This window comes from Taudactylus pleione, unplaced genomic scaffold, assembly GCF_031769625.1.
Source record: "Taudactylus pleione unplaced genomic scaffold, aTauple2 ptg000145l, whole genome shotgun sequence".
Taxonomy (NCBI): domain Eukaryota; kingdom Metazoa; phylum Chordata; class Amphibia; order Anura; family Myobatrachidae; genus Taudactylus; species Taudactylus pleione.
In genome coordinates this window covers 1,270,181-1,322,524 of record NW_028284547.1, presented here as the reverse complement: position 1 = coordinate 1,322,524, position 52,344 = coordinate 1,270,181, and the positions used below count along the sequence as shown (strand labels likewise).

The 52,344-nt window shown below is 47.0% G+C and overlaps 1 protein-coding gene across 1 annotated transcript; it reads right to left on the bottom strand.

The window, feature by feature from the left end:
* Positions 1–9,507: 9,507 nt before the first annotated feature.
* Positions 9,508–38,973, bottom strand: HOOK2 (hook microtubule tethering protein 2). The gene is made up of 22 exons (XM_088473916.1): positions 38,809–38,973; positions 35,583–35,668; positions 34,712–34,784; positions 34,423–34,473; positions 30,032–30,164; positions 27,821–27,888; positions 27,533–27,595; positions 26,279–26,359; positions 24,303–24,466; positions 23,740–23,880; positions 21,889–22,090; positions 21,590–21,700; positions 20,418–20,505; positions 19,891–19,960; positions 19,626–19,763; positions 17,511–17,598; positions 17,395–17,429; positions 16,818–16,900; positions 15,663–15,766; positions 12,731–12,835; positions 11,670–11,741; positions 9,508–11,578 (listed from the first exon to the last, which is right to left on the bottom strand). The coding sequence occupies exons 1-22, from the start codon at positions 38,854–38,856 to the stop codon at positions 11,405–11,407; spliced, it is 2,178 nt and encodes a 725-aa protein (XP_088330042.1). The 5' UTR covers positions 38,857–38,973; the 3' UTR covers positions 9,508–11,404.
* Between the last annotated feature and the right edge of the window lie 13,371 nt (positions 38,974–52,344).

Genomic DNA, 52,344 nt, shown 5'->3' with positions numbered 1-52,344 from the left:
AGTTGAATCACTGAAAGTTTATTTTTATCTTCCAGAAATGTAGAGAGACGGAATCGTATTGTTATACAAGTCCCTGGTCAGTTCCTCTCCTGCCAGCTGATGCTAATGCTGCTCCTTCTTCAATGGCTAGGCCCGGGCAACTCGTTACTTGGTGATCAGGTTTTTCACCAGAGTACATACATCTTCACAGCACCATCTATGACACGTCAGAAGCCGGAGGTGCTGGAAGCAAATCCCCCCAAGTTTATGCAAAGCTCATCATTTATTCCAGTTATCCGTCCTACCCAGTCAGTGCGGAATTAATGTTTGGGCCTTATGCTGGGGCGTGCTATTGTGTAATGTACTTACGCTCCGATACCCATTTCCTGAGAAGTATTGTCTCCGATTAACCTGTACGGCGCTGCGTGCATTTTGTGGCGCCTTATAAATAAAAGTTATTACTATTTGCCCCGACAAGCCGTGAAAATGGTGTCGTTCTGCGATGGCATTCCAAGCAGCAGCGGCAGAGCTACCACGATGGCTTAAGCCGTGGAACAATAATGTAGATGGTGAAAAAGTAAATGAATTCCAAAGTTAAAAAACATGTTCTAATTTTGGGAAGTCCAATTAAAAAAAATATAAATAAAGTAACAAAATTGTACGACCAAGTCACAGCCTCGACCATCTACATCACAACTGCCCAAACCATTGTCACCTCTCCTGTAGCAGGACCTTTATAAGATTATAAATATAAAATGTTAACGTGAACTGGTTTAAGAATCCGTACAGTATTACTGCAGCCTATATAACAAGAGATATGGTAAGAACTTACCTTTGTTATCTCTGTTTCTACGAAGTCCATAGGGTCCACAGGGTTGACCTTGGGGTATAGCTGGATCTGGCTCCACGGGCACCACGCAGTTAAAGCTGTAGCTGCTCCCAGGATGCACTTGGGTCCATCCTACTCTATACCCCGCCCCCCAAGCCACAGGCACCTCAGTTGGTAAGCAGCCAAGGCCGGAGGAGAAACAGAGAGAAGGAAGACTGGAACACACAAGAAACCATACTCACAGAAATGGGAGACGGAAAACCGGTGACCAGTCACAGCCCATATGAAGCCAGGTGCGTCATGGCGGGCGCCCTGTGGACTTCGTAGAAACAGAGATAACAAATGTAAGTTCTTACCATATCTCTCGTTTTCTACTTCAGGGTCCATAGGGGGTCCACAGGGTTGACCTTGGGGATGTCCCAAAGCAGTTCAACTAAGTTCCTAATTGATGTGGAACTTAGAGACCACTTTAGGCAAAAACTCAGGACGAGTGCGAAGCACCGCTCTGTCCTGGTGAAAAATCAAGAAGGGGGGACTACAGGAGAGTGCCCCCAACTCTGACACCCTCCTGGCTGAAGCAATTGCCAGAAGAAAAACAGTCTTAAGTGTTAACCACTTGAGGTCAACCGACTCAAAAGGAGGGCCCTGCAGGACCCGTAGAACCACCGCCAAATCCCACGGAGGCACAAAGGGAGGCTGGATTCTAAGAACCCCCTGGAAAAAGGTGTGTACATCAGGCAGTGTAGTGATTCTACGTTGAAACCACACTGACAAAGCCGACACATGAACCTTCAGGGTAGCAAGATGTAAGCCCAGGTCCAGTCCTAACTGAAGAAATGCCAGAATCCTAGAAACCCTGAACACGTGAGGATCAAAGCCTCTGGACTCACACCACTGAAAGTAAGTGTGCCAAACTCTATGGTAAATCCGTGCTGAAGCGGGCTTACGCGCCCTCAGCATGGTACTGATGACAGAGCTCGAAAAGCCCCGGGACCTTAAGACGTCTGTCTCAAAGACAGCCGACCTAGATCTGGGTAAAGGTAGGGCCCCTGAGACAGCAGGTCCCAACGCTGAGGCAGAAGATATGGAACGTCTATGGACAAGCTCCTGCGATCAGAGTACCAAGGACGTTTGGGCCAAGCTGGAGCCACCAGCAGAAACGTGCCTCAGGAAACAGGTATTGCTAGGTGAAATGTCCATTTCACGGACAGCGCGTCCACCAGACTTGCGCCTGCGTCTCTTGTCCTTGAGCCGTACACGGGCAACTTGTAATTGTGATGGGAGGCCATCAGGTCCAACTCCGGCAGTCCCCATTTGTCCACGAGAAGTTGAAATACCTCCGGGTGAAGCGACCATTCCCCAGGATGCACCTTGTGATGGCTGAGGAAGTCCGCCTCCCAATTGAGGACTCCCAGAATGAAGACTGCCGAGATTGCAGGAAGGTGGCACTCTGCCCAAGCCAGGATGCGAGACACCTCCGACATCGCTGCTGGACTGCGAGTTCCTCCCTGGTGATTGATGTACGCCACCGTAGTGGCATTGTCGGATTGCACCTGAACCGCCCTTCTGTGAAGAGCGGTGCCTGATGACAGTAGAGCCCTGTACACGGCCCGCAGTTCCAGAACGTTTAAGGGAAAAGTTGCTTTCTCCGCAGACCAAGGGCCCTGAAGAGATGAGCCGGTCACTGCCCCCCAACCCCGGAGACTGGCATCTGTTGTGAGCAGAACCCAGTCCGGGATCCAAAAGGGGCGACCCTCGATGAGATGCGCTGTCTGAAGCCACCAAGCTAGAGACAAGCGCACTTCCGGAGACAACACCAGCCTCTGAGATTGGATCCGATGAGGTAACCCATTCCATTCTGATAGAATCTGCCCCTGCAGGGGTCTGGAATGGAACTGGGCAAATTCCACCATGTCAAAAGCCGACACCATGGACCCTAGAACTCTCATCGCCGAGTGGACCGACACCCTGCAACTGCTCAGGCAACTGTATATCCTCAGATGTAGGGAGGAGACCTTTTCCGGAGTCAGGAGAATCCTTTGCTGACGAGAATCCAGAAGGGCTCCCAAATGGACCATCCGTTGTGATGGGATCAGAGAGGACTTCTTCCAATTTATTAACCACCCGTGTGCTTGAAGACAAGCAATGGTCAGGTGGAGATGTCGAAGCAGTACCTCAGGGGAGCTCGCCAGCAGAAAATCGTCCAGATACGGCAACAGCCGTATACCCTGGCTCCGAAGGTGGGCGGCCATTTTGCCATCACCTTGGTGAACATGATCGGAACCGTGGAAAGGCCAAAGGGCAACGCCAGAAACTGGTAATGATGTTGCAGAATAGCAAACCTCAGATACCGCTGGTGTGCTATGGGCACGTGGAGGTAGACATCCTGGATAACCAGGGAGACCATGTAATCCCCGGGTTCCATCGCCAGAATGATGGAACATAACGTTTCCATCCTGAATTTGGGAACTCTGAGGTATTTGTTCAGAGACTTCAAATTGAGGATAGGGCGATGAGAACCATTGGGCTTCTGCACCAGAAACAGAGTAGAGTAGTACCCTGTCCCACGTCGAGACTCTGGAACGGGAACAGCAAGGGCTCTATAGCTACCTGAATCTGTGAGGCTTTGGTCTTGTCCAGAGAAGGACTCGTGCAGAAAAACTGGTGGGAAGGCCGGAGCCAAAAAGACAGGGCGTACCCCTGGGAGACTACTTCTCGAACCCAGGCATCCGTGGTGGTATTGTGCCAGCACTGGGCAAATTGAACAAGTCGGCCTCCCACTCTGAGGTCCCCCAGAGGGAGGCCCGTCCCATCAGGCAGCAGGTTTATCCTCCTGCTTGGAAGAAGGGCGCCTAGCACTCCATGCTTGCTTCTTGGGCTTCGAGGCGGCCTTGGTCACCGAATGCCTTGGGAAGAACTGACCCTTGGCCTTACCCTGAACCCGAAAGGACCGAAAAGCAGAGCTCCTAACCTTAGCCGGCACTGAAGCCGAAGGGAGGAAGGCAGACTTGGACAAAATAGTAGATACCCTGGCTAAATCAAAGTCTGGACCAAATAGCAACTCTCCATTAAAAGGCAAAGCCTCCAGGCCCTTTTTAGAGTCTGCATCCTCCCTCCAGGACCTCAGCCACAAGGACCGAAGAGCCGACACAGCTGCAGCCAAAACCCTAGAGGTCAGCAGACTGGCATCCAACGACGCTTCCCCCATTTAGGAAGCCGCATCCCTCATCTGTCTTATTAACGCTCTCTGGATATCCGGAGCATCCTCAGGAAAGGTATTCTCCAAAGCGTTAGCCCAGCTCTCGATGGCTTTAGCCACCCAGGAGATGACCATAGACGGGCGAGCCACCGCCCCTGAGAGAGTAAAGGGACTTCAAACAAGTCTCCACCTTCCTGTCCGTGGGATCCTTCAAAGAGGAGATGAAAAGCAATGGCAGTGTAGCGCTTTTAATCAAGCGGGTGACATGGGAATCCACCGCTGGTGGGGTTTCCCATTTCCTGCAATGAGCCTCAGGAAAAGGATAATTAGACGCCAACCTTTTCTGTGGTTGGAATCTCTTACTGGGCAACTGCCAGGCCACCGTCATATGATCCGTCAATTGGTCAGACAGGGGTAAAACATTCAAAGTTACCTTATTTTTAAATTAGGATACTTCGACCTAGGAGCCGACGCATCATCCTCTATATGGAGGATAGCCCGCACCGCCCTAACCAATGCCGGCACATTAATGGAGGACTTAGGACCTCATTCAGAGTCCGTCGAAGCGGCCGCACGGTCGTACGGAAAACGGGGCCGGATATGCAAATGATTCCCTCGCAAGTTGCGCCCCTAAGTTCGGATCGGTAGTTGGCCGACCAAGGGGAGGAAGCGGTCGGAAGACAAAAAAATACGCCCCCTTCTCGTACGCATTGCACGTCATCTCCGGGCATATAAGGATTAATCGAGACCATCGGGAACCATCGGAACTGGTCGTAGAGTTTAAGGTTGACCATACCCTCTCTTAAGCAATACGATCATGTCAGTGTAAAAACCTCCCAGGTCACATGTGCCATGACGCTACTTTGTTAATTATGCACTCCCATAATCCGTATGCACTCCCATAAAACGCCGTTCCCATAATCAGCCACGCCTGGGTTCGGATATCCACTCCCCCGTTTTCAAGCACCTTCCCCTGTTACCACCCACAAGCGCCTCCATCTGTCACTCAAACTACCGACCTGGCTGTGTTGAAGGAGAGAGAAATTTCTGATCGTAGCGGCTAGTTTGCGCACGCGCATTGCGAACTTTACGCATGCGCAGTATAGCGAACATCTGTGGCGTACGACCGTGCAGCCGCAACGACCGACTCTGAATGAGGTCCTTAGTCTCTACCTCCTGGCCCATGGCATCAGAGTCCTCATGAATATCTCCATTATCTGAAGACACATTCGAGTCCGACAATTGCAGCGTCAGTGAACCCACGACATGACGCTTGGACGTCTTTGGTGGCACATCATTTTGCAACATCAACTGAAAAGCCGAAGATGAGGCCGCCAGACTCTGTACAGAGCTGGAGAGAACATCCATCCAGGGTGGAGGAGCCGCCTGAGGAAAACTATGAAAAGGCACCACAGACTGCTGCGTCACAGGGGGAGACTGAACATACACAGGCAGCCCCGTATAGGGACCCACAGTCTGGGATCCGGGGGGAGACTGCAATAACTGCGGAATACCCAGGGAATGGTGGATGGTGGGCTGGGGCAACGCCCTAGAAGGGAGCGTTGTTGGGACAGATAAACAGTCCGCAATTGACGCCAGCACCTGGGAAAACATCGCCCAAGGAGGATCCTGCGATATAAGGGGTTTAGAGGGGCCAGGTACCAGCTGGCACCGCCCGCACAGACCATCCTGAGATAAATCCTCCCTATCAACTCCCGCAGAACAGCATCTGCAGGAAAATAGCACAGGAGCCACAGAGCGCTCAATCTCCTCATCAGACATGATACAGTAAATACTCAATGAATACGTATCACCAGAGGAATTATGATGTTAACACCAGCGCACACACCAGTATGCAACACAAACAGCCCACAATATGGTACTGTGTAGCACACCACTGTATGTGACTGACCTCACAAATTCTTGTTTTATATAAGCGAGGTTCACAGAAAAAACGCCCTTCCCCCACACACCTGCTCGGCTGTAGGAGAAGGAAAGGGATAGGTATAAGCTGACAGTAAGTAGAAATAAGTCACAGACAGGCAGCACTAGCAATAGTCACATACAATGCAGAGAAGTTATACTCACTCTACCTTTCGCTACAATCAACCGCCCAGATTCAGTGTCTGGGAGGGCTATAGCGCTGTGTACACTGTCCTTTAGCAGGGGAGAGGTACACAGGGGGACCAGTCCACGAGCACCACCTGGGAGATCCGCGATGTCCGTCAAAAGAAGATGGCCGCCGGAGACCTCAGAGGAGGAGTGGCCGTGAGATGAGAGCAGCACAGCGACGCCAGAGCAGAGTAGAAAGGCGCGCTGAGCTGAGGGAAGGAGCTGCTAGACAGGGAAGGCTGCCTCCCCTGGCTAGCAATTAACCCCAGGGTTGCCGGTCCCGCTGCCAGCCTGTCACCCTGGTGGTCTAGCAGTCACGCGGAGTATGCCTCAGAGGGGGAGCCCGCCGCGGCTGCTAGCGCCTCCGATCTGTCCCCAGAGACCGGAGGCATCCGACTGCATTTTAAGTATCGGCAGGCCGCTGCACGCGGCGACCCACGGCTTACATTGATCCCCGGCGCTTCCGGCAGCAGTCGTGGGAGTCCCCAGAGCCAGACTCTGGGGTCCCACCGCGATCCCCAGATCTGTACTGGCGTCGCAGCGCCAGCGGGGAGTAGGAGCGGCAGCGTGGACGTCCTAAAGGACAGTCTGATGCTCTCGCTCATAACAGTGTAAAAAATCAGAAGAAAAAAATAAAGTTTATTTTTTAAAGAAAAGCTGAGGGGCTGCTCCTGCAGCCCCACTGCGACAGGGTAACCGACTCCGGCAGGGCACCAACTAAAACTGGGGTGCCTGTGGCTCAGGGGCGGGGTATAGAGGAGGATGGACCCAAGTGTATCCTGGGAGCAGTGAAAGCTTTAACTGCGTGGTGCCCGTGGATCCAGATCCAGCTACACCCCCCCCCCCCCCCCAAGGTCAACCCTGTGGACCCCCTATGGACCCTGAAGTAGAAATTGTATAATTTGTAACACATACAGTCATTATTCTGACAGCACAAACTGTATGATTGCAGTTTTCTTAACTGGAAATATATCCCTAATACATGCTCAAAATATTCAAGCTTACTATAATATGGAGAATAAGCCAATACTGTAATAATCAGTCAACACTATGAGGAGACTCTTTATATACTTTATCTGACTTTGGAACCAATTAAGCTCAGAATAACCATTTCCACAATTTTACATTCAGGGCAATCAATTACTTCCCTATTTAAACCCGATGACGACTGACATCAGCATCATTGCTTTGAAAAAGGGAAGTTGTCCTGAAACCCGTCGGGTTATAGTTCTTCTGAAAAGTTGAGCCACGTCTGCATAAAGTCACCGCAATTTGTGACATCTTGGGGTTGAAGAAAAAGCTAATTTGGGGTTTGCTGGGACATCAGTAGATGAGGATATATATGTATATAAAAAGGGGTAATGCTCTGGGGTACCACCATTAGGTACTGAATGTTTTGGTTTGTCCAACTGGGCCGGGAAGCGAATACATTAAACCTATGAGGTTATAAATGAATTGTTCAAGAAAATGTTATTAATTAGACTGTATTTACTTATCAATTCACTAAGCACAGCAGATTAAATACTATAGCCATTTATTCCCCAGGAAATAGGCGATCTGCCTACAATATACAGACACCAAGCCATTATCTGAGGTAGTGGTTATGAGTGGCATTTATTACCTTTATTGATTAACTCTGTTATCTCCAATTTCTGCCGCAGGGCGGACATCTTTGGACCAATGTTAATGTTTTTCCTTTATTATTGCAATTTCCTAAACTGATTGCATTTTAAAATGCAATGTACAAAACATTTTTACATTCTATAGTGGTTCATTATGTTATTTTCTGCCAGCTGTTTTTCTCTCTCTTACTGGGAGTAAGGAGAAAAAAGAAGACTATTTGTTGGGGGCACTCATTCCATGTATTGTAATAATTAGTAATTTAAAAATCAACCTTTATTAATGAGAGTTAAAATAATGGGGGACGCACAATATGCAACTTAAAAAATATATATACACAGAGTGTATATATACATATATATATATATATATATATATATATACACACACACACACACACACACACACACACACACACCAGCCTCGTGTGGTAATTTGAGTCCAAAATTGACTCCTACCACACAGAGATTTACTTAAAATAATTATCCAGTTTCAGTACTAGGCGAAATTTCCATTATAAAAGAGCCGGATTTAAGGAGGTGTACCTATATTGAAAAAGCCGCATTGGTAACAATTCTATAGTACAAACCACAATAATGATCCACACACCACATTTCTTCTCAGAAGATTCATCAGAATAATTACAGCCCAGGACCTGCAGTAATTGAAAAACCGTATCCAGGTAATGCACTTAAATCCCTGAAATGTTCCTCCTTTTCCTAGATGACATTCATGTGTAAGTATGGGCAGCAAAAAAATCCTCTAAACAGTGTAATCTAGTTAAACAATGTAGCAGAGAGACAGTTTGTATCAAGTCAAGGTGACAAGAATTAATAGGCACATTACTATTTCAAATGATGATTTTATGTATCTATTTTATACAGCAAAATGTAAAGAGGTCCCGGCTGCTGTCACATCGTCTTGTATAATACAGTGGACGATGGATGAGAGAATGGGGTGGACTGCTGGTGGGAAGGAAGGGAAAGAGACACCTCTGCTGTCAGTGCGCACTGGCCAAGTTCATCGATATCCTCCTAGACATTGCAGGGCGAGACCGGCAGGCGCGCCAATGAGAGAGTGCCAGAAAGGGTTACCTGGAGTCAAGTCGGAAGTAAGGCGGTATTGTGTAGTGGGCTCCGGTAGTAATTCAGATAGATGTCCCAAAGCGGATTAAAGGCTGTGTGGAGCGGCTAGGTAGTAACAGAGTACGGATGGCTGTGCAGCAAACAGGACGTGTCAAAGGCGGCTCAGATCCTTCCATACTGGACTCTCGGGATGGTGCCTGGCCGGCTGCGGCCATGACCAGATAGTGATGATGTACGTTTTGCCAGTGGGGGAGCCTTGACCACATCAGTCAGATTATGGCCCTTGCCAGAGTTATAGGGTACCTGTGTGAGGTTGGGGTTAGCTGGCTGAGACTTGGCATTCATTACCCAGGACTTTATTTGCATTATAATCTAAAATCATTTACTCATAAGACAATATAAACAGGATTTCTGGTTTCTCAAATTTCTTAAAAAGTCATAGATGCATTTAAGTCCTATGTTATTATCAAACCTTTATAAATGGCATTGTACACTTTGAAAAGGAATGTACATTGTAAGTGACTGGGTAGCTCCCTAGCCTGGTGCTTAATTGTCTTCCTCACATTTCAAATAAAGAGAGCCAGCATATGACATCTGAAGTAATAATATCCAATCCAATCACTCCATCCCCCCTCATTTACATCTGCCCTGCCCCTGAATAGGATAATGTGGAGGTCACAGACTGAACATGATAAAAAGAGCGTTAAAACTTTATTTGTAGTGTATAAAAAGTAGACAAACTGTTTAAAACATTAGAACTGATGGAGAAGGATTAGCAGCTAAAGGAGGAGTCAGCAGTGTGGCAATCCCTCCTTTGGACACTCACTTACCAAGCTAATTCATAATGCGCTAATCAAGCAATACTGACTAAAACAAAGATTACACTTTACATATGCCATTGTCTGAAAGTCATGGACTGCAAAGCATACAGTGCCATCTAAAGGCCACAAGAAGGTACTGCACCTCTTACAAGTTCCCAAACTAATAAACTGTGCCTATAAATAATAATCGGTGATCAGTACAGAAATTAAAAAAAAAAAAAGTGATGAGTGATGTTTTTCCTATGACACATTTTATAACTGTACCTAAAATGGAAATAGTGGGTGTAAGACACAAAATACATATAAATACGTAGATAGAAAATAAAATACATTGTGGGGAAGAATAGTATTACATTTTCAGCACATCACAGTTTAAATTTTATATAAATAGAGAGAAAAGTAAACAGCTGTGGTGGAAGTAAATAAAAAAACAAATACTTATGACGAAACGCGTTAATTCACTAATACAAAGACTAAAACGGGAGCAAGCCGGCAGTTAAGGCAGGTTCGCTACTGATAATCGGGCTAGAAATACAAGTAGATGATGTGAAACAATGTTGTTATTATTTTAGGTCTAAGAGGCTCACGATCAGACATGTTCCACCAAACGGCCTCAAATTTCAGATCCAATTAAAATATCCGATTTCCAAATTTACCACTAGCGAGTAACGGTGACCTTCAAGGAAAAAAATATCATGTGGACTAAATTAAATTTTGGCATTTCTGTTTTTCATCAGCGTATTACGTCTGAGGACGGTGACCTGACTTCCTCCTGAGCCCACATTACGACATTATTGTAGAGTCAAGTTTAAAAGAATCCTGGAACCATCTGCACACTACAAACGGGGGTTTAAAAAGCAGATGGACATTTGTCATATGCTAAGCTTCCTGCTACGATAGCTCCGTGCATCGTGTGGCTGTCAAGAGCCTGCAGTCAGTGGGGTGTGCAGAGTCCCTTGTGTGGGTCCTTAAGACAATGAACCGCTCAGCGCCCCCACAATTGTTTTAAAGGCAAATCTACTACAGAGACCATGCAATAGTCTTTTATAAAACGAGGAGGTGGATATGTGGTCTTAGGAGAGGTCTTTGGTTTGTGCTTAGCTACAAAATTACTAAAGTGCATCAATCAAACAGAGTCCTCCAAACTCACTGTGCAGTATCCTTTACTGCCACAAGATGGTGCCGCATCACTATAAACGTGCCATTTACAATAAACAATGACAAGTTTGAGGTCTTTTTAGTGACTGATGGTTTTTCTCTGACGACAGACATTTATAAATAGACAGAACATTTCTGCTACACTCTCCAATGTGTCGATAAGTGTCTATATAGCTATTCTTAGTGTTTTAAAAATATACATAAATTTATACTATGTTAACCCCCAACCCCTCCCCCAGTAATAACATTGTCTAACGGCAGGCTTAGCCTCATGGGAACTGCAGTTCATATCAGCGTCTGCATTCGTAGCTCCTGGGGAGGTCTACGAGGGAGGGTCAGTGTGCATCTGTAAGGTAGTTTAGGGAGGGGGGGAGATGAGGCTGTGTAGTGGAACATGACATTTTTCCATTGAGGGTAAATATGAGGCAGCAACAGTTAAAAAGGCAAATCCCCAACAGGACTTTTATAAAAACAAATAATCAGGGCCCACTAGCCAGGAGTGTTCCCTAACAATGACAGGTCCCCATCTCCCCACACAGAGACTGGTAGCTTATAAGACACCTAACTCCTGATTCCATCCTGTGACTGTGCAGGGAGAGGGTCAAGACAAGCTCTGACGCTTCTCTGCGTTGGCGTATCTGGGTAGCAGCGAGTGGGAGCGGGAGAGCTGACCGCGTCGGGCATTGGTGGCCAGTCTTTGCTGAGCCAAGAAGGACTGAGCGCCGCTGGGGTTGTTTGTCCGCTCATCCGTGACCTTCTGATGCAAAGACATCCCCTGGGGAGAGAGATGAGAAAGGACTGGCATCAGTATTCCGACCGGCGCACTCATCGGCCACACCCTGCAGCGGGAGAAGGTGGTCACTCACCATGTTATACCAGGCACTTATAATAAGCTTCTCTTCTTGTTCCCGCTGAGATTTTGTCTTCTCAAAGTCGTTCTGAAAATAAAATCACATTGCACAGAGACATGAGCTCTAATGTATGGCGATCGTTTCAATTTGACACCTGTTCAGTTTCCTCAGAAAATGTTTAGGAGTTGCTCACTGCTTACTGTCATATTTCAGTGCAAATCCATCCCACAACCCAGTTTGACAACTTCTATAATTTTATACGTTGTACAGTTAGCAGCAATGATTAAAGTGGAAAACAGACCAGAGAGGTAAGCTTACATTTTAAAATAGACCTCAACTATAAATGTTACACAAACTCTGTAGTAGAGTGGATCATTAACTAGTCCTGCCATATACAGGGTGCCACCCATACCCGCTGCCTTCAGACCACCTCCGCTGCAGAGACCTCTTGCTGCCCTCATACTTTGTATAGAGTAGTCTACTACCTGATTGCCTTTCTCTGTGCGTTCAGAATGGGTAACGTCTGGTTTGTGTCACAACAGACAGAGGAGACTGCAGACAAAGTCCGTATTACAGTCACCTGACTACAATCTCTCTCCTGGTCTCACAGGCCTGTCTGCCAGGTGGGGACGTGGAGAGGGAGCTGATGTTGAGTTTTTACCAAAGCGAGCGCTAATTTCTTTTACTATATAGAAGGCCCCATGGAGAATCAGAGCATTTCACCCACACGCAGAGCTGTACACTTCTCGTGAAGCGTCCATCGCCACGTCGGCTGCTTATGGGCCTGGTTCACGGTACGTCATTATCGTAAGAGTCTATCTGTACATGTTTCCTAACGCGTGTTTCTGCAGGCCTGAGTGTGTTCACAGTTACTGCACTCACCCTACGTCAGATCGCTCCTTCCCTCCCGCGTCCTGTCTCTCCAGGTGAGGACGGGTGTAAGTGTCAGAATCACGCAAGCCTACATAGGCACACGCTAATAGGGCATGTGCAGGGGACTGCACGCATGTCACACGGTGTTATCCGTCATACGTCCCACCGTACAACAGCCCCTAGATGTCCGCTCACTCCCTCACCTCCAAGTGCCGGATCCTTGTGTCCTTCTCCTGCAGTTGGTTCTTTAAGGCCTGGATTTCAGGGGGGATGTAATTCTGCTGTTTGGGGTCCAAGGTTTTAATAACCTGAGTACAGAGAGACAGGAAGAATTAAGAGACACTGATAAATGTATGTTGTGTGGTTAGCTAAATGCCCCCCCTGACTCACGACTGGCACAATTACCCCTCAAGTGCCCATATCAAGCCCTTTTAGTAACATATTTGAATACATAATTTTTTTATTTTAAGATCATAAATTCCCCCCATGCTTTCATCCTGGAAAACGGCTGGCTAGCGTTACTGCACAAATGCCCTACAAAATATATTGGGGGGTTTTTTGAGCACTTTATTTAAGATCAGAGACCTAATTTGTCTGGAAACAAAAACAGCATCTGGCTTTGATTTCAATGACTAATTCTATTTCTCCGACCACGAAGTGAAGCCCAGAAATGCCCCTACAATTCCTCTAACTGGTGTTTTGCTTATTTCCTCAATCTTACTGGAAACATTTTAGGTTGGGCACATGGCATGGCCCAGATCCAACGCAGGACATCTCAGCTTCCCATAGCCCAGGGTTGGCTGGTTTAAACCAAATGTTTTTTTTTTTTTTTTTAAATAAACCACTGTGATTTTTTTTATTATGCTTTGTCTACAGACAGGTCCCGTGACTTCTTAAAAAAAGAGCCTATTATAAGGGCATCCCCCTGGTATTATTCTACATTCTTGTTGCTTGTGGTCTTCATTTGAGTGGGCTGAACCAATACAGTAAATACACACACACACACACACACACACGCACGCACGCACGCACGCACGCACGCACGAGAAATAGGGAGGATAAGAGGGTGAACCAGATCAGAGAGGTACTAAATCTGCCTAGCATCACCTAAGACTCCACAAACTCCTCCCCTAACAATCCTATAGGACAGGTGAAAACCACAACTAGCATTCTCAATCTTAAAGGGTAAAACAACTCCAACACATTAAAAGAGGTTCTACACAGAGAAACACCTCATAGTTTAATCTCCTTCATGTTTAGTTCAATTCAAAACCTTCAGTTCTACTGAGAGGAGTGGAAGGACTAAGGGCCTCATTCAGAGGCAGTTGTTAGATGCAAATGGTCGCTCTGAATCAGGGCGGCCGCTTGCATCCTGAACGGCCGCCTCCTTGTCGATCGACATGGGTGATGGTCGCGATGGTCTTGACCAACGGGGCTTACGACCAGACCTTAGGGTAGGGTCTGGGCATTCGTAAGCCCCAGAGAGCTTCCTGCTCTTTTTGAGCAGGAAGTTCCCCACTGACATCAGCAATGTCGTCAGCGGGGCTGCCAACAAACGGCAAGCGTTCCGACTGGAACGCCTCCGTTTGGCCGGGCACGCCCCTGGCCCGCCCAGCAAACGGGGTGAGCCGTCACTCAACATCGACAGCTCGCCCCGTCTGCCCGTCGTTAGCCGGGTCTCGCGCATGCGTACGACGGAGCCGGCTCCGTCGTGCGCATGCGCTGTGGGGCAACATCGAGTCGGTTGTCAGCGCTCACGACTGACTCTGAACGAGCTCCTAAATGTAATAGCCTCAGCCGCTGCAGGGATTTATGCCAGTCTCCTGTATTTTTTAAGTGGCAATCATTTTAAAGCTTGCCCTGCCATAGCTACTCTATTCTTTCCTCTGCAGAGGCTCTGTGGTGCCAAAACATAAGTTACACCCACACCCCTTCCCCAAAGAGTCCATCTACGACCATATATTGCCCGCTGAGTTTTACAATTTGATAAGAACACAGCAATACAGCATGTAATGAGAAAACAAAAACGGTAAGAGGGCGCTGCTCAGGAGCTTACAATCTATAGCAAGGGAGATCGCTTCGTACACGAGGCCTAAGGCTGGGTACATACTAGGACGTCAGGTCAGCATGCACTTATAAATCGGCCGCTCGATGAGTCTGCGATGACGTTAGAACTTAGCAGGCATTTAAATTTGCCAGCCCAGTAGAGATGCCAGTGTATAGCAGGTCGATGTAACTCCTGTACATACAGCCAGATACACAGATAAATCTTTCAGATATGCTGCAAGGCCGACCTGATCGACGTTGTTCACGGACATATTTGCTGTACACACCCGCTGATGTACTCACGATATATCGCCCGTCGATATACCGAGCAATATATCACCATTATGTACCCAGCAGAAGGGATGTAAGTGCACATATAACATGGATAACTGGATGAAGTCATCCAAACACGTGTTCAGTCACATCTGAGGTGTAGGTTTAATACCACACACGTTTTAATTATTGTCATATACGGGGACTCAAACAGATCTACGTTTAATAAAACTACCCATTCCATAGGGTCAACCATTAACCCACGTCCTCTCTGAATAGTGAGTTTTAGTTTGGTTTGGTCGCACATTTATAGACAGAGCCATTGTTGGGAATAGTCATATTCCCAATTAGCCGATGTGAGCCCACGATCGGCGGATATATTATACGATCATCATTAGGATTGCCCTTATATCTGTTTGTAATGGTTCGGTAGTCAGATCCCACATAGGACATGAATACAGAAAACATATCTGAAAGTTGGAGAAGGAGGAGATTCTTCTCAGGGCATTTAGGGTGCGCGCTTTACACAGCTTTAATCTGCATTCATTTCATTTAAGAAGAGTATAGAAACTACCGATAAACTGAATTTGTAACACCGATCCAATCATATAATAACGTTTTATTAACACCCCCTATAAAACACACTAACGCGTTTTTATGTTGACAACAACATAACAAGTAACTAATAACCAAATGACTGAATTTATAATCCTCAACCATATAACGTCTACACTGAATCACAAAATCAGTCACAGCTAGCGGCTATAACGGGGTGATTAGGGCGATTCAGATAATTGTGCTGCTGTCACGGCTCACCGTCCTGGCTTTATCCACGTAGCGCTTGTATCTCTCCTCCATCGCTTGCATGTCCGCCTCCTTCTGGCGCAAAATCTGCTGTAACTCATCCACTTTCCGGGACACTGGGGAAACGGACACCTGTTACACTGGTGTTTATTACACAACTCTCACACTACCGGGTGTACACTGTCCCAGGGCTGGGGTGTACATTGTGCTGTATAGTACAAGTACAGCTATCCTCTGAGTGTAGTACTAGATTGTGCCACCTACAGGCTGAAAGAAGACACCGCAACCTAGTTACATTCACAAAAACACACAGACCTGGATCTATATATACCACAGGTTCTCAAACTCGGTCCTCAGGACCCCAAACAGTGCATGTTTTCCAGGTCTCCTCACAGAATCACAAGTGAAATAATTAGCTCCACCTGTGGATCTTTTAAAAATGTGTCAGTGAGTAATGAATACACCTGTGCACCTGCTGGGTGACCTGGAAAACATGAACTGTGTGGGGTCCTGAGGACAGTGGGTCTCATTCAGACCCGCTCGCGAGCGCTGTACGCTCGCAAGCGGGTCGATGGTGCCCAAGTGCGCATGCGCACGACGGAGGGAGATCTGTTGTGCGCATGCGCGAGGCCCGGCGAGCGACGGGGAAGCCGTCGCTCCAGGTCTCGCACCAAAGGGGGCGTGCTGTCGATGGTGAGTGACAGCACGCCCCCTTTGGACATCCCATGGGAACGCCTACTGTCTGGGTCCGGCCCCACTGACATCACTAGTGATGTCAGTGGGAGTGATTTTGGCTCTGATAGAGCCAAAATCACTCCAGGGCTTGCGGCAGCGAGACCCTACCGCAAGGGTCTCGTCGCAAGCCCGGTCTTGACCATCGCGACCATCATCATGGACGCTCACAGCTATGACCATCGCGACCATCATCATGGTAACACACAGCCATGCGAGCGTCCAAAAGGCCGGTCCAAATTTAACTAGGACGGCCCTGATTCAGAGCGAGCGCTCTGGTCAGAGCGTCCGGCTCTGAATCAGGCCCAGAGTTTGAGAACCACTGATCTATACAGACAGAACAGGAGGTCCGTACAAGTCAATATTCCAGTCTTTGAAATGTACACGTGTTACCTGCGTGGCATCAAACACGCACATGACATGTATGATTCTTACTATTCAGCTCTGCTTTGGGTTCCAGGGTCTCTATATATTCCCTCTTCTTCTGTAGTTCGGAGTGAGCCTCATGCAACATGTCCCTGAGAAAGACAAAATGTGTCACTGCCCTTAATCCACTGATCAATCTATGTTAGAGTGTCAGCTCTGCAGGTCAATATTCCCTAAACTGAAAGGTTCCTCATTTCCTTAGATTGTTTGTGCCCTCTGTATATTAGTGTAGGCACTGCAGGGCAAGTTCTGCTCACAATCACTCTACTTCTACTGTGCCCTCTGTATATTAGAGTGTAAGCTCTGCAGTACAGGAATACCTTACTCCCAATGTTTCATTCTCTCCTGCTAATGTGTGATCTGTATAATAGAGTGTGAGCTTTGCAGGACACAAATCAATACTCCAAATGGTAGCTTCTCTACTACTATGTCTGCTGTATATTAGAGTGTAAGTTCTGCAGGACAGGAGCTCCAAATGGGTATAGTACGCCTTCTACTTTGAGTGCTCTGTGTGCTACACTGATCTCTATGGCAGACGGGACCCCTGAGCGTGTAACGTGTCTCCCAGCGTATACTATACACTTACAGGTGCTCTTCTAGTTTCCTCTTCAGCTGTGAAGACTGAAACAGAAAAACGACTCATTAGGGTCATACGTGTGCGGATGCAGTAACACAGTGATAGAACACGCAGGTGACACTCACATCTTCTGCCCGGCTGCCCTGTTCCCGAAGCTGCCTCTGCAGACCCTCAACTTGGGCCCGGAGATCCTGGATCTGCTGATGGTTCACCCTGAAAGGAGAGATGGGCGCGTATTCAGGAGGGCACACACAGCGGACCTGGCCCAGAGTTACTGCATAGCAGACACTAATCCTAAGATGCTGATTGCTTTACACAGTGCGGCTTGTAGAACGCCTCTATATATCTCAACAACATGTTAGGCCTTAGATATTTGGGAGAAGGACGTGCTTAATTGGGGGAAGTATTTTTCTCTATGCACTCCAGACTTCCTGTCTGTAAATATAAAGAAATCGGAAGGATGGATACTTTATGAAGCTAAATTACTAATACAGCCGCTACTCCGCCAGATAGCAACGGTGCATATGTTGTGGCTTATGCAGAGTTTAACTACAATATGAGCCTATGATATACGCAATAAAAGAAAGATTCACCTGCCAAATAAAACATGCCCCATCCCCACACCTCTGTGGCGTCCATTTAGGGAATTCTATTTTAATCCATTCGTCCCTATCGGGTGTGTAGGCGAAACGCGTTATCTTGTGGGGCGGAGCTGTGAGCTCAGTAGTCTGCAGTGCCTGTACTAACCAGTGACGGATTCCACGGTCAGTGAGGGAGAAATCTAACTCTGCCATGCTGAGTTATGTGGTCCAAGTTTCAGGTCATCAAAAAAATAAACAAAACATTTTTTTTTTTAAAAACTAATGTAAACGGGAAATTTTCTAGGTGGGAATCACCATGACTACACCTTTGTATTAGAGTCCTTGTCCGTCAATTATTCATAAAGCCCAGCAGATGCATAGTGCTGCACACAGATGGGACAAAAAAAAAAAAAGGACTTCAACACTGGTAAATGAGTCAGAAGAGCTTACAATCTAAAGGAGGGATTCAATAGTTTTAGACGACCCCCTGCTGGGCATCTCTAAGAATAGACGCCCGGCGGAGCAATTCAATTGTTGCGCCGTCCGGACGCCTAAAGCTGCGTGATGACACGAGTGCGAGAAGAAATCTGTGCCAAGTCCGTTTTTTTGGCTTCCTAATGACGGTTTGGGCGCCCTAACCACCTCTTTAGATGGGTTTAGCAGTGCTTATAGCCGCGATAAATACTAATGGGCGCTCCAGCGGAGAAAAGTAAATGATTCGGGTGTCTGTTGTTTTTTTTTGCAAAGACCCCCCTGGATGCGATGGAGACCAGCGCGATGGAGGAGGGGAGTATAGGATCTTTATTGCAGGTACTCCAAACGGGATTCTACTTGGAGAAGGGGACGTGATCACCTGGCAGCAGGTAAGTATATGTGAGTGGGTAGGTGTATTTAATAAACTTGTACTTGTCACGGGGTGTGTGTGTGTGTACTGTCATTATTTAACTATTATATAGTGGGGGTACGGGTGCCGGACGCCTGCTGGCACTTGTAGTTCCACAAGTGCCAAAGGGCAGGCATGCTGGCACCTGTAGTTCCACTGTAAAATACAATAGTTTACATTTATTTACCACTTTATTACCCCCATACCCAATGCTCCAGGGGTGCGGGGAAGAGCCCCGGGCTTCAGATCAAGCCTGGGGTTTCGGGAGAGAGGGGGTCTCTTCTTGGGGGGTGGGGGGGCCCACCTCCTCTGAGATCCCCGGCTTGGGGTTGTAATGCTTTGGCCATGGAGCCCGGTGAAAGGGCTGTGGCATTACACCCCGGTCGGTTTGGTCCTGTGCTGGTTTTAATTATAGGACGACCCCTACGCAATTTTTTCCCCCCTATAATTAAAACCAGGACTGGCCCTGCCCTCGATTCTTAGTAAATTTACCCCTAAGAGTGCAGAAATGTGAGTGTAAGTAAACCTCAAGCAGAAGATTTAGCTGCTGTGCAAAGTAGGGAAAGTTACCCATCAGTTCAAAGACAGCACTAGGTGGCACGGCTAAGAGGGCATTTAGCTGGCACTCTGGAGTATCATGGTATATAGCGGGAGATATCAGCAGTGTATTTAGAATAGTAAAAAGAATGAGAGCATAGAAAGTGTAGAAGGCGGATGGGAGCTTGGAAGTAATTAAGCCCATGAGACCCTAGGAAAAGTAATGGTCCCCCACTCACCGACTCTCACTCTCCAGCCTGTTGCGGCCCCGGCTCGACTCCTCCAGCAGATTCTGCAGCTCACACAGACGTTCCTGGTACGAGGCCTCCTGGACACACAGCATCTTATTCTCCTGCTGGAGCCGAATCACCGTCTCCCTAGGAGATTTACAATAGTCAGCAACGGGCAGGAAATGCAGGAGCTCATGATGTGTAATATACCGGGCATCGCTGATGGCCAACGTGTTTTGCCGCAGTGTTTAATACAGAATGTGCTGGCTCTTACTTGAGCTCCGCAGGCAGGATCTCTGCAGCCAAATTCTCCACTGGCGGCGACAGCCCAGAAAGAAGGACGTCTGGGAGGGGAGATGATACAACACATCAGTGGTGTCAATACCTGTAACCAAGTGTCATTAGCTTTATCTTTGCTACAGTGGTCATTTTACGGGAGCCTCATCCAAGCTGCGACTCTCACACGTATACATTGGGTTTAACAAAAAACCGTACAGTCGTTCAGCGTCATTCCATACATCGCACAGCTTTATGCCACAGACATCATTTCAAGGCCGAAGACAAAGGGGGAGATGTGTCAAGCTTTGGAAAAAAGATAACTGACATTTTTCAAACACAACCTGTAAACAGACAGGAGCAGATGGGTTGGAACTTTATCGCTCTTCAAATCTTGATGCATCTCACCCAAAATTAGGTGAATATTTGATAGAACAATTTTGGAAGTTCTGCTCATCTCTCCGTCATAGCGCCACTCAACGTAATTTGAGGGATGAGCCCCCCCCCCCCCTCCAGGTCTCTCACCTGCTTGGACCAGACACGTCTGCTGGAGGTGGGAGCAGCGCAGCTCGTCATTCGTCTCCCGCAGAGAGTCTCGCTCCGCCATCAGCCGCTGGGTCAAACAAAAGGAAAATGGTGAGTAGATCCTGTATAGCAGAGGGGTCACACCTGCCACCACTGTATCCTTATGTACAAGCCTCTAACATAGGCCCGGCAAATGCACATTTATTACTGCTTGCCGACTGCCTGCGGAGCAGCGGAGCGCCGGCCTCTTACCTCTGCGCAGCTGATGGACAGAATAAGTTCTCTTTAAAAAGGAGGGTGACAATAACCAACTCTGAAGAGGGCACCAAGAACCATCTGGTCAGTTCCTGGCACCATGATTGGAGCACACGGCATTCGGAGTCAATGCTATATGCGGGAGAGGAAATCCTGTGACATCACGGCAGTGACATCACACAGGCTTCCACAGCAGAGGAGGACCGCAGTCCTCTCTCTCCTGCTGGCTAGCACGACTACAGCTGTCTAACAGAAAAGCTCTATTTGGATCCACTTCATATTGAATCGATGGCAAAAAAAAAAAAGAAGAGTGACAAACCCAGCAAACTAGGGTTTCCCTCAAATTAAACATTTAAAAAAAAAAAAATAATTAATAATCTAATAAAACGTGAACAAGTATAGAATTAAATCCATGTGTCAGTCACCGACTATCACCACTTCAAACGTAAAATAAACTTAAAACACTCGGCCAGGAGCCAAATCACATCATTAGGTAGGTGAAGGAGTTTGCACTGTGCGAGAGAAACTAAAATCAGCGTAATTTTATCCCCCATACAGAAGAAGGACATAAAAATTTATTTTTAATTGGAAAGAGCTACCAAGCGACCCCATAGCTTTCCTGAGGATCAGAACCAAAAATTACACACTTAAAATAAATAAGAAAAGTGATATGTATATGAAATATACACACTCCAAACTAGAAGCTGGTTGTGGCATGACACCCAGGAGAGACTGCCCCCTACCCCACACTGAGGCTAGATGTTGGGGCTGTCGGTGGGATGTGCAGCCCCTAAAGGTCTGACCATTACATGTTAAAGCCGATACGTCTAATAGGTCCCCGGTACTTTGTGCATGTTCTCGATTATTGGTTCCACACACACCATGGCCGCCAGCACTGTGTGCAATCTCCATCTCACCTCCTTCTCCTTCTGTAAAGCCTCAAACTTCTCCTTTAGCGTCTGGAACTCGAATTGCCATTTCTCTGCCCGCAGAGACTCTGCCGAGTGTTTCTTATGCAATTCCTGGATCTGCCATTTCCACGGGACAGCAAGATAAGGATAGTTTCCAGTTAGTCATAAGCATTACTTCCAGCTGTTCTCGCTGTAGCTTTGTGCATAGCGGGCCATTTAGCAGGTCTACTGCTGTCTACGTGCAGCACTGGACAAGTCTGCCCCCTGCAGGAGATGCTGGGTGTAGCTGGAATTCATTCACTCACCTGTCGGTTGAGGTTCTCCACCTGTCCGCGGGAGGTGTGGGCTTTGTGGAGCTCGTCCTCCAGCTGACAGGTGCGTTGCATGTAGACGGTGTTCCTCTCCTCGAGGAGCTTGACCTGGCGCCGCAGGTCCCCCAGATCTTCCAGTTTCTTCTTGTAGGACTCTACCAGGGACTCCAACTTCCCCACTCGGTCTGAGGAGTGCCTGGGGGGGGCAGAGAGGGGGAAATTCACAGAAAGACAGCAAGAGCCCCAGACAGCGAGAGCCCCAGACAGCGAGAGCGAGACCTAGACAGTGCGAGAGACCCAGACAGACAGCGACAGACAGAGAGAGAGAGACAGACAGCGAGAGACAGAGAGAGAGAGACAGAGAGAGAGACAGAGACAGAGAGAGAGACAGAGAGACAGAGAGAGAGACAGAAAGAGAGAGAGACAGAGAGAGACAGAGAGAGACAGAGAGAGAGAGACACAGAGAGAGACAGAGAGAGAGAGACAGAGAGAGAGAGACAGAGAGAGAGCGCAAGAAAGAGCATTTACTAAAAGCCAGCCAGTGAGAGAGTGTCACTATGAGAGTTCCTACATCCCGGGGGTCACTGTGTGATATATAGGCATACAATGGCTGGAAGCCAGAGACTGAACAGCTGTGGCCGGTGCTGTACCAAATACCATAGGAACACATGCAGCAACTGCTTGAAGGCAATAAATAGATACTGTTATTCCAAGTATAGATTGGGGGACCATGCTGCTATATTATATATATAGCTACAGCCTATGCTAGCCTATTTCCACAGAAAATAGTTTTTTTAATTTAAAGCTTCCAGAACTGATCCTTAATCATACGTATGCAGTGATCGGAGACCTGTACACAATATCACAGGCTAGATATCCATAAGAATGTGACTAATATTCTCACCAAGAGCCAATGATATCACTGGGAATGACTCAGCCACGTGCTGCACAGCCTTCAGTGGCTGCAGCCATTAATATAAGACAAAACAGCCCTCTCCGCCCACATATCCAATAAAAACAAACTTGGATGTGAGAACTCTTTTCATATAGAGCTGTGTGTGTGTAACACCACAATATTCCCAACATCACTGCAACAGGAGCCTGATGTCACCACTATATCTTACTGGGGACCATGCTCCCTGTACTATACATCTCTAGGCCTGACTACATGCTGCCTCCTCATATGACTACTCTGCCTGCTCCTTCTACTATATAACTCTCAGTCTGTGACTTCCTGCTGCCTCTATTCCCCTCCTCATATCACTACTCTGTGCTGTTGGGGAGTCTGCTCCTTATACTATATAACTCTCAGTCTGTGACTTCCTGCTGCCTTTATTCCCCTCCTCATATCACTACTCTGTGCTGTTGGGGACCCTGCTCCTTAAACTATATAACTCTCAGACTGTGACTTCCTGCTGCCTCTTATTCCCCTCCTCATATCACTACTCTGTGCTGTTGGGGAGTCTGCTCCTTATACTATATAACTCTCAGTCTGTGACTTCCTGCTGCCTCTATTCCCCTCCTCATATCACTACTCTGTGCTGTTGGGGAGCCTGCTCTATATAAGTCTCAGTCGGTGGCTTCCTGCTGCCTCTATTCCCCTCCTCATATCACTACTCTCTGCTTCTTCTACTATATAACTCTCAGCATATATAACTCGTGAAATATTTGGCGTCGCAGTCAGTATTCTGATGGTCTGATTGGGTAGGAGTTGTTCTAGTGACACGCAATTAAAAGTTGTGGCCACACCACTTTCAAGAGATAAATATTTTACACAATATTTGCTCTCTGTAAATTCACCCCTAAACAAAGCCTGAAAGCCCTATTCCCGGGATAGCTGCTGACCTGAGTACGTCCATCTCATCCCGCAGCGATTGGGCCTCATGCGCCAGCCCAGTCAGATCTTGGTTACGCAGCTGCAGATCCTGAACCTCACGATCCAGCTCCTGACATCGCTGTCTGAAGTCATCTCTCGCACTCTCCAGCCTGAAACAGGCCCAGAAATATCATGACAAGACGTCACCTTCTATGCGGTTTCCCACAGAGATACTCCACAGACATTTACGTTGCCTGATAATTTACACTGGGGGACTGTTAAAGCGCCCTAAAGTTTCACACGATGAATATCCACACGTTTCCAAGTCACAACACAAACAATGCATTCATTCCGGACATTAAAAAAACAAAAGAAAAACACAGAGAGCAAATATATGTTTCACCTGCTATAATCCCTAAAATTGACAGTAGGGAGTGCATTCAACCATATACAATTGTAAAGTAACAATAAAATTTGGCATGAAGCAAGCACCAAGTTTTCAGAAATGAAAATCTTTTACAGCGACTTATAAAGAAAGCGCTGGCTCTCCTGACCGATTGACCGTACCAGGATCCCATTACTCTCCAATTACCTGTAGTTCTCCTCCTGCAGTTGCTCGATCTGACTCTGCAGCAGTAGCAGCTTCTTGCTAAACATCTGGGGTGTCCCCATGCCCTCTTCTGAATGATCCTGCTGCTCCTTCAGGGTCCTGTTCTCAGTCATCAGACTCCGCTTCTCTTCCATGAGCACAGAGACCTGATGGAGGAAAGGCGTAGGGAGGGGGAGGGGAGGGGCAGGACGCAACACAGAAGGGAGAGGAGCGAGGTCCACAGAGTGTAAGAAGGGTTAATAAAGAGCACAGGAAGAAACGGTTAAGAGGACAGTGGTAGTGACAAGTATGGGGTTCCCTGCCTGATCCCCAAACACTATGTCTGTCTCCTCTAAGCATATTACCATAGTAATAGTCATCTCTCCAGGACACTTCGGCCGATGGCTGGTGAAGAAGGCTGCTATGATAAGCGGGGGTCCTTCGGCGGGATACAATTTACGGCATGGACAAGCCAGCCATAACCCCACATATTATCCAAGAGCGCCAGATCAACCCTTGTTTTCTTACGAACATAATATCTTAGGCCGTGTGACCGGGTGGGGGACCCATGATGCAGTGGGGTCTGCAGGCAGTTTCATGCACAGAGGTGGTGGTGGGGGTAGCACTAGGACAGGGAATGTATACATGCAGCAATCTGCAGCCTCTTCACTCAGCCATCAACTCTCCCCCACACCCGAGTGTGCACCGCAAATTTACATCTGCCCAAGACTTCTAAGGCTGCACCTATATGGCAGGACAATGTATATATTACAGTGGCTTAGGTGTAAACTGTCTGAAATGAATGATCAATGAATCAGTCAATTTTCCTGCGCGTTCCTAACTTTACCATTTAGTAAACTGCAAAACGGCATGGGTCACAAGACTGGTTCCACACAGAGAAGGCGAACAAGCACGCACGGGCAAGGCGTAATTCAGCGTCAAGCCCACCCCGATACAGCGCTACAGGAACTGAGGGTGGGGGTGCACAGGGTTAGGTGGCTGGCAGCTGTTGCAGACATGCGGGAGGTTAGGGTTAGAGGTTGCAGATACAAGGCAGGTATTAAACTCACCCACATCTCCGGATGCCAAACCAACCTCAGCTTAAAACCTTTTTAGAGGGTGAAATCACTCAATGAAGTGGGAGATTTAGAAGCCCGATCACCAGAGTCTGCAGGGCCAGACACCACACTGGGCGATTTCTGTACAATATACCGGGTTTACCAATACTCGCCATTTTAGGCCGTAATTAGCGTTTCATTACCCAAAATTATAACTGATTGAAAAACCCCAACTATCTAGTTATTTTGGCTCCGTAATGAGAATGCGTGTACACTGAAATCCCGGTATGATTGTAACAGAACATCACGCCTGTAACATATCGTTCATTCCCTCTATGTAAATGTTACTGGTGATGAAGGATATCTGTCTGCAGACCTTTATCAGCAAAATTGAGATATATTGGGAGACATTTAGGAACGATGGTACAGGTAAAGTGATCACCGCTCACAGCAACCAAACCAAATGCTTGATTTGTATTATATAAAACTCTACATATAATGCATATATAAAAAATAAATTATATAATCTATCTTATTCCTTTGTATATAAATGTCCCCCGATATAAGATCACATCCCCGAAGCTCCAGCACAGAGGTATGAGGTTATCATATAGTTGGTACAGTGTGTGCACCATTGTATAACTAGGTTAGTACATTACAGTACATTGTATACTACATGGAGGCTGTACTTGGGGTGCTAGTGTACTTTCTCACCCCTAAAAACCTTTTATGAAGGAGGCGAGGGAGCGGGGTGGGTAGGTAGGGGGGAGAATCAGTGGTTTGCTTCTTATGGGAGTCATAACCCAGCAGATGCAGAACACGCCACCACCACATACAACCAGTGCAGTTGGGAGTAGTAAACACGTCACCCACCACCACGGTTACGACACATGCCTCACGTTACTCGCGATATAGACATACCTGCTGCTCCAAGTCATGGTAACGCTGCATGAAGACACTTTTCTCATCTGTGTCCTCACTAAGGAAGTAATATTTACGGGACTGGAAGAGAGAAGGTGACGTGGGAGAGAATGAATATAAAGAAGGCATATATAGGGGGGGAGTGCGTGGGAAGGAGGACAGCAAGAGGCGGAGGAGACAGATTGAACGAGCATGAACGCAGGAGACGGAGGAGGAGTGCGCCAGGAGGAGAGACGGAGGAGGAGGAGGAGTGCGCCAGGAGGAGAGACGGAGGAGGAGGAGGAGTGCGCCAGGAGGAGAGACGGAGGAGGAGGAGGAGTGCGCCAGGAGGAGAGACGGAGGAGGAGGAGGAGTGCGCCAGGAGGAGAGCCACAGGCGGAGGAGTGCGCCAGGAGGAGAGCCACAGGCGGAGGAGTGCGCCAGGAGGAGAGCCACAGGCGGAGGAGTGCGCCAGGAGGAGAGCCACAGGCGGAGGAGTGCGCCAGGAGGAGAGCCACAGGCGGAGGAGTGCGCCAGGAGGAGAGCCACAGGCGGAGGAGTGCGCCAGGAGGAGAGCCACAGGCGGAGGAGTGCGCCAGGAGGAGAGCCACAGGCGGAGGAGTGCGCCAGGAGGAGAGCCACAGGCGGAGGAGTGCGCCAGGAGGAGAGCCACAGGCGGAGGAGTGCGCCAGCAGGAGAGCCACAGGCGGAGGAGTGCGCCAGCAGGAGAGCCACAGGCGGAGGAGTGCGCCAGCAGGAGAGCCACAGGCGGAGGAGTGCGCCAGCAGGAGAGCCACAGGCGGAGGAGTGCGCCAGGAGGAGAGCCACAGGCGGAGGAGTGCGCCAGCAGGAGAGCCACAGGCGGAGGAGTGCGCCAGCAGGAGAGCCACAGGCGGAGGAGTGCGCCAGGAGGAGAGCCACAGGCGGAGGAGTGCGCCAGGAGGAGAGCCACAGGCGGAGGAGTGCGCCAGGGGGAGAGCCACAGGCGGAGGAGTGCGCCAGGGGGAGAGCCACAGGCGGAGGAGTGCGCCAGGAGGAGAGCCACAGGCGGAGGAGTGCGCCAGGAGGAGAGCCACAGGCAGAGGAGTGCGCCAGGAGGAGAGCCACAGGCAGAGGAGTGCGTCAGGAGGAGAGCCACAGGCAGAGGAGACAGATTGCACAAGCATGAGCGCAGGAGGCAGAGGAGGAGTGCGTGTGTAGGAGGAGAGCAAAAGTATTGCTAGAAAGCGTTTTCTGTAAGCTGCGAGTAAGACGGGTGTCAGACTGTTCTCTCACCTGACTGTCATAGTTCACGTAGCTGTCAGCTGCCACCGTGTCAGTGGGGTCCTTGCTCAGGAGCTGCAGGGTTTATACGCACCGTTAATATGGCGGCATTTATCATTTCTTTACAGATATTTAAATATATCAATTAAGTTGAATAAAACTAAAGGCTGCCACAAAAGTAATGTGGTGCAATACTACTTCCCAAATCACTGGATCTAGTCATTACAGCACCATCATAGTGATTACTGGAGCTCACACAGGGGTCTGGTCACCCGTCCCCACTTGTCTATTACCACCTACCTCCTGGATGGATTCCATGACAGCTTGCTGGACTGACTCCCCCAGGGTCATTATCTGCTGGATGTGCTCTGGGGAGGGGGGAGGAGGAACATAACAAAATATCATGAGACAGAAGCTGCTGTATTGTGGCTGAATACCGGGGTCATGTGTCTCCACGAAGTAGCGGCAGCCATTTTGGCCCTGGTGCAGAGGTGGACGCACTCACTGCCGATGTTGGACATAGAGGAACGATTGTTTGCTACTGAGCGTGCGTCCCCCGATTGTGTCCGCCCAGTGTCGCAGCTGTAATTTCAGGCGCCGGCAGGGAGAAGTGTATTGAAAATGTGGCAGGTGTTCCTGGGCGGTGACTGGGGAAGGGGGTTGTCTTAGCGCAAGCGTGGAGATGGTCCGTCTTACGGGAGTGTCGCTGTAACTGGTTGTGTACACGGATACTGAAACGCTCACATAAGAGGCCGCACTAGGACGGAGGAACTGCCCCTGCCGTGGGGTGGGTTCAAGTTTCGTTGGTGCGATCAGTGGCAGTGTCTAAGGACGCACCAAATCGGTAGACGACAGACGATCGGAGATAGACGCAGCTGCGGGCGTTCCTGCGTCCACCTCTAAATCCGGCCCTTTGCGTGCTGAACCATGAGAACTGCATCCTACGTGCCTCATGCCTCGGTGAGGTCACCGGTCCCTGGTGGATTAGTGATCAGCACACATCAAGGCTGCCAGTACTGTGTGACTTGTGCTATGGGCAGCATACAGGGGTAAGGGGGTGACAGCTCTCATACGCATACACTGCATACAGCCAGATCCACGTTTTCTGTCTTACAAGGGATCCAAAAAACGTTCTGAGCGTGATATAAAAACACATTATTGTGAGCATTAATAATGTTATAAATGGTGCTTAAGAAGAAAGTAACGCGCGTTAAATCCTGCGTAAAAACCAAATGAAATAACGTATTGAAGCTATTTTGCTACCCAATATACCATCGGTCTCATTCCTCTAAAAGCTGCCAACTTAGCATGGCGCGGGTGCTTTATCCTGCATCACTCCCTGGCGATGCAAAGGCCTAGGATGGAATGACATGCCTGCCAGTCTCCGAGCTAACAAACACTACATACAAGTTGGCAGATTCACTCAGGAGCCAGATTATAAATATCCTCTATACAGGGCCGGTTCTCCCATTCCGCATGGTACGCAGCTGCGTAGGGCGTCACATAGTGAAGGGCACCTCAGCTGAGTACTATGCGGGCTGCGGGCAGACTGTCTCTGTGACACAGCTGCACCGCTTGTAGCGCTGACCGGACGAAGTTCGGTCAGCGCTACACAGTGACAAACACACAGCCGCCGGCACCTGCAGCTGTGTGTTTGTTTTAGCAGCTGAGAGTCAGACAGACAGACAGACTCTCATCGGCTGCTGCTGCTCCCACTGCCAGAGCCGGACATCTTCTGGGGGCACTACAAAGGGGGGAGCTACTTCTGGGGGCAATACAAGGGGGGAGGATTACTACTGGGGCCACTACAAGGGGGGGGGGGGGGGACTACTACTGGGGGCACTGCATGGGAGAGGGGACCTCCACTGTGGGGGGGACTACTACTAGGGGCACTACAAGAGGGGAGACTACTATTAGGGGCACTACAAAGGGGGGGGGGAAACACTACTGGGGGCTCTATATAAAAGGGCAATACTGGGGGTACTACAACTGGGGGCACTGTTTAGAGGGCACTACATAAAGGGTACCACTATTGGGGGCACTGCATAGGGGTACTACTACTGGGGGCACTATATAAGGGGCTTACTACTGGGGGCACCACTACTGGGGACACTGCATAATGGGTACCACTACTGGGGGCACTGCCTAGGGGGACTACTACTGGGGGCACTATATAAAGGACTTACTACTGGGGGCACTATATAAGGGACACTGCATAGGGGGACTACTACTGGGGGCACTGCATAGAGGGACTACTACTGGGGGCACTGTAAAAGGTGCACTGCATAGGGGGGGGGCGCCAAAAAATATACTCGCTTACCAAAAAATCTGGGCTAGGGCCGGCCCTGCCTCTATATAAGCCGACCTCTTAGAGCTGCCCAATGTGTGCTTTGCTGTGAACGCAAGTGGAGATCCTATCACACAGTTAAAACATCTATGTAGTTACATAGTTATGTCACAACAGGGAATTATTAAAATGCAAAAGGACCCAAACAAAGCTCCCTTGCCCACCTTCCTTCTTGTCACAGCTGATGGCACACCCCAGCACCAGCTGGACCATCTTCCTCAGCTCAGCTGTGTTAGAAAACTCCCCGATCAGCGCAATGTCCGGAATGTGATCTTCGGAAACTGGGTGTCCTAGTACCTGGTCATTCGTAGAGATGGAGAGAGACTGTGTTAATGGTTGTGGATCCTCAATCCTGGCTCGTTTTGCCAATCAAGGCTTTCAAAATGCAATGCTAGTAGAAGTGATAGATGCCTCTCCTGACCAGATTACCCAAGAGATCGGGGTATTGGGGGTGGGACGTTAAGTAATATTTTAAAGCAGCACCTCCATATAGATTTACTTTGATAAGTACCTTTTAAACATGCAGCTGAATTTTAGCTGCCCCTCCTATAAATCCATTGTCTCCGTTTCAAAATCTCTCTGGATGTTACCAAATAAGTCTGCCAGCTACACACGCAAAGACTCACATGTGACAGCAGAGGGGAATTGTACAGTACATCGAGCCCAGAGGGGCATTCCAAAGCCTCTCTGCTCACTAATGTGCCTACGGTTGCAACGGCAGGCCATAGTGCTTTGCAGAATTATAAAATCAGCAGCCAGTAGAAACAAAAGAAATTAAAAACTATAGCATTTGACAGCATGATCCATCTATGCCTATAAACTTTAGGCCCTGTTACATTCTTAGTTTTTTTTTTTCCACAATAAGGATAGTCTTATGTCTTTCATGTTTAACCACATTAGCAAAGTTATTGTTCCTTCAATTTCGCCCCAAACCGGCTATCCTGCATTTTTATAAAGAATTAGCCTTTGATGTCTCAAACAGAGAGATGAGATAATGGGATCTGCACAAGCCTGGGCATTTCTGAGGCTTCGCTATTAAAGCTATAAATATAATAGCCTAAAGAGGAGGGGGGGCGGGGGAGGATTACAAGTATCAGGGTAAACAAGGAGTAATATAAGATCCAGGATACTAACATAGAGAAGAGTGTGCTTCTAGAAACGCCTGACTGCCTTAAGTCAACTGATGTTTATCCTAGTCCTGAGTATGAAAAAGAGGAACTTTAGCTGAACGTCCCACTCAGGCAATGACACAGACCCGGTGATGATTCACTGTCCGGCAAACGCAGGCACTTCTACTGAACACCAGATGGCGCACTTTAATCTAGCTAAAACAGGCATAATAGTCGTTTGCTTCCTAATGGTTACAAAGCTTGGAAAGCACAATCTCCCTGCCAACTAATCCCTACAGGGTATTGTGGCAGTCACAAAAAAATATTCGGCTTTAAATTTTTTTGTTACAACGGAGTTTCAGCTCTCTGAAAGCCTATTACAGTGCAGTGCGGCTCTATCGCCATACGGACACTGGAACGTGGCCATGAGGATATAGGCCCTCATTCAGAGGCGGTCTCAGGAAGCGAGCGCTCGTTCTGAATGAGGGCGACCGCTTCATTTTTGAAGTGCGGCCTCCTGGTCGTTAGGTAAGCTGCTTAACGACCGACCAGGTTGATGGTCGCGATGGTGAACACCATCGCGACCATCGGGGCTTGCGACGAGACCCTAAAGTTGGGTCTCGGCAGCAGCTAGCCCCAGGGAGCTTCCTGCTCTGAAAGAGCAGGAAACTCCCCACTGACATGACTGATGTCAGTGCGGCCGCCCACAAAACGGTAGGCGTTCGTCAAGGAACGCCTCAGTTTTGGAAGCCACCCCCCCGGCCCGCCTACAAAACCGCCCCTTTTGTAGAGAGCTCCGGAACGAGAGAAATTCTCTCACGCTCCGAGGCTTGCGCACGCGCAGTGCGGCCGCAGGGCTAACTATCGACCCGGTTGCGAGCACATCGGTGCTTGCGACCGGGCCTGAATTAGACCCATAGTGCCACGATATAATGAGAGTCACTGCATGAAGTCAAATTAGTTTACGCTCCACTTAGAAGACCTGGATGACGTTACAATGACGAAACCCACAGGATCCCCGATTACATTGCTGACTTGCAGGACCTAGTGTATCCAACAATCCCTGCCAGATGCGGAGGTTCCCCTGCACCAAACGGATCATGCGCAGAGCTTTAGGACCTAAGTAGCGCGACACTGATGTAATAATATATCCCAATACCGATTATACTACCAAAAAAATAATGCGGCACAGCCTCCTCCATTGATTTACACTATGGGCCTGATTCATAGGTGATCCCAACGCAGATGTTTGCGCAATTGAGCAAAAACTCCAACGGCGCATGCGTTTCCCTGACTGTACGCGGAGCTCGCTGTTACGTTCCGAAGCGCTGGTAGTAGTACCAGCGAAGCAAAACCATTGGCGTAGAATTTGCATATTACTGTCGCTGCGAATCTGCATTAGCGTTCACCTCTGAACCAGGACCTATATCTCCAGTTGAGCCTACAATTTACCAACAACACTTTGTGAGCGAGAAGCAAATTTCGAGGCTTCTGCAGAGCACAGAGACGGATCATTCGCTGATGAAGGTACCTGGGAAGAGACTGATACCTGTAGACAGGCTGAACTGGAAGCTCTGCACAACAGGAGATGGAGAGATATTAAGTATTAAGGGGATATGCACTGGTATTCCGCCTTGATTCATACAGTTGTTCAAATGGAATGAGTATAGCCGCCGGTTCAATCCAGACATGATACCGACAGTGGGACATCCCGATAAGTAAGTATCCGAACCCTCCCCTCTCTCCCCCCTAACCCTCCCTTAGGGGTTCCTAACCCTAAACTCCCGGGTGGTGCCTAAACCCAACCTCCCCTTTCTGAACCCGAAACCTACCCCCAGGGGGGGTGTGCCTAACCCTAACCTACCCCCAGGGGTCCCTAACCCTCCCCCCCTAGGGGTGCCTAACCCTAAAATTCCCCCCTCAAAACCCAACCCTGCTACAGTCCCTAAACCTAACCCTCCCCCCCCGCGGCTAACGCCAAGGACGCCCCGGACTTACCTTGTCCGGGCTGTCGTCCTTCGGCATTCCAGGGTCGGGATTCAGATAGGCGTCCGTATTTTGACACCTACCTGATGTCCCGTCGGGCTTCTCGTGTCGGGATATAGACCGGTCGGCTTTTAGTCCGCCGGTCTATAAACTGCATCCCATACAAATAGTCATTATCAGCGCCCTATTGCAAAGGCCCAATACCTGGTGCATGGATTGCATCTGAAATCAGATTGATCTCTGTGTACGCACAACTCAGCATAGTCCGCAATTCTGTCCACAGGCCCTTATTAAAACCTTAGCTAGTGGCGAGGCGAATGACGTGCGTACAATTCTGAACTGCCCATAGATGAATGCGCTCAGCTCAGACGCATATTCAGTGATAAATAATAAATCACAAGACTGGTCCACAAATCGAGCTTGCGTTCCAACTCTAAAATCAACCCCTGTATGTTCAACTCGGGACTGTCAAACAGAGAGCAAAGTGTGTTAAGAGAGGGGACTAAGAGATGGTGGAGGGACAAGAGTAGAGGTTTCGGCACCAAACCATTTCATTACCCCCCATATTGTCGGATCATAGAGGTTGCCTTCATCTTCAGGCAATCTAGCTTATAGTTCTAAGGGCTATACTGAAACTCCCTGTACAAGAAGACACACACGGAAAGTACCAAGCAACAATTGTCCTTCAAATAATCTGAATAATAATGGCCAAGTGAGGAAAATAAGTTCCGCTGTGTTCAGTGCCCGGCATTGTGGTAACTGGGGACTCTTCCTGGGACTACACAGCAGGTGAGGAGGAAGTTCAGATTAGGTAATGGAGCGAGATGGCATAGTCCAGATATGGAAATCACACACACAAAGGCGGCATTGTTTGCAAACTTGTACATACTGGTTTATCCCACAAAATGGCCACCTCAGCTGTGTTTAGTAGGCGGCTATTTGAAGAGATATTTATGAGTACAGGATCTATCAATCCCACGTGAACCTATAACAGAGGTAGACCAAGATGTCATGGTTTCCTGGTGATTTTATTCTCACAGAAATAACTGTGGCAGGCCATAAGAAGAATCTTCTGAATCCCCATTTTACCTTTCTATATTTCTTCAGGATGCTATTAATTTAAAATTCTGCACAATGTTATATGACTACCATGGCAACCACAGTCACGTGGCACATGACAGTGAGGCTTTGAAACACCCTTTTGAGCTCTGTCCTGTATAATGTCAGATCCTCCCCCCACCGTCATCACATGACATGCTGAGAGTCTTCGTCTGACTGGGAGCCATACTTCCTGCCTTCCAGAGAGATTTTGTAAAGAGGATAAACATTTGAAGGATGACAGGCAAGAAAAAAAAAATGAAATACATGCTTAAAAAAATCCTTCAATTGTTATTTAAAAGATAACAAATGTGGGATTACTGCATTACAGTAAGTTCAGACTGTAACTGGAAGATACTCACATCTTGATAATACTCCAGAACACTCTGCAGGATCCGTTTCAGGTTGCTGACCTGGCAGAGAAAGAACCATTCAGATCACAGCTATAAAGCTCAGCCCACTAACACTTCAGGAACGTCACTAGTGGATCTAGTTACATTAAAGACAACCTATTGCACTAATGTGATTTTATTGCTTTGGCAGAAAGTGCCTAATGCACTAAACATTAAACAGCAGCAATTTGGGCATTTGTTACCTCCTAGGCAATAAACCTGGAACCTTTACCCCCTAAATATACAGCGACAGACTGACCTTCAACCTCCAGTTGTCATTAGAGTCCAGCTTTATCCGCATCAGCCAAGCCTCGTTAAACCAGGTGGGGTCTCTGTACGGAAAATGAGAAGAACCAACTTAAGGAGACCCAAGTGACGTAAAGGGTCTGATTCTGAGACGCACGCAGTCGAGAGACTTTGCAATTGCGCGTGCGTGAACATTCTTGAAAACTCCTACGGCGCACGCTGTTGCGATCTAGAAAGGTGGCGGAAAAGCGATCATTGTTCCTGGGCGGTGGCAAGTAATGCACGCCAGAACGGTCCGCTCGGTGGGCGTGTTATAGGAGTGTCAATGCAATTCACAGAGGCACAGCCGCTACCATAGGAGGCCATTGTCAGACAGAGATATTGCACCCTTATCATGGGGCTGGTGCAAGTTTTGATAGTGGCGTATAAAAGCGCACCAATCGGTATTACAGCGGGAACGGACGCTAAAAGTGGGCGTCTCAGACCTTGCACAATCAGCTGCACGGCTGTACACAATGGTAGGAGTCTGTAACGGCATTCACAGAAATTCCCAGATGGGCGACCGCCAACAGACGCTGCTGCGTGCGACTCAGAACAGGCCCAAAAGCTGCACCTATAAGTATAAGCAGCCATTTTGTGCACGGAACCAATATTAGTCTGTAAGTGTGCTGGAAATTGGTGACACCGCAAGGTCGGCCATTTTGTAATACACATGAATAAAAATGCAGCAAAAAAGATAAACAAACACCTCGCACCTCAGTGATGTCACAATTTTGTAATGATCGGATTGGCTACACTCGGCACACAAAAATGGCTGCTTCCATTGTATGTGGAAGACATATGCAATTTAACTGGCGTAATGGGTTATGTAAGGTTACACATACATGAGCTTCAAGACCTGGGCAATAGCTACTCCTCCTGTCAGGTCCTCGTACGACGTGCAGGGACCTGACACTTGAAATGTCTGCATCTAGGTGAGAAAAGGAAAATAGGCTTAATTTATCTCAGACTGTCACAAAGGAACCAAGTGGATTACATAGAGCTGGATGATAATACTTAGCAACAAAACGGAGTATTAGTTCAGCTCTCCGCTGTTGGGAGAGGTAATCATTCGGTGAGCAGGGCTACAAACTCATAACTTTACCTTCTGACACATGTAAATGTTGCAGGTTCTGTGGATAATGACAGCCAGTAAGAGACTGCATACAGTCAGCCACGGAACCTGTGTAACTTATACGTGTTAGTAATTAAAGGAATGATCTAGTAACGATGCTGGGGAAGCCAGTTTCACAAGGAATGACACCAGACGAAACGCAGCAAGCAGAACTAAGGGCACTCAGACACTTGTCTTATATTCTACAGCAATCAATGTGTAAGGGGATCTCTGCTTTGATGATGGGATTATAAATGGGTAAGAGGAGGGTCTGATCTAGTAGTGTACAGTAGATAAAATAGCAGGCACTATTTGATACTCTGGTAATATATAATGAGGAAGGAGGATCTGGTTTGATACTCAAAGTAAAAAGAATAAGGGTACCTAGTTTGGTACACTAGTAATAAAAATGAGTAAGAGGGGGATCTGGTTTGGTACGCTGGGAAAATGAATGCGTAAGAGGATGATATCATAACGTAGTAAATGAGTAACAGGTACTATTTGGGACTCTGAGAAAATAAAGGACGAAGTATAGGTAGTAACAAATTCTGAGGACGTAGTATAGGTAGTAACAAATTCTGAGGACGTAGTAATGGTAGTAAATTCGGAGGACGTAGTATAGGTAGTAACAAATTCTGAGGACGTAGTAATGGTAGTAAATTCGGAGGACGTAGTATAGGTAGTAACAAATTCTGAGGACGTAGTATAGGTGGTAGTAAATTCGGAGGACGTAGTATAGGTAGTAACAAATTCGGAGGACGTAGTATAGGTAGTAACAAATTCTGAGGACGTAGTATAGGTAGTAACAAATTCTGAGGACGTAGTATAGGTAGTAACAAATTCTGAGGACGTAGTATAGGTAGTAACAAATTCTGAGGACGTAGTATAGGTAGTAACAAATTCTGAGGACGTAGTATAGGTAGTAACAAATTCTGAGGACGTAGTATAGGTAGTAACAAATTCTGAGGACGTAGTATAGGCAGTAACAAATTCTGAGGACGTAGTATAGGTAGTAACAAATTCTGTTTGGTAATCTAGTAGTTCTAATGTGAAAGGACCTGATCAGGTAGAACAAATAAGTAACAGGTACTAGTAGGCACTGTGGTAATGATGAGTAAGTCTCTGATGCCATCGTTCACAGAAATAACAGGTAGTTTTTGGTACTCTGGCAGTATAAATGAGTAATAGCGACATTTATCTGGCAGCTTTGCGAAGTAACAGGTACTATTTGGTACTCTGGTAGTAATAATAAATTAGATGGTCTCTGATCTGGTAGTATATAGGAGCAACACGAAGATCTTTGATCTGGAAATTTGGAGTAATGGGTAGTTTTTGGTATTTCGGTAGTAATAATGGGTCTCTGATCTGGCTATATATAGGAGTAACAGGGATGCATTAGTACTCTGGTAGTAATAGTAAGTCTCTGATCTGGTAGTACAGATAACTAACAGCTAGTTAGGTACAATGGTAGGAGTAATAATGAGAAAGGGGTTCTGAACTGGTAGTATAGAGCAATAACAGTAACTATTTGATATTCTAATAGCAATTACAAGTAAAAGGATAATATGATGTAGTAGTAGTATTTGGTAGTAATAATAAGTAAGATTGTCTCTGACCTGGTGGTATAGATGATGAACAAGCACTATTTGGGTACTCTGGTAGTAATAATAAGTAAGGATCTGTGGACTCGTACTACAGATGAGGAACCCTAATTGGTAATCTGTAATGCTGGGCATACACTATAAAATTATCTGTCAGATATCTGTCCAGTCTGGATGGTTGGAATGAAAACCTGGTAATGTATGGGAGCAAAGGACAATCGATTATAAAACATTGGAATACAGACAACGATTGTTCAAATTGGTTAAATTTGTTTTATTTACCCAATTTGGCTGAACGTCCATTTTTTTGCCTTTTTTTCCCAGTGTTAGTGAACATATGTTCGATTGTCATTTGCTACCATACATTACCAGATTTTCATTCCATCCAGCCAGATTGGACAGACATCTGTCAGATAATTGCATAGTGTATGCCCAGCATTAGTAATAAGAGGATCTCTAATCTGGTAGTGTAGATGAGGAACAGGTGTTTTTTATTTTTATTTAGTACTCTGGCAGTAATAATTAATAGGAGGTCCTGTGGACTGGAAGTATAGACGAATAACAGGTACTCTGATACTAATAATGAGGAAGAGGGTCTTAGGACTGGTAGCATAGACAGTCACTATTTGATACACTGGTAGTAATAATGAGTCTGTGGACTGGTAACAAAGAGGAGTAACAGGTACAAATTGGTACTCTGGTAGTAATAAAGGGTAAGAGAGTCTATGGACTGGTAGCCGGGAAAAGTAACAGGTACTAATTGGTATTCTGGTAGTAATAAGAGGGTCTGTGGACTGGTAGCAGGGAATAAGAGGTACTAATTGGTACTCTGGCAGTAATAATGAGTAAGAGGGTCTGTGGACTAGTAGCCAGGAAGGGTAACAGGTACTAATTGGTAATTTGGTAGTAATAATGAGTAAGAGGGTCTGTGGACTGGTAGCAGGGAATAATAGGTACTAATTGGTACTCTGGCAGTAATAATGAGTAAGAGGGTCTGTGGACTGGTAGCCGGGAAGGGTAACAGGTACTAATTGGTATTCTGGTAGTAATACTGAGTAAGAGGGTCTGTGGCCTGGTAGCCGGGAAGAGTAACAGGTACTAATTAGTACTCTGATAGTAATAATGAATAAGAGGGTCTCTGGGCTGGTAGCATAGTTAGGTAACAGTCACTATTTGGTACTCTGGTATGCTATGTGCGTCTCCACAGAGGGAGTACTATCTATTTAGAGCAGCAGCTGTTACTCTGACAGCATGGAGGAAGGGGGCTCGGTGAGTCGGGGCCAGTGGTCAGTAACCCCCAGTGCAGTAAGACCATGTGTAACCCTCCCCGCCCCGGTGGTAATAAGCATAGTATACCCATGTGAGCAGGGGGTCACTCGGTTCCCCTTTCCTCTGGCCGCTCATCTCCGCTGTTGTCGCCGCCGGCTCTTTTCCGCACCGAGGAAAAAGGTGGAAGAATTTAGGCCACGCCAAGCGAAGCGAAACTGCTTGTGTTATGTCCCACTTCGGCCACCGTACTTGGGAACGGCTGACTTACACTTCCCGTAGCCGATCGCATGCGCCCACTCTCGCCGATGCTCCAATCACCAAACAGCTTGTTCTGGTTACCATGGCGAAAAAGCCCTACTACACGTGCGCTGTCTGCCAGGAGTGAGGTGTCCCCGGCACTGCCTGCTTCAAAAAAGTTTTTTATTTGGTTTTAAGCAACAGTGATATCTATGTGACGTGTCAGACACATGCAGACTGTGTGTGCACATAGGATTATATTACAGGGATTTCATGCTTCACACCTGTCCTTCTGAGGATTTATCCCTGTACATGATTGTCCCTATTTTTAGTTACTCTGTGCTTCTTCCCTTGTTTTTATAGCAGCCTGTTATGCTCCTGAATTATAATATTTGTTCCTGTTGAGTACAGTTCAGCTAGTAAGCACTATATGATATACTGAAGGGGATATATCGTACCCATCAGATATTGTGTACGCCTGAGAGCGCGTTCTTATTTTCTTTACATTATTACAAAATTAGGTATTAACCTTTGCACGATGACCTAATTGCAGTTGCAGCATGCATACACTAGTCACGCCGAACACGGGACGATATATCGTTTGTCGACTGTACAAACGATATATCTACCAGTGTGTATACGTACTTACTACTTCGGGCCAGATTAAGAGTTTTACTGTAATACCACTGCCGCTGCTGTGTCTGTGTACACAGCAGTGACGTGAAAATATGCAAATTTCGCAACAGCTGTGAGTTGTATTGAGACGCCGAACTGCAGCATTGTAAATCCAAGCATCGGCGTAAAGTGTCGCTGCGTACGACTTACGGTAATGTATAAACATTGAAAATAGCGTATTCAAGTAGGCAGTGATAGGGGCGGGGGGCCAGACTGTGTGTAACTAACATCATAAACAGCCTTTGTGATGTCACTGCTTGGTATAGAACTGTCCGTTGTCAGCTGGATCTGCTGATATGATATCTCACAGTATAAGGTAAGCTTATTTTATTCTAAATATTCTATATAAATATTGCTAGATTTATAAATAAATAGATAGACAGACAATATAAAATAGATAGATTAGATAAATAGCAGTGGTGAAATGCAGGCAGGTTGAAATCTATTACCTCAGTAAGCTGATCATGTCACTGACTAACATCATAAATAGCCTTTGTGATGTCACTGCTTGGTATAGAACGGGTTGGGTATGAAATCCCGGTGGCTTAATAGCCGCCGGGTGAAATATCAACAGTGGAAGCCTGATGGCGCAAGTAAGTTACCTAACCCTACCCTTCTCTCACCCCCCCTAACCATCCCAGGGGAGTGCCTAACCCTAACTTCTCCCCAGTGGCGCCTAACCCCCCCCCCTTCCCCTTGCTTAAGCTTAAACCTCCCGGGGGGTGCCTAACCCTGCGTCCCCCCCCTTGCCTAAACCTAACCCCCCCTCCCCCCTGCGGCTACCTGCTAAGGACGCCCAGACTTACCTTGTTTGGTCCGGCGTCCTTTGGCATTCAGGCGTCGGGATTAAGATAGGTGTTGGTATTTCAACGTCTATCTTAAGTCCGATGTCGGGCTTCCACAGTCGGAATATAGACTGGCGGCATTTAGTCCGCTGGTCTATTGACTACATCCCTATAGAACTGTCAGTTGTCAGCTGTATCTGCTAATATGATATCTCACAGTGTAAGGTAAGCTTATTTTAGCCTAAATTTTATATTAAAATATTGTGATAGATAGATAGATAGATAGATAGATAGATAATATAAATAAAGTAAGATAAATATAAGTGGTGAAATGCAGTCACTTCAGTCTATCATGTGACTGGTCAACAAAAACAGCCTTTGTGATGTCACTGAGCTTAGCATAGAAGTCACTGATTGAAATAAAACTGTCAGTTATCACCTGTATCTGCTGATATGACATCTCATGCTATACGGTCTGCTTCCTTGAAATCAAGGTTTGAGAAAACTGGAAGTTTGGATCTACAAGTTTTCTGTGATGCCAAATGGAGATCAGATGAGGACAATAGGCGACATCGGATACCTCATTACCTTAGCCAGCGCATCCATCAGCTGGGCTAGCAGAAAATAGTCTACTATTGCCCTGTCTACTACTGAAGCTGAGTATATGACACTCACAAACATCGGCATAGCGTTCATATCTGAATCATGCCCTGTGTAAGGTAGGCTTATTTAGCCTAACATTTTATATAAAATAGTGTTAGATGTGGAAAAGAGAGAGAGAGAGAATGAGTGCAATGGTGAAATACAGGCAGATTGAGATTTATCACCTCAGTAAGCTGATCATGTGACTGACTATCATCATAAACAGCCTTTGTGATGTCACTGCTTGGTATAGAACTGTCAGTTGTCAGCTGTATCTGCTAATATGATATCTAACCATGTATGGTAAGCTTATTTTAGCCTAAATTGTATATGAAAATATTGTTAACTAGATAGAGAAAATAAAGATAGATAATAGAAAGATAATAATAAAAAAAAAATAGATATAAGTAGGGAAATGCAAGCAAGTAGAGATTTATCACCTCTATACCCTGATCATGTGACTGGCTAGCTTTATCACCAGTCCTTGTGATGTCACTCAGCATAGCTAAAAAGTCAAAGCTTGATATCAAACTGTCTCTAATCCTTTGTATCTGCTGATATGGTATCTAGCATTGTAAGGTCTACTTATTTTAATCTAAATGTATGACAGTAAACTGATAGATAGATAGATAGATAGATAGATAGATAGATAGATAGATAGATAGATAGATAGATAGATAGCAATGGTGAAATATAGGCAGGCTGAAATGTATTACCTCAATAGGCTAATCATGTGACTGTCTATCATCATAAACAGCAGTTTATGATGTCACTGCTTGGTATAGAACTGTTAGTTATCAACTGTATATGCTGATAAGATATCTACTGTAAGGTAAGCTTATTTTAGCCTTAATGTTATATGAAAATATGGTAATATGGCAGATAGATAGATAGATAGATAGATAGATAGATAGATAGATAGATAGATAGATAGATAGATAGATAGATAGATAGCAGTGGTGAAATACAAGCAGGCTGAGATTTGTCACTTCAGTAGGCTGATCATGTGACTGATTATAATCATAACAGCCTTTGTGATGTCACTGCTTGGTATAGAACTGTCAGTTGTCAGCTGTATCTGCTGATATGAAATCTAAGTGCGTAAGGTAAGCTTATTTTAGTCAAAATTTTATATGAAAATAGTGTTACATGTATAGAGATAAACAGAGTGATAAAATATAGAAGGATCATTCCATGTGACTCACATTACATTTCATATTAATATGTAGTTTAAATGCACCACACACAAAAATTAAGCTGAAATTTAAAATGTGACAAAAATATATGAGGTAGGTAGCCACAATTAATGCTTGAAGTAGAAACAAATGTACACTCTTGGTAGTTACATTTGATTGTTTATATGCATAACTCATGTTACAACAGAATGGACATAGGAACTGAGGGGACTATTATATTTATTAAACTTGCTCTCTTAATTATTTTTACAATATGATTGTTATACTATACACTTATAAGACCCTAAACATATGATTGACACACATACAAAAAACTGAATGTTAACCAAACTATACTTATAATCAATTTTGACATGTGACTCATGTTACATACGAATGTGACTCACGTTACATTTCTGTTCCCCAGTCAACGGACTCTGATACAAATTTCTCAAACCTGTAGAATCCACGTGAATTAATCAGTGTAGGCCTGTTTATCTTCCTGATTAACTGTGAAGATGTATAAAATATTTAATCTGCTGATAATGGCCATTTCCAGTTACTGCCAGCTTGCTCCATTGTACTCACTAAGGACCTCATTCAGACCCGCTCGCAAGCAGGTCGATGTGTGGCTGTGCGCATGTGCAGTGGCCGCACTGCTCGTGCGCAAGCCCCAGAGCGAGAGAGAAATTTTCTCGCTCCGTGACTCACTACAAAAGGGGCGGCTGTCGATGTTGATCGACAGCTCGACCCGTTTTGTAGGCGTGGCGGGTGGTGGCTTCACAAACGGAGGCATTCTCTATTAGAGCCGAAAGCTCTCTGGGACTTGCGACAGACGAGACCCTTCCACAAGGGTCTCGTCGCAAGCCCCGATGGTCGCGATGGTCTTGACCATCGCAACCATCATCCTGGATGCTCGATAAAGCTGTGGGTGGTAACCCACAGCCTAGCGAGCGGCCAGGAGGCCGGATCATTTTTTAGATGCGGCCGCCCTCATTCAGAGCGAGCGCTCGCATTTTGCGAGCGGCTCTGAATGAGGTCCTAAGTATACACCATCTCTGATGATCTTGATCTCACCTGGGTAACTCTCTTTCCATCATATTCAACATAGAAACCGTCACCGACTTTCATTACATCACCTGTATTCACTGTGTCAGTTACATTAAGTTCATCAGTAGAAAGAAATGACGTTGAAAAGGTCTTGCCATCTGCTATGATACAATTTGCATCGGGGGGACGCCTAATGTGTATCCACCTTTAGATGTATATAGATAGATAGATAGATAGATAGTTTGTATATAGAAAGATGGATATAAGTGGTGAAATTAAATAAAGTTGAGATCTATCCCCTCAGTAAGCTGATCTTATGACGAACCATCATCATAAACAGACTTTGTAATGTCACTGCTTGGCATATAACTGTTAGTTTTCATCTGTATCTGCTGATTTGATATCTCACTGTGTAAGGTAAGCTTATTTTAGCCAAAATGTTATCTGAAAATAATAATATGCTGGGTATGCACTAGACGATATGTCGTCCAATCCCACGGATCAGGCCGACATATTGGACACATCGCCTAGTGTGTACCCACTATGCACACCCCCGCCGCCCAACATCGAGGTCGTTCTGCCGACCGTGCATGCACAGACGATGGAGCGACCCAGCTGCCAAAGCCAGCAAGTTCAATGGTGCCGGTGAACGACATACCGGGTGGGCGGTCACCAAATCGTGCATTGTGTACCGACCACCCCGTATGTCGTTCAGCTGCACCATGGGGCGTTGCATCAGGAGGGTCGCCTACTGTGTACCCACCTTTAGATGTATAAAGATGGATGGATAGATAAATAGATAGTTTGTATATAGAAAGATAGATATAAGTGGTGAAATGCAAGGAAGTTGAGATTTATATCCTCAGTAGTTTGATCAAGTGACTAACATTATCAACAGACTGTGATGTCACTCAGCATAGCACAAAAGTTACTGCTTGGAATAAAACTGTCACGAATCACCTGCATCTGTTGACATAACATTTAACATATTTACCTCCAGTCGGGATACTGGAGTACACAATTCATATGGATTTAATAGAATGTGTAAGATATGAGTCTTATGGGTACCTCTCCCACTTCTGCTTCCACCTGTGTGGTATAATAGCAGTGAACAGGTGAGTGAGAATGCAGGAGCATCTATCCAACTTTGATGGGAAAATAGCTTCAGAAGATTGAATCTCCAGAGGACAATCCTGTTTGCCAAAAACCAGTGCAGGAGAGTACCAATGACCCCCCTCACCCTCACTCAATGAGAGTTCAATATCAGAAAAGTTAGATAATAAGAGTATTCATATCAGTGTGTTTGAAATATATAAAAAATGTCACAAAGTAATACACAGTTACATTTTAAACCTAATAACAAAAAGGCATTTCAATGGGCAATAAAAAAGAAACCTAGTACCAAAAGTATGTACATTAACCAGGAGTGGTGTGGGAGCCCGATCCGTGCACAGACTAGAGCTCCTGTGCAGATACTCGTTTTGCCGTGATGTGGCTTGTTCACCTTGTCAGACAGTATGTGGCTTAAAGCCCTTTTATACCCTAAATACATAGATATCCCAGATTCTTTACCAGTGGTTCTCAAACTTGGTCCTCAGGACCCCAAACAATGCACGTTTTCCAGGTCACCCAGCAGGTGCACAGGTGTATTCATTACTCACTGATACATTTTAAAAGATCCACAGGTGGATATCATTTATTTCACTTGTGATTCTGTGAGGAGACCTGGAAAACATGCACTGTTTGGGGTCCTGAGGAGAGAGGGCCTGATTCAGAGCCGGACGCTCTGACCAGAGCGCTCGCTCTGAATCAGGGCCCTCCTCCCTCAACTTGGAGCGGCCTCATGGACGCTCGCATAGCTGTGGGTTACCACCCACAGCTATAGCGAGCGTCCATGATGATGGTCGCGATGGTCAAGACCATCGCGACCATCGGGCTTGCGACGAGACCCTGCGGTAGGGTCTCGGTGACCGCAAGCCCTGGAGTGATTTTGGCTCTATCAGAGCCAAATTCACTCCCACTGACATCACTACTGATGTCAGTGGGGCCGGACTCAGACGGTAGGCGTTCCCATGGGAACGCCTCCGTCTGGCAGCCACGCCCCCGGCACGCTCACCAAAGGGGGCGTGCTGTCACTCACCATCGACAGCACGCCCCCTTTGGTGCGAGACCCATAACGACGGCCTGGCCGTCGTTATTCGGGTCTCGCGCATGCGCACGACGGAGCTCCCTCCGTCGTGCGCATTCGCAATTCGGCACCATCGACCCGCTTGCGAGCGTCCTGCGCTCGCGAGCGGGTCTGAATGACCCCCAGAGTTTGAGAGACTGTGGTCTAAGTCAATCCAAAAGGTGGGTTGGACCTGTAAATCTGTGAACAAATGAGTTTCTTCATGATATAGTTCCACATGCAGGGTTGGTTACGATAGGCAATAGAAACTGTCAATCACATCCTATAACTAAAATCATGCATACTGGTCGGACAATCGGGCTGTCAATTAGCTAGATAATGGGTCACATTATCCAATGATATTTACCTATATATACAACCTAAATCCTACCAATCATAAGTGCAGATGCATCACGGTTTCTGTATACAGGTTGCACACAGGCCCCAGCCTCTCTTAAACTGCCCCTGCTTGTTATGAACTCTTGCTCTGTTACATAAGACCTCTAGAGTCCACCCGCTGTTCCCTTAGTGTTAGACACACACACCGGTACTTAGGCGGATGCCAGGTCTTCTACCTCCAAACAATAGGAGCTTATGCAACAGACAGGAGATCACTAGGTATATTGGCTGGAGTAGAAACAGATACTTAAAAGGGTCAGCAGAATCCGAACCAGCATCCACAGGGTTAATAGCAGGACAGTTAGTCCAATTAGCAAACAGGTGATTTAGCAGACAGCAACAATAATACACATGGCAAGACGTGCAGATGTAGTAACAGCACTTGTGTAAGGCAGATATTTGAATGTGCAGAAATACAAAAGCAGAGCTGATATTCACTGTGTAGGTTTGGTAATACTTGCAGTTGGAAGAAACAATACTTAAGGTTCCACAAGAATGTAGTAACTGGGAACAGACACGGCTGGGCATATGCAGAGCAGGAGACCAGAACCGATACACATGGAATGGACCAAGTAGCAAAACAAGGCAAGGAATGCTGGGAGTGACTGCAATATAATAGGAAGAGGAACCAATACAAGCATCCTCCCTAACTGCAATACAGCTGAACTGACACACACTGAGAGCTTGCTTGTAGACAGGCTGCAGCTGAATGCTTCCACAATACTGACAGCTTCCCTGCTGCCTAGCAACAGCCAGGACTAGAAACTCAGAAATCCTGGCAAAAGATCGTAACACTGCTCAGACCATACATGCCTACCCTCCTGGAATTCGCGGGAGGCTCACGATTTTTCGGGTAAAACCCCCGCACCCTGGAAGGGTAGGCATTTCTCCCGCATTTCTGCCCACTTCCTAGCAAAGTGGGCAGAATGGGGAGCATTTCCGCGGCGATCGCGGGTCTCCATGTAGGGGGTGGGGCTTAATGATGCAATTCTTCATGAATCACGTCATTTGGCCCCGCCCTCTATGTAAGTTCGAGCCAATTTCGGCAATTTACCATGAGGGGGAGGGGCTTAATGGCTCAAATCTTCAGGCCCCACCCCCCGTCACCACCCTCCTGCTTCTCTTACTCAGGCTTCTCCCAGGAAGAGAAAAAAAAAAGTAGGCAAGTATGGCGCAGACACCTCCTGTTGCATTAGCATATTTCAGTTTCCCTGCTGCCGCCAAAGACGCATCAGCGATGTGAACTGCGTCCATCTCTGAATCAGGCCCTGTGTACAGATGAGCTACAAACCAGGAAGCATATTTTATATTTAACACTAGTGTGATAGCATTTGCCATGGTTATTATTCTGATCGATAGAGTAGGACTGATCCGATGAGGAAAACCTTGGCGCCGTTGATCAGCTTAACAAATGTTGCAACAATTGAAACTAACATTTCCTGTTTTTAAAGTATACAGATTACAGTTTGGAATGTCTGTAACATATGGTGAGTGCAGAGCTTCTGTGAGTTTTTGTTTAAACAATGAGGTCTCATACCATATGCACCCCAGATATAAGAGGAGGGAGAGAGAGAGACTCATAGGGTGAAGTGCACCAATCCTCCTGTTTGGATGGGCTGCCCTCATTGTGTCTCCTTGTTGTTTGGTATATACAGTATTAAGATTAGGCTGCCCTGATCCTTCATTACCCCTGATGAAGTCCTACAAACATCTCCAGATAAAAAGGCGTTGGGTTGATATCCTGATTCGGTATATGATGATTAGAAGGCATTTGGAGTCCCCTGTATATGTGCTTAGATAAGATTCAATTGTACGTTAGCATTTGTATCTAGTAATAAATTGTATCTGTTATACTTGGTACACTATGATTTTCCTGCTTTCCATTTCTTTGAGATCATTGGCCCTCATTCAGAGCCGTACGCTCTGAGCAGAGCGCACGCTCTGAGCAGAGCGCACGCTCTGAATGAGGGCCGCCCTCCATAATTATGGAGCGTCCTCCTGGACGCTCGTATAGCTGTGGGTCACCACCCACAGCCTATATGAGCGTGCAGTTTGATGGCCGCGATGGTCTTGACCATCGCGACCATCGCCACTGCGAGCCGGAGACTGCGGTTGAGGTTTTCAACCGCAAGGCCCGGAGTGATTTTGGCTCTATCAGAGCCAAAATCACTCCCACTGACATCACTAGTGATGTCAGTGGGCCGGCTTCTCCCCGTCAGGGAGGCACGCCCCCGGCACGCCCACCAAAGGGGGCGTGCTGTCAATCAACATCGACAGCACGCCCCCTTTGATCAGACACAACGAGCGGAGGAAAGTCCTTCGCTCGTCGCATCTGGCGCATGCGCACGACGGAGCTCCCGCCGTCGTGCGCATGTTTTTTTTATTTTTTAAGTCATACACATCCCTTATTTCTCTGCAGATTATAGGTCTGGCCTTATCACCTGGGAGCTACAGTTTCCTCACCCATACACTCCTGTGATTTTGAACGTGCTCTCACAGTCTATACTAACCCTAATGACCCCATCACACAGGGAAATGCTTTATAAGATATCATACAGATGTTACCAATCACCATTAAGGCCGCTACACACTAGACAATATCTCGTCCCATCCGGCCGGATCTGATGTCGGGCACATCGTCTAGTGTGTACCCACTATGTCGCTGACGATGCGCGCTTCCGCGTGTTGTCAGCGACATCGCGGGTACAGGTCAAACAGTATGCTGTATACCAGTGTTTCCCAACCTCGGTCCTCAAGGCACACTAACAGTCCAGGTTTTAGTGATATCCTTGCTTGAGCTCAGATGGTTTAACCAAAATAACTGAGGTACCAATTAAGACACCTTTGCTTAAGTATGGCTATCCTTAAAACCTGGACTGTTAGTGTGCCTTGAGGACTGTGGTTGGGAACCCCTGATCTATACAGTGGCGTCCCTACCTGTGTAGACACCTGGTGCGGGGAGGCAAGAAAAGGGGATGTGGTCTCGTGAGTAGGGGACGGGCCTCGCGGGTAGAACCCCCGTTTTGTCACTCCAGGGGTCCTGGAGGTGCGGTCTTCCCCCGGGGACCACTGTGTGTGCAGTGCCGGCTACCTCACTGCGTCAGGAGCTGAGTGCTGCACGTAATGATACAGTGCAGCACCCGACTACTGTCAGTATGGAGGAGTCAGAACTTTGGTGTCACCCCTCGCTCCGTACCCCCCTTGTGACCCCACTACATCTATATGGACGTAAAAGGTTTATTGCTATTATCTCTGCAGTAGCAAAAAGATAAATGCATCCTGCCCCCTCCCCCTTCATCCTTTCCCTTATCCCTGTACCCCACCCATCAGAGCTGTAACTAGACTTTTTGGTGCCCCCCTCATTTTTCAAAGGGACATAATGCACTAAAAAAAGGGCCATGGCTTCATGGGGAAGGGCCAGAGAAGAGATAGGGGAGGCCAGGAGATGAAATAAGAGGAAGCTACAAGCAAGAATGATAATAAACAGAAATTTGACAGGCCCAAACAGCGCCCCCTGACCTGTGGTGCCCTGTGCGACCGGCCGCACTACCCTAGCTACGTCCCTGCCACCCATTATTATTAAGAGAGTGAATAACACTTGAATTATTATCCCTATGGTGTGTATTGATGCTTACCACAATGTCTTGCAATACTTTGTAAAATGTCTTAAAGACTTTGGGGAAGATTTAATAAAGCCTGGAGAGAGATAACACTGGAGAGAAATAGCACCAACCAATCAGCTCCTAACTGTCACTTTACAGGCTGTGTTTGAAAAACGACATTTAGGAGCTGATTGGTTGGTGCTATTTATCTCCAATTTTATCTCTCTCCAAGCTTTATTAATTCTCCCCCTTTGTTTGGAGTACTCATATGTATCGCAGCACTAAGGGCCTGATTCAGGGATGTACGCAAACCCGATGGTCCTGCGCGATCGCTTACATCGCTTTAAGCTGCGATGTTTGGGGGCGGGCACAAGAACCGTTCCTCCAAAACGGGGGCAGGCGGAGCCCAAGGATCTGCACCGTCAGACAAAAACATCCTGGACCCGACTGTCCAGTTCCAACAGTCATGCTGAGTAATTCTCAGCTAACGCCTGGCCAAAGCAGCAACCATAACTACCGATGGTGACTTGAGGCGCCGTCTACGGACGCTGCAATCAGATCGCAGGTACAGCAAGGAAGTGTCTGTTTCCTGCAGAGACCACCTGCTGCTGCTTCCCTACAGCTGTGCAATACTGTCCATCTCTCAATCAGGCCCGAAGCCTTAATTATTTTGTTATGACGCAGACTCGAATGTTCTTCACCCTATTACCACCTTGGCTTCTGTGTTTGCTGATGTACACTCATTAATAATGCTTATAATGAAACATTAGCTAATGTGTGAGGGTCTGCAAAATGGGGAGCGTCATTGGCTTTGATTCTCTCTAGAGGGGAGATGTATCAAAACCTTCAAGAGAAATAGAAGTGGACAAATTGACCATACCAACCAATCAGCTTCTAGCTATTTTTTCCAGCACAGTATATAAACCAGAAGCTGATTGGATGCTTTGGACAACTTCTCACTATCTTTCTTAAAGGTTTAATACGTTTTACCCTTATAACCTAGGGGTCCAGACCTGAGCAGGCCACATGTCTCCCAGGGATGCAGTCAGGAAGCCGACGGTCGAAATACCGACCAAAGGCTTCCCGACTGTGCAATCCCGACGGGACTAATGATAGGTTTCGAAATCCCGACGCCTATCATTATCCCTACTTTGAGCCTGACGTCCGGCATACCGAACGAAGGTAAGCCGGGCGGCGGGCGCGGACAGCCATGGGGGGGGGAGGGTTAGGTTAGGTGTTCCTGGGGGGACTTAGGATTAGGCTAGGGGAAGGGGGGTTAGAGTTAGGGGAGGGGAAGGTTAGGGATAGTTAGTTACTTATCTTGTCGGATCTTCACTGCTGCTGGTTATTCATCGCGATCCCTTATCCCATCATGTAAGATGTTATTTCCTCCAGAGTAGCGACTTGTCAGATGTAGCTTTTGAGGTCCTGAAATGAGGAGGAAAGATACAAATTCTTCCAGTTCTAAACTCATACAGCAGCTGCCAGAGTGTTAGTAGCCATAGTGTCACCAGCATCTGGCACCAGTATTCAGGGCACAACCTGCTCAGTCTGCCTGGGCTATAATACCATCTGTAGTAGACTTGTATGTCGTTTCCTTGCTATCTCCCCACTTATATCACGTCAGGCCTCCTGGTGAGGATACTGGCGTAATGTTTAGCTCTTTTCGCCCTTTAAGCCAAATTAAATGCCCATAAATCAGCCTCATGCATTGGGCAAGGCCTTCCCAGGACCTCAGTGTGGGTTAATGCAATCACCAAAGCAAATAGTGAATGAAAGTGGCACTTTTTATTATTAAGATGCACAACACAAAAAATGTTTGCAAACAAATATTGGGGGCTGACCACACTGCAGACTACACATCCCAGTACCTTACCAGTGTCTCAGTCACCTCAGTGTGCAGGATCCCGGCTGCGCTCTGCACTCCTCTACCCACGAGGCAGGTACTGAGGGCCCGATTCAGACCCGGTCGCAAGCGCTGAGTGCTCGCAACCGAGTCGATGGTGGCCCACAGCGCATGCGCACGACGGAGCCGGCTCCGTCATGCGCATGCGCGAGACCCGGCTAGCGACGGGCAACCCGTCGCTCCGGGTCTCGCACCAAAGGGGGCGAGCTGTCGATGTTGAGTGACAGCTCACCCCCTTTGGTGGGTGGGCCGGGGGGGGTGGCTGCCCAAACGGAGGTTATCACCGTAAACCTCGACAAGTTGGTGATGAATTTCAGCTGCTGGTGCTCCCATTAGACGCAGAAATCTGATCACACTACTCACCTCAATGTGTGACGATGTATCCCCCAGCCCCGCCATCTTACATCTGATGTTGGGACAGTATGGCTGATAGGAGGCGCAGTCTAATGGCCGTGAGGGGAAGCAGAGGGCTACCTGGCCTGGCCTGGCGGGGAATTAGAATGAAATAGAGAACATTACTCACGTGAGAGGTCCCGTTCTGCACATGCGCAGACCCTAAACCATCGGAGATGTATGCTAACCATCGGGTTAGCGTACATCTTTGAATCAGGCCCATAGTCATGACATTTGCCCTGTGTAAATACCTTGCCCATTTTAATACTTTCATACTATCCCTCAGGTGTTTCGGTATCTTCACTCTTGATGGTGTACTTATATTTTCCCCAGTGGAAAGTTCCATTTCTTGGATAGCTCTGGTTTACACATTGACCCACGTAAGGTTCAAACGGTTTTGGACTGGGCTAAACCCAACAATTTAAATGATTTTTTTTTTTTTATAGGCTTTGGAGTTTTACTCATCGCAGAAAATGTATGTATAGTTTCCCGCTTTTAGTATATTCTATTAATGCCTAGGCCGTAAAAGCCACCCAGAAAACTGGTCTTCACAAGCAGGTTCTTTTTACATGCTTTAATTAAGTGTTATTCT

Coding starts and splice junctions, on each gene's coding strand:
- HOOK2 (XM_088473916.1), bottom strand. CDS start 38,856: ATGAGCGGCCAGAGGAAAGGGGAACCGAGTGACCCCCTGCTCACATGG. Junction 35,669..38,808: donor GTGACCCCCTGCTCACATGG/GTATACTATGCT, acceptor TTTCTCACCTAG/ATGCAGACATTTCAAGTGTC. Junction 27,889..30,031: donor CAGCTGTGACAAGAAGGAAG/GTGGGCAAGGGA, acceptor CCCCCTCCCCAG/AGCACATCCAGCAGATAATG.